Source organism: Clarias gariepinus, chromosome 26 (genome assembly GCF_024256425.1).
Source record: "Clarias gariepinus isolate MV-2021 ecotype Netherlands chromosome 26, CGAR_prim_01v2, whole genome shotgun sequence".
NCBI lineage: Eukaryota > Metazoa > Chordata > Actinopteri > Siluriformes > Clariidae > Clarias > Clarias gariepinus.
Genome location: NC_071125.1, coordinates 6,578,334 through 6,650,422, shown reverse-complemented (window position 1 = coordinate 6,650,422; position 72,089 = coordinate 6,578,334). Strand labels below are relative to the sequence as shown.

General features: G+C 38.6%; 2 protein-coding genes across 6 annotated transcripts in view; both read right to left on the bottom strand.

Annotated features, from left to right (window-relative positions):
- Nucleotides 1-6,532, bottom strand: part of rundc3b (RUN domain containing 3b) — a 24,501-nt gene extending 17,969 nt beyond the window's left edge. For 3 of the 5 annotated variants that reach the window (XM_053488365.1, XM_053488366.1, XM_053488367.1), the window contains exon 1: nt 5,732-6,155. In XM_053488365.1, coding sequence (XP_053344340.1) covers nt 5,732-5,826 — 95 coding nt within the window. In that variant the 5' untranslated portion in view covers nt 5,827-6,155. Of the gene's footprint in view, nt 1-5,731 lie in introns of all 5 variants that reach the window. The other 2 variants (XM_053488369.1, XM_053488368.1) reach the window with 2 other exon arrangements.
- A 48,252-nt stretch (nt 6,533-54,784) lies between these two features.
- On the bottom strand, nt 54,785-71,298 carry abcb4 (ATP-binding cassette, sub-family B (MDR/TAP), member 4). Its single transcript, XM_053487560.1, has 25 exons — nt 70,827-71,298; nt 70,682-70,730; nt 68,879-69,070; nt 68,396-68,567; nt 68,061-68,185; nt 66,921-67,092; nt 66,570-66,683; nt 65,525-65,635; nt 65,311-65,436; nt 65,004-65,207; nt 64,643-64,813; nt 64,237-64,398; nt 63,941-64,108; nt 63,378-63,524; nt 63,194-63,298; nt 62,305-62,382; nt 62,114-62,197; nt 61,311-61,514; nt 60,991-61,091; nt 60,751-60,891; nt 58,371-58,527; nt 58,065-58,262; nt 57,277-57,483; nt 56,922-57,068; nt 54,785-56,096 (listed from the first exon to the last, which is right to left on the bottom strand). The coding sequence occupies exons 1-25, from the start codon at nt 70,978-70,980 to the stop codon at nt 55,893-55,895; spliced, it is 3,693 nt and encodes a 1,230-aa protein (XP_053343535.1). The 5' UTR covers nt 70,981-71,298; the 3' UTR covers nt 54,785-55,892.
- Between the last annotated feature and the right edge of the window lie 791 nt (nt 71,299-72,089).

Genomic DNA, 72,089 nt, shown 5'->3' with positions numbered 1-72,089 from the left:
GACAGTTCCAAATAATAAAATAAATGAAAAAAATAAAAAATAAATTAAATAAATGAATAAAACTAAATATCTTTACAAAATAGCTAATTAAGGAACAAGAAACACAAATTTCCTAATCTTTTTTTACAACATAAAGCTTTTGAAACAAACACCTACTGTAGGTAACATATGTATGTTTGAGCAGTGTAAACTATTTTCAATTCCCTTCAGAATGGGTCAGCAGGTAGAAAATAACACTAGAACATGTACAAGAGGTCTCACTTTACCATAAACTGTATTCAGTAGAACAAATGAAAGAAACTTATATTTTTAGCCTCTAGCTTATTTGCTAATTATACATGTCAACATTGCAACATTAAATAAAACAGCTAAGCTAACTAGACTTTTTTTTTTTTTTTTAAGTTACCCAAGTAAACGTAACTTGATACTACCCACCTCTGCTAATCTGCATGTCTTTGGACTGTGGGAGAAAAACGGAGAACCGGAGAAGAACCACCAAGCACTGGGAGAGCATGCAAACTCCATGCACACAGACTTAACGTGGGAATCGAACCCAGGACCTGGAGATGCAAAGCGACAGCACTAACCAATAAAGCCATGGTGCCACCCACATACAACTGCTTTAGTATTTCCTACAAACTAGGCTCTTGTGTAACCTTCTGTGAATCATTTTCTACAACATTACTCAGAAAGCTTCTGGTTTAAGTACAAATCTGTTGACGAATAAACCCTTCATCAGAATCAGTAATTAGTATCAGCTAATCAGTAATTTGTATTAGGATCATTATAAAAAGCTAAATTAAATTATAGACAGAGACATATTAACACTTACTGAGTTAATAACTGGGGACCTTTACGCACTCAGCACACTGATCACATTTTCCAGAGAGGAAATTAATACGGAAATCATTTCCAACCTTTTGTTCCACTTGTCTTTAACAAATATAATTAGTGTGAAATGACGTTTCATGCTTAACGTTTCATGCTCAACGCTTCTCGTTCATTGCTTTCCAAAGGCTGTTGCATGCTGCAGCTGGGTTCAGCAGCTGGAAGGAAATATGCTATTTCACTGCTAATTTCTTATGTGACATTTCCCTTCTCTGAACTAAAAAAAACAACCACCCAGATGAAATAATAAATGGCAGAAAATAGGCCAGGTTCTTTTACTCCTGCAGAGACAAAGGTGTGTACATTTTGAGTGTGTGTACACATGTGTGTGTGAGATCGACAGCTGCAATAATAGACTCCGAGCTGCTATTCTCAGGACCGTACGTGTGACACAGAGATGGATGCTGTGACTTCATTGCGATCACACTTATCATCTTGTAACACCAAGGGGTTTCTCTTTAGTCATGCTTTCAGTGCAAGTGGTACGAAAAGGAAAAAGATCTGCCAAAAAGTTTACAAAATGGATCAATAGTATGAAAAACAGGTTTGGCTTTAGAGCCGGACTTTATGATAAACATTTCCTCTGCCAGCACCCCCAAATGGGTCCACTCCAATCAACATACCTATACTGCACTAAACGTTTTTTTTAATCTAACTGGCTTGTTTCAGTCAATACAATATTTAAAAAGGGCAAAGGGATTCGAAATCTGAATCTAATACCCTACAGCATTCCTTTCAATCTACACTTTTCTTGTTATTAATAATATTGTAATATCCATCATTTTTTAGCACAGAGCAAGGACAACTGCTAATGTGTTAACTAGGATCTTACACAACGAGGTGCTCCTGCTGAGTCTCCCAGTGGTGTCTGACATTAGTGGGCATTTCACCTGGCACCCTGCCATGATGCCTTACCCTACTTCAAAAACACTGACTAAGACACTAAATATAAACAGATTAATTACTCCAAATCACACTGATGAAGACCTTTTTTTTTTTACTATTCAGAGGTACTGTATAAAACTACTTCATGCAACATGACCGAATGGCAACAACAGTTAATATCTTTCGGATACGACAACGAATAATACGGTATGATAAGTGGTTATGTTTAGTTTCACAGTAACTCCTTATGTTGCTACTTTTGACTACAGCCATGGATTTTAAACAGATGAGACATAAGGAAGTAGACCTTGAAGAATACCAATAATTTATTTATTAATTATTGGTCAATGCTTCTATTATTATTTGGACATTAAAATGTCCGACAGTTATTCCAAAATGCTTTACAATAATTCTTCGAAAAAGCGAAATGGTCTGACTGCAGTGAGCGATGTGTTGTTCAGCAGCTGGGACGCAGAATGACATTTGCTGCTGTGCTCTCTTGTGACATTTTCCTTCTCTGAGCCAGCATAAAAATCCAGCTCAAGAAAACAGAACATGCACCACACACTCCTCTAGAAATATTAATCGATAAAGATGATAAAAAAGCCAGAATCAAGATTATACAGCACGGCTTAATTAATCTCTTCTTTACTGATCAAACAAGCAGAGACAAGCAGGCATTGCAAACAAATGGCATTTTTTGGTTTCTTCGTGTACACTTTTATGACTTTAGAATTTGCATGCACATTTGAATTCTGAATGCTTATAATTTTGGTCAATTTACATAAAATACATTTTTTCTGAGGTTCATATTTGGGGTTCATTTTTTTATGAACCCTATCATTTTGGAATACATCCCCCCCCATCCAATTCCTACCTGTTTTCATTTCTTTCCACTCAACAATCAAACAAGAGGTACAAGAGGTGTTCAAGTCAAACCGAGACTTGTGGTGAAATGCCTCATAAATGGAGATGCAAAACCACTGGACAATTACAGAAGACTTTAAGCATGAGACACTTAGCAGCCATAAAAAATCTGAACTGTACAAAAAATGATTCATGAACACCACTTGCACATTACAGGAACTCGGCTGAGAGTTATTAACACGTCCCCCATATAGTCCTGACGTCACTCCAAGTCATTTTAATATTCAAAGGAGTTCCTGGGAGGCCAGCGTTTCCAACGTGAAACAGGCAATCCTGTGACATCCCGAGAAAACTTTCTACCTTGAGGGTGTCCAAGCATTAGTGAAACACTAGCATAAGTGCATTAGTGTAGCAGGGGATTATATAGAAAAATTAAGTTAGTTTCCAATCTCATAACAGTCTTTGGTCATTCTGTACAATCAAACATCCTGGTTTGACCTGAACGCCACTCGTACAAACAAGGGAGGACAAAGGCTATCACATGCCTCCTCCGAGACATGGAGGAACGTGCTATCCACCCTCCACTGCCTGCATGATTTGTTGTTGATTGATGTGAAAGTGCAAGTATTCCACACTTCTCCCTGAGGACACGGTCAATTCAATCCCTAGGACTCCCAGATATGGATGGCTGAGTCACCAGAAAGGATACACCGAACTCACATCAAACAAACATGCGAAAAATAGATTTTTAAAAACAAGACAAAAACAACAAAAGTCACAGGAACCTATTTGAAAGATACTCTCTTACCTTTTCTATCAATCTCTATCTGTCTCTCTATCACTATTCAATTACTTTTAGCAGCTTCCATATGCCTTTGCAATTACCACTTCTAGCATTCAGTACACCCTGTTAATAAACTGTAAATATAAAGTATTGGTCACCTCCTTTTGCTTGGCTAGTTAACTGTTAATAACAAAAGGGAAGCTCAGTTGCATTAAAGATGCCCAAATTAGCAGCCTACAGTATGTCCTATTCAGACAGGATTACTTTTTCAGTTCTTATACAACATTGACATAGTTTATATAGTTTTTCACCACATGGTGGTTACAGCCAGCGCCAGAGCAGCCATCAAACCTCTAACATCACTCCCCCCATGGCATCATGGAATATCCCAAGCTCCAACATTAGTATATTTGATGTTAGAGCTTGGGATTGTTTTTACTCACTGAACCTCAATAAGAATACAAAAATAAAAAATCAGTCCCTGAGCATGATATTCCCTGCAGCCAAATTTCTAGGGGTACTTAGTCATCTGTACTGTAGCCTTCATCCAGCCTCTTAGCTGGTCTCCTTGTTCAGCATCCTGCTGTACTGAGGTGCACAACTCTCAAAACGAGAGATTTTTACACTCCAAAAGCCAAAACTATATTTATAAATAGGTTAATTATGTTAAATTGGTCCTTCTTTACCATAAATACTACAGACATAAACCCTTACAAATAAATCATTTAGGATGAACAAAAAATTTTCTCAAAACCAACAACAAAACAAACATAAATTGGAGGCAAATTAAGCATTGGGTTATTACTGTTCAAGAAGACACTAGGAGGACAAAAATACTATGCTACTGGGATTTTTTTTATACTAGAAGCTAGTGGGTTTGATTGAGCAGTCAGATATTAAAATCATGAGGCAATGAAAGGCCACTTGATTACGATGAGGTGAACAGTGCATTTACAAGATTCATTTACTCATCTTTAGTAGCTGCCTGGTCAGGGACACTGCTGTTAAACTGTGGTCACTTATAATGGGTTGAAAGTTTTTTATTTTTTTATTTTGAAAAATATTGTACATTTCTAGTTAAGACCAAAAACTTTATTTAAACTTCACAGTGTTTACAGGGGCAGAAAGTTTCACATTTAATTATATATACAAAAAAAATAGCTCATGATCTTGGCTACACCCATTTCGGTGTAAACCTAAATAATCCAGATTAGAATTTGAACCATGACGAATCATGGAAATACAGAACATGTTGATGTAGGACATCCCTAGTCTTAATGCATTTTGCATTGCTGTTATCAGTTTTACTGCAATTTCTACAAACTCATTAATTAATTACACTCCTTGAAGATAAACACCACACTCTCCACTTAATATAATTCTAATTATACACCTGAAACACACAATTTTCTGGTGCACATTTAAACAAACAAACAAGTCAATAATTATACTATAAAATTATATTGTGTTTTAAAAAAACCTGAGCAGAATGAAATGAAATCTTAGCCTGTCACAGGGCTAATTTGCATAAAAATGACGTGATGCGAGATTACCGCTGCGGTTGCCAGATTTATCTTTTATCTACCTTATTAAACTGCTTTTGTTTGGAAACGTGAGGTATAAAAAGGCACTTGCAAAATTCTTGTTGTTCTTGTTTTGTTCTGTAGCCATGACACACATCGTCCTGATGCAAATACGTTCATAAATTGTACCGTTTAATTAATTTAACCATTTCCTTTCCCTTCCTTCATGCATACATTAAATCTTCTTCGGTTATGTTTATATTGAATGCAAATACTGCATTTTCATTAAGTCTTGACAATGACTTGTTTTAGCTGTAACGTTTTGTTTACTCATTCATTTATCCATTAATTCATTCATTCTTTAAGTTATACATTGCATCATTGAATTTAGCTGGGAAACGGAAGGAAATATCCACGATTTGGCAACCTCATTTCGGTGTGTTTCTGCGTGCAGCACGCGTTTTACACACTTCTACTGATTTACAAAGCAAACTGCTGATTCAGTGACTACGGTTTATATTATATAAAAAGGAATGTCATGAATAAACGCAAAGATATGAAAATGAACCTTTTACATTATTCCAGTCTGCTGCAAAGTAAAAGAACTTTAATGCAGCATGATGAAGTAAGAATTTCCGTGTGAAATAACTGAATTGTAGACAGTTTAATAAATAAAAATGTGCCAGCAATTGGAACAAGTGAGAAATAAACCGTGCATTGTTGAAATTCTGGTGTAAAAACTGCAGCGTAATTATTAATAAAGGCGCGCGCGCTCGTCGCTTACCTGCACACGGTGATTAAATTCCTCCTCTCCACAGCTCCGTTCCTCGCGGCGGCTTTCTTCCGAGCCCCGTTAAAGCCCAGGCTCGGGGATGCCATGCCCGCTTCCCGTGCAGCCCTGACAGCTGTCTGTCTGTCCGGTGCTGGTTCTCCTCACGAGGCCCCGCGACTTGCTCAGGGAGGCGTGTTGCAGAAACAGACAAGTAGGGAAGGCTTTTTCCTCGGCTTCGTCCCAATCTCACAGCCCTGTAGCCCACTGCACGGCGCGTGGAGATTCTACGCTGCGTATGGTAACCATAGTAACCTGTTTTCTCTCGACGTACTGTACGATGTGCATTTAGGGTAGTGCGCGCGCAGATTGGGACGCAACCTTCTCGCCTTCACCAGTCACGTGCGCACTGTTACTGCAGTGGACGTGAAGGAAGAGGGAGTTCCCATTCACTCACATGTCTGTCATTCTTTCTCTAATAATGATACATCTTCAATGCTAATGGAATAAAAAACACATGTTTAAGTTTGCATTACTTGCTTTTGGTCTGTTCTGATCTTTTATTGTTTCAATAGACAACCGAATTGAAACATTTTAATACAAAAGGAACAATTTTAACTTTATAATTAATAAAACACCTTAGAGGTGTGCTGAAACAGAAAGGCATGGTGTAGTAACACATTACCATATTATTTGCCCTTACATTCATTTACTTACCTATGCACTCACTTATTTGCTTATAGATATTGCTAATTTAGTTGCGTACTGTATACACTCATTTATTAACCAATATGCTCATTTATTAACCAATATGCTCATTTATTTACCTATACACTCATTTAGTTGCCTATACACTCATTTAGTTGCCTATACACTTATGTTGTTGCATATACACTACTTTATGTACCTACATTCATTTATTTACCTATACATTTATTCATTTGCCTATACTATACACTCATTTAGTTGCCTATATGCTCATTTATTTACCTATACATTCATTTATTTACCTATCCAATTATTTTGTTGTTTATATACATATACACTCATTTAGTCTATACAATTGTAAAGTTGCCTATACACTTATTTATTTACTTATAAACTAATTTATTTCCTACACCCTCATCTAGTTGCCTATACACTCTTTACTTTATTAACCTACTGTATACACCGGTTTATTTGCCTAGACATTCACTTATTTGCCTATTTATTTACATATACACTCATTTATTAACCTATTCACTCATTTAGTTACCTATACACTCACTTATGTCTATACACTCATTTAGTTTTCTATACTGTACAGTCATTTAGTTGCTTATAAACTTATTTATTTACCTATAAACTTATTTATTTGTCCATACACTTATTTATCTGTCTATACACTCATTTAGTTGCCTAAATACACATTTTTTGCCTATACACTCATTTTGTTTCCTATACACTTATTTATGTACCTATACACTTATTTAGTTGCTTACTGTATATACAGTATTTATCTAGTTTCTTATACACTTATTTACTTGCCTATACACTCATTTAGTTGCATGTACAATTTGTGTGTATACACTCATTTATATAATCATTTATATGTTTACTCATGTCTATACATTTAATGTCCACTTTATAAGGATTAGTAGCTCGATGGGCTAAAATGCCTTAATAAAAGAGTCTAAATGAAAATGTCCACACTGATTCGAGCTACTAAGGAGGTAAAACAAAACTCTTTACAACCGCAAAGATGCAGAAAAGTTACTCTCATCTATAGTTTTAAAAAATCCTAGGAAGCACAAATCACAGCAAGTCAGTGTTGGCCATGATAGAAATGCACCAGAACACCGAGTGCACCACAGCCCACCGCATACAGGCCCAATAAGCAAAGAGCCCAAGGCAAGATGAGGCTAAAATGAGGCACCATTTACACACATACATTACATTACTAAGTAAAGCCACATTACCATAGGGAGAACACACAGATCTTCACTCAGACAGTAAACTGAGCTTAAAATCAGCCTAAGAACTCTAAAGATGTTAGGCAAGAATAGTGTGGTATATTCTTTACCATCATACTGCCATTTGGTAGTTTCTGTTATATGTTTTAAACATTGGATTCAGCAAATAAGTTTCCTGTTTGATTAATGACTAAGGTCTTAAAGCACAGATTGCCTACTCAAACACACCTGCAGAAGCAGATTAGTTTTGTTGGTTTTGTGAACCAAACTGCGTTAAAACAGGCATGTTTAATCAGGAAAATAACTAAACCCTCTGGTCTTTCAGGACAGTAAAGTCAAACTAAAACACAAAGGGCAGTAAATGATTACATTTTATGTTTCACTTACATTTCATCAAATCACAATAGTGGGTCAACTACATCATTTTGGTTTATGGAAGTCATAAACCGCTGTTATATATGGATTATTATTCATAAAGACTGCTAATATGAGATTCTTGTTTTTAAGAAAATTTCTAAATTATTAGATACAATTAATATTTGGTAAAGTCTCGCCAAGAAACAAAAAGGTTGCCTTGTACCTCTAGGGTTAAAGGGTCAAATCTTATTTCCAGACAGTGTGCAGGAGTTTGCATGTCTTATAATCTGTGTTTATCCCACAATCCAATGGCATGTGATGTAGATTTCCGACCTTTTCTGATTAAAGGTTCCAAAAGCTTGTAGTGTGTGATTGGGTGTGTGAGCATGTTCGCCTGTGGGTTCCATCCTGCCTTGTGCCCTGAGCTTCCTGAGATGGGTATCAGTATGGAATTTATTAATTTTATTTTTTGGTGACAATAATTTTACCAAGTAAGTTCATTAAAAGATATAACAAGGATTTAGAGTACAAATTGTGATTTTGATTGGTTGAAAAAGACCAATTTGTTTGAGTCAAAATTAGATTGGTGGTGTGATCGGCTTACTAATTTAAATGTTAGATGGTTTCAATAATTCTGTTGTAATTGCTCTTGAATAAATCACATTTTAAATTCATTATTATGTTACTTTACTATTTCACCAACTGATCATGGCTATCATTAGGAGAGGAAAAGATTTCTGCAAAAATATTTTTAATCAAAATCAAACTTTCAAAAAAAGTTGAAGGTATTTGGAATAATACATCGGCAAAATGCACAAAACAAACTTCAAATAATTGTCTTTGCAATGTGTTATCTTCTTAGTGCCTGGCATTGTTTTTAAGGATCATCTTTACAATAGCGCCCTCTGGTGGCAATACTGTTTTTTTCCCAACACTTTTGACATTTTCATGAGGTTTCAAATAAGCCAGTCCTTTGCTTCTTACAAAAAAAATAAAACTATGAATGGAAGATAAAATAGTAAATAGGTAAAAATCATGATTTGCCCTTAAACAAGACCCTTAACCTTTACCTGCTCAGAGGTAAAATTAAATTAAAAAGTGTTAGTTGCTTTTTATAAGTGCAAATGCTGTGTGTGTAATTTTATATGCTTTGGTGTACATGAAAAATTGAAAAATATCGAAACAATTTGCAATCTAAACTGCTAACAGATAGAATACTATATAAGCATATACTATCTGTTAGCACAAATAAACCAGCGCAATATAATCATTGATCAAAGCGGTAGAGGCAAAATGACCTCATAAAGTGACATCATATCTTGTTTTGAATGTGCAGCCTGCTGTGTAATCACATTTGTTTTGACTCACCGTGTGTCGGTGAGTAACTCTTGTAGAATCTAATACTGCAGAAAAGAAAAGGACCATAAAAAAGAATAGCAATACAAGGAGATCATATATGGTGATAAAAATATCAGTTAGATAGCTGATAGAAGTTGCATACTGTACTATATGGACCATTGATCATCTATTATACATAAACCTTTATTATATATATTAAACATACAATAGCACCTGCCTAATATCATGTATGCACCCGGTCTGCCCCTAAATTCATATAACTCGATGTATGATATATACAACATATATTTATTCTTCCACTGTTTTATGTTCAAGTTCTGATGATCACGTGTCTATTTTAAGCTTTTTCAGCAGTACACAGGGGTCAGCATGGGCACGCTGACTGGTCTGCAGCTATGCAGCCCCATCCACATCCACAACAAACTGTAATGCGCTTTGTTTTTTGACACCTTTCTATCATAGCCAGCATTAATCTTTTTAGCAATTTGTGCTACACTAGCTCCAAGCTGTGAGATCAGACCATATGGTACCCATGTGCTTTTTAAAGTTCACTGGTTATCCTCTCAGACCACTAATCACTTTTCAGGGAACACCCCACATGTTTTGGAGCTGCTGTGATCCAGTCTTCTAGTCATCACAATTTGGCCCTTGTCATTCAGACCCTTATGCCTGCCCATTTTACCTGCTTGAAGTAAAAATGGATGACCATATGCTCTGACCCCTGACTCCTTACATACGGTGCATCTTGAAAGTATTTACAGCGCTTTAATTTTTTGACAATTTGTCATGTCACAGCCTTTTTCTTAAATGGATTAAATTCATTTTTCCCCTCAGAATTCTACACACAACAACCCATAATGACAAGAGGAAAAAAGTTTACTTGAGATTTTTGCTAATTTATTAAAAAAATAAATAAATTGAGAAAGCACATATAAGTATTCACCGCCTTTGCCATGAAGCTCAAAATTGAGCTCAGGTGCATCCTGTTTCCCCTGATCGACCTTGAGATGTTTCTGCAGCTTAATTGGAGTCCACCTGTGGTAAATTCAGTTGATTGGACATGATTTGGAAAGGCACACACCTGTCTATATAAGGTCCCAAAGTTGACAGTTCATGTCAGAGCACAAACCAAGCATGAAGTCAAAGGAATTGTCTGAAGACCTCCGACACAGGATTGTCTTTAGGCACAAGCAGTGAAGCTGCTTTGAGACAATGACTATTGTTAAAAGCGCTATATAAATAAATTGAAATTGAAATTGACATTTATCAAGACATCCAGTGCTCTGCTACAGTCAAGACATGTTGACTTTTTAAAGAATGAAAGTTCAGCCAACCTCAAGCCAGTCAAGATCAATCGGTCCAGCGACTGGTTCCCGACCTCAAAATGATCGCATGCTCACAGACAACTGGCCCCGGGACCAAGTGTGCTTGGAAACGAAAAAAAAAAAAATGAAATTGTCATTTTTTTTATTTAACGTACAGTTAAAAACAACATTTTCACCCCTTCTTGAACAAAATATTTCCATTCAGCCTAGATAATTTAATATTAGCAAATAAGTCAGCAATTTTTTTTTTTTTTTTAGTACTTAAGATAAAATAGTTGCATTCTTATTACTAAATCAAGACATCCAATGCTTTACTACAGTCAAGAAATGTGAACTTTCTAAGTTCAGCCAACCTCAAGCCTATATGATAAAAAAAGAACAAATCAAAAAACAAATCAAATAAAAATGTTTAGGGATATCATGTCTATAGAGAAGACACCAAGACCTAATCAAAAAGTAAAAAGTAGCAGATTAAAGAAATAAAAGACCTGAAAAAATCCCTAAAACTTCACATTATTATATAATTTGCTACTAACAATTCAATATAGGCTTTTCATCATTTTGTCATCTTGTGATAACCTATCGGGTAAAAACAGAACTGTAAGACAGGACTGATAACGTTAAACTAGAGACCTATTGGGGAAGACTTAAGGACCATTTAAAGCCCTGAACATTTTAACACCCCAACATCTTCCGCACTAATTTACTAAATTTACAAAAGTTGTCATTAATGGCATCTTCACAGTAATGAAGTAATAGTAGTTTACAAATAGTAAATTATAAATAGTAATTTGTAATACAGTGGAACCTTGGATTACGAGCAGAATTAGTTCCGGAAGCATGCTCGTATTTATTTATTTTTTGATCAAAGTTTTTTTTATTTATTTTTAAACTTTACAGAAAAAACACAACAAAACACAACTAAAGAGAACACAAAACCAACCCCCCATCCCCCCAATACCAGACAAACACAAGGATGCCATAACAATCAGATGTCCATAAAAAAAATAATAATAAATAATCTTCACACACACTTCCTTTACAGTACAATATTATCTGCGTTCATACCCACAGCAAAAGTTAAAAAAGACTGTCAAATACTATAAAATGCGCCAGTAGACCCTCTAACTGTATACCTGATTTTCTCCAGTTTAAGGCAGTACATCACTTCCCTTATCCAGCGGCTAAATGTTGGTTGATCAGGGTCTTTCCATTTAGTCAAAATTAATCTCCTAGCCAAAAGGGAGCAGAAGGCCAATATTTTAATTTTTCTTTGGTTAAAACTGGTGTTTTCTGGGGGCACACCAAACAATGCAATAAATTGAGATGGCTCTACTATCTCTCCAAATGTTCCAGAAAAAGTATATAGGTCCAGAACATGTAGAGTCTTGGACAAGTCCAGAACACATGCAGCAGAGTTGCAGGAGCCTGCCTGCATCTGTCACATGTGGTGTCTATATCAGTTTTAATCTTAGAAAGTCTGACTTTTGACCCTGTATTATTTTGTCCCAGATTTCCTCTAAAATTGGTTCATCTAAATCTGTCTCCCAATTATTTCTGAGTAAAGGGTGACACTAAGGGTGTTGAATCATACATATTGAGTAATTCATAAATCCTGCTTATAGTTTGTTTTTGTACTGATTTACATTCAAATATTGAATCTAATAAAGAAAGTGGAGGGCATGATGGGAAGTTATTAGAATTCAATGCCACGTTCTGGAGCTGCAAGTATCTATAAAAATGTGATTTGGGAATGTTGTATTTCTGTACTGTTGGAAGGATGCAAAATTTCCATCAATATAGAGTTCAAACAATGAGACCAAACCCTTTCTAGCCCAAACTTTAAAAGCACCATCATAAATGGAGCAAACATGTAATTTTTAGCAATTGGTGAGGATCGTATTTTTATAAGCAGGCAAATTTTATTATATTATATAAATATAATTATACGTTCCACAGCACCAAAAAATATATACATAAAAATAATTAATACAAAATGTAAAGTAAAAATAAAACATCTTATTTTAAAAAAAAGAAAAAATAAATCCCGACAGATAAGTGTTTTCCTTTATGCACACTGGCGCTGTGTGTGTGTGTGTGTGTGTGTGTGTTTGTGTATGTGTGTGAAGCTTAAGTAAGAGAAGAGTAGAAATCATACCCTACCCTCTTCTTGTCTTACACAGTAACCTTTCTTCCACTTTTGAGTTTTTCTCACACACACACACACACACACACACACACACACACATTACCGGAAATGACTTTTAATCAGAAAAATTAACAAGGAATCGTTAATAACACTTGTGTGAGTGCATACTAACGGCTGTAAAGCAAAAATAAAACAAATTAACCTGCACTTCACCTTTGAAAAGAATTGTGACAAAACAGTGTTTCCATTAGAGAGAGAGAAAGAGAGAGTGTGTGTGTGTGTGTGTGTGTGTGTGTGTGAAGGGGGACGGTGACCAATGACGTGTGCAGACAAAGTGCAGGCTGATACAGAAAGGTAGAGAAAAAATGGATTTTTAACCTTTTTAACAAGACTTCTTTTGCTTTACACGCGCACACACACGTGTGTTATAATGAACAGTACACGTGCGCTGTACACACACTCATACAGACACAAAATAAAATATGTTTTACACACACACACACACACACGTGGTCACGGTGTTATAGTAAACAGTACACACACATGGATGTTAATTATACCAGTGAGAGATGCGCACTAAGACCGAGCAGGGAAGACAACTACCCACAATTCCGCAGCGCAAGGGAGAGAAAAACAATTTGCTCAGTTGTGATCACGAGACGCTCAGCAGCAAAACCAGAAGCCTATGCGTGATACATGAAACTCTGTACTCGTAAACCAAGACTTGTTCGTTTTCCAAGTCAAAATTTATTAATAATCTTTGCCCGTTTTGCAGAACACTCGCAAACCGCGTTACTTACAATCCGAGGTTTCTTAGTCTTAAGTTTTAAAGATGACCTGAGAGCTAATGTAAATGAGTGTGAGAATTATTACTAGTTGCCATTTAAAAATAACTGCATATTGTTAAAGGTGTACTTAAATAAGAATGTATGCTAGGTTGATTCATATGATTATTATATTTTATTTATATTAAATAACAAAAACATTTAAAGATTTATTATTACAGTAGGTTGAAATTATGTATAGGTATAGATTATGAGATGAGTATTCACCTTACAAGGTCCTACATAAGTTTTTAATATATGAAAGAACAAGTGCCTTAATACCTAATATGTTTATTCTGTTTGTAGAACGTTAATCATGGAATATTAGGAATAATAATTTTCTCACACCACCCCACTTTTCCACTCCCTGCACTGGCTTCATATAGCTGCCCTAATAAAATTTCAAACGCTGAGGCTCGTCTACAAAGCTAAAAACGGCCCAGCACTCACTTACCTCTCAGCTCTAATCACACCCCACACCACACCACACCACACCACATTCCCTCCTATCCTCCAACACTGCTCAGCTGGTCCCACCATCTCTCAGGGATCATGGAAGACATGCATCTAGGCTGTTTTCTGTTCTGGCATATAGGTGGTGAAATAAATTTCCTCCAGATGTCTGTACAGCTGAGTCACTGGGAATGCTTAAGCGCCAACTAAAGAACTATTTGTTTCTTGGGTAAAAAGCAAAACAAAAAAAAAACACCCTTTCCAACAGTGTTTGACTGATGGTATTTGACTGATTGGCTACAATGTAAATAGTACAAATAAATCAGAAAAGTATATTGATAGTCTATGTATCATAATATTGGTGTGGTTTTGATATTTTTCCCACCTCTCATGTATGGAGTATTTAAGTGTGATGTACGGTATGTTTGTCTTACAGCGGGGGGAAAAATAACCTGCCGTGGAGCCAATGGTGGGACCATTGGAAATAGTGAGTGAACGTCTAAATCTTCTAATATGATACTAATCCTATGTCATGATCACTGCATTTAATTCACAGACGTGGGCCATGTAAAAGTGTTACTTTTTTTTGTTTATTTCCTGAATGACCTAGTATTGAGTATTCCCTATAGCTGTATCAATAATAGGCTTTTGTAATTACAGCCTGCTTTATAAAAAACAGAAGTCAAGATTAAATACTATGACTCAATCAGTGTGTAAATTATGCACCACAAGACTTATTAGGTCAAAAGTTTGCTTTATATTTGACCAAGTATGTTCTCTAACTTATGTTTTGCTGTCTATCAGCTTCGCTTTGCTGATAGTGTGGACATTCTTCTGATGGTGGTAGGAACCATCATGGCCATGGGCAATGGGGCAGTTCTTCCTGCAATGATGATTATATTTGGAGACATGACAAACAGCTTTGTGGACAGCAGTATTTTAGATAGTCTGCTTTCAAACATGACTTTTCAGGGGAGTAAGTTCAAACAATTTCTATATAAGCATTAATTTTGATATATGATTAGCAAATGTGTCATTGCCATTTGTTTAGATATACAGTATGAGGCTCTGGAACAAAAAGGGTGCACAAATTAAGAAAAATTTTTAAAAACATAGTTTACTGTATCTATAAGCAATTATCACTTGTATAAGTTTTTGACCGTAGACATCACTTGGCAATTTTTTAACTAAACACTTGGAGAACAGATGACAAGGTAACAGATTCCTCTTTGTGCATCATTACATAAGAAGTTAAGGCAGTGGTTCTCAAACATTTTCTGTCATTCCCCACTTAAGGGGGTGGGCGAATTTTCAAGCCCCACTTGTCAACAAAATAATAACGAAAACGGGAAAGTTTACTATTTATTGAGATATCAATTTCTAAACCAATAGATCTAATAACACCAAGTTCAAAACAGATAAATTACACGTGCAATTGTTATAACAGGCTTACTTCGTCACTTATCTAGAGCTTCTTTCAAAAAAGTCGAGTGGCTTATTAACATGACTGGGGTGTGTTGTCTCTAAGTGTCTTCCTACTTTGTTGGGTCTCATGCTGTCTGCTGCCAGCAGTTTAAGACACAAAATACACACAGGTCTCTCCTCTGCCCCCACCATCCCCACCATGAATCCAAGCGCAACATAGGCTTCATCATAGGCTTTTTGGTTGATTAGGATGATGATGCTGAATCACCTGCTTTTTTGTGGTCCATGTAACAAATGTATCCATTGACGTTGCTCTGCTCACTACATATAGTACGCTACTGACCCGGTGTTATGCTCTAAAATGCCCCCCTGCCACGGATTGCCTCCCCTACATAATCTCTTTCAAATAATATATTAGAACATAAATTCATAGGTTTATGGTTTACAAATTACAAATTATAACAAACGAATTTAATTATAAAATAAGCAATATAAAAAATGTTGTATAGGAAAAAAATATATAAATTATATATATTTTTTCCCTATACAACATGTATATTTTTATATTGCTTATTTAATAATAAAAATCGTTTCCTATAATTTTTCACCACAAACAATATTTATTTAGTGTAATTTGTGATAAATAATTTGTTATTTGTACGTTGACAAACCCCTGCAAAATAAATGTGCCATAAAATAATCATTTTGGGGGATTTGTATTAATCATCTCGACGGCTGTCACGTGCCTAGGGTTAATTATAATAGTAATAATATATTTGATAATAATAAACCTTTGAATGTATGTCCTAATATAATATTTGATAGAGATTATGTATGATTGTGTTGGGGGAGGGCGGGGCGGTGATGGGTTTGGGCAATCCGTGGCAGGGGGGCACTTTAGCGCATAAACCTGTTTGTGTCCGCGGTAAAGTTAGTTTGATATTCACATCTTCGAATTCAATAGCTGCGTAAATAGGGATCATCGCAAAATGCCGCACAGCAACAAAAAGCGTAGAACGATATTGATCTTCCCTGCTGTTCAGCGCCTGAAGGATCAAAAAGCAACTTTGTTACCACACTGGAAACTAGAAATGCCAGACTAGGACTGCATGATAAAATCCAGAAACATCAGCATACACATAGGAATAAATGAAATGACATACAGTGGAACCTCGGATTACGAGCTTAATTCGTTCCGGAAGTGGGCTCGTATTCCAAAACACTCGTAAACCAAATTAAATTTTCCCATAGGAAATAATGGAAACTTAAATTATTCGTTCTACAGCCCAAAAAAATAAATACATAAATATAATTAATACAAAATATAAAGTAAAAATAAAACAAATTAACCTGTACTTTACCTTAAAAAATGTAAAATTAAACCCCGACAGATAAGGGTTTTCGTTTGTGCATGCAGAGTGTATGTGTGTAAAATGTGCGCGCGCAGGGCTGAAGGGGGGCTCGCTCGCGTTTACAGCCCCCTTCTCTCAGGTTGCCAAACAAACACACAAACTCTCTGCCTTACACAGACACAAACACACACACTCAAAAACACTGCAGGCACTAAGACCCAGCAGGGGAGACGATAGGTCTCGGCTTTACAGCTCCCCTTCTCTCAGGTTGCCAAATAAACACACAAACTTTTCTCTGTCGCGACTGTTTTCAAAGGTGAGGAGCTGTTTAATTTTTGTTGTTGTTGTTGTTGTTTTACTTTACAGTAGTAATCCCGTTAGTATGCACTCACGCGAGTGTGACTAGCGATGTTCCTTGCTTATTTTTAAACGGTTTTAAAAACGGTCTCTCCGTTAATGTTTGTGTGTGCGCGCGCGCACGCACATCTCACACACACACACACACAAACACAGCGCGTGTGTGTATTCACCCAGCAGGAGAGACGATTACCTACAATTCTGCTGCAAGAGAGAGAAAAACCGTTGGCTCACTTGTGATGACGTAACGCTCGTTGTTAAAACAAGAAGCGCATGCGTGAAACATGATACTCGGTGCTCGTTAACTAAGACAATGCTCGTTTTTCAAGTAAAAAATTATTAAAAATTGTTGCTCGTCTTGCAAAACACTCGTAAACCACGTTACTCGTAATCCAAGGTTCCACTGTATATAATACCGAATGTTTCCTTATATATTGTTCCTCTGCAATTAACATGCCGATGTTAAACCGTTATTGTTGCACTATGGTTCCACTTTTTCTCTGATGTTATTTTAATTTACTTGTATTAATGATCCATTTCTTTGCATGTGATTGTTTAGTTTCTAGTGTCCGATGTTTATTGTCAATAAGAAAAAGCATGAATTAGAATAGGTACTTTCCTATTATTTTCCACTAATTCCCTCCCGTTCATTGCGCCCCACCTGTCATATCTGTATTCCCCACTAGTGGGGCGCGCCCCACACTTTGAGAACCACTGCGTTAAGGAATGTATGCATCAGCCATCATGGATGCTTGATTGGATTGGGGTCTGAAAAGTTTAGGGTTTAGATTGGCAGCCTCAGGCTCTGCTGGGCCCTGTGCACAGTGAGCTGTGGTACACTGGGTGTTCTGGTGCCTTTTTATTTTCGATGATGTGTTTGGTGGTTTGTGCTTGGTTGACTTTTGTGTTTGATTAAACCAGAAAGGCTAGCCTTCGGTTTGCACAGGCATAAAAGAGCCTAGAGTGCCCATGATCCTGTCACCAGTTTACTGGTGTATAATTGATAATTAATGTTATTCAATTCACCTGGTGATGTTAATGTTATGGCTAATTGTTGTATATACAGGCATGTGGATAACCAATCAAATTGCAGTTTTCAAGATCCTGAAGCTGGGTTAAGGTCCAGAGGGTTTATGAATTGTAGTCTTACTTACTTACATTCTATTCATTCTCTCCTGCTCAGGCATGTCATTTATTACAGCATCATGGGAGCCTACATGCAGGTGGCCTTCTGGACCCTGGCTGCAGGGCGACAAGTAAAGAGGATCAGAAAGATGTTCTTTCACTCCATCCTTAAACAGGACATTGGTTGGTTTAATGTCAACGAGACAGGACAGCTCAATACACGACTTGCAGAGTAAGAGAGAAAAAATATAAAATTTTAGATAATAATATTTTTTTTCAAATATACCATATTTAAGTGGGAGTGAGAATGTTACGTTAGATATAGCCTAACTTACTTTTTTCTTTGAACAATTATATATATATATATATATATATATAATATTGTGAACAATATTTGAGAGATATGGTTATTTTGTGTATGTAGAAAATGTTTCAGATCTTTGAGTTCATCTCATAAAAAATAAGAGCAAAAACAAAAGTGTTGCGTTTATATTTTTGTTCAGTATATATATATATATATATATATATATATATATATATATATATATATATATATATATATATTTATATATATTTATATATATATATATTCACATGATTCTAAAAGCGCAAAGTCATGAGATTTATCTTCACAGGAGATTAATCTGTTTAACAACAATACAATGTCACATTTCCACAAAATCCTCAAAAGGCGTCAAAAGCAAGTGTCATTAGAGAGGTTACTTGTTAAAGTCAAGGGAAGTGATTCCATTAGTGTGTGTGTGTGCTGGAGGGAAAGTCTTCCTATACAGTAGCTCGCCTTCTCCTCCTACTTCTGGTTAGTGCAAGTTTTCATTATTTCTTATGGGGGAAATTCAATATACAAGTGCTTTGATATACAAGCATGCTTCCACAACAAATTATGCTTTCAATCCAAGGTTATATATACCAAACCTTTATATATTACACTCTGTTTTATTACACCCTTTTTAGTGACATTGCAGACATTGCAGACAAGCTGGGCACATTAATTCAGTCTATATCCACCTTTTTGGTGGGCTTCATCATTGGCTTTATCAAAGGCTGGAAGCTCACCCTTGTCATCATCTCCATAAGTCCCCTGCTAGGAATCTCAGCTGCTGTCATTACCAAGGTGAGAGAATGTAACCAGAAACAAGAGAAGAGACAACAAGAGTATCATTTACTATTGTGTTTATGTGTGTATATAAGTACAGGGAGGTGGAAGTCAGGGAAAACACTTGAAATATAAACTGTAGTGACGAACTTACATTTGAGAGACATAGATTTTTCTAACTACCAAAAACATTTCTCAGTCATTTCAGAACTAAGGTACTAACGTACAGGTTTGCCTGCTTCCTGTTTAGGTAATGAATCATTTACCTTGAGGGAGCAGACGGTATATGCTAAAGCCAGAGCTGTAGCTGAAGAGGTGCTTTCTGCCATCAGAACTGTTTTTGCCTTTGGCGGACAGAAGAAGGAATTAAGGGGGTGTGTTTGTATGATGTTAATATCGGCAACAAAGTTACCAAATTAATGTTAAATAAATTTGTCTGTTGCCTAAACAAGATTTTTTTGACTGTTCATAGGGATTTGATGTATGGTTTTCTGTACTTGTTGTACCTTATACATACAGTTATTTCTACATATACAGCATGTCTTTAGACATCCTTATCATTATTTTTATATTTATATATTTTAGTTTTTGTGACATACTGGTAAAACCCCTTTTGGTATTTCCTACCATGCGTAGAGTTCTGAAAAACAAAGTCTTCCTCATTTGAAATACAGTGGAACCTCGGATTACGAGCTTAATTCGTTCCGGAAGCGGGCTCGTATTCCAAAACACTCGTAAACCAAATTTAATTTTCCCATAGTAAATAATGAAAACTTCAGTTCTACAGCCCAAAAAAATAAATACATACATATAATTAATACAAAATATAAAGTAAAAATAAAACAAATTAACCTGTACTTTACCTTAAAAAAATTTAAAACTAAATCCCGACAGATAAGTGTTTTCATTTGTGCACGCAGGATGGGTGTGTGTAAAGTGTGCGTACACACACACACACACATTAACAGATAGACCGTTTTTAAAACCGTTTAAAAATTAGCAAGGAACATTCCTAGTCACACTCACGTGAGCGCATACTAACAGGATCACTGCTGTAAGTAAAACAACAACAACAACAAAAAACAAATTAAACAGCTCCTCACCTTTAAAAACAATCGCGACAGAGAAGAGTTTGTGTGTTTGTTTGGCAACCTGAGAGAAGGGGGGCTCGCTCGCGTTTACAGCCCCCTTAAACCTAGATTTTCAATGAGGTTTAAGTCCTACATGCTTTGCTGTAGGAAAGGCGTTATTTGGATGGTGACCTGTATTGGATTTCCACCAGACATATCGTTTGGTGTTGTGGAAATACTTACATTTTAGTCTCATCTTACCATAATACCCTTTTTTATACGGCCTCAAAATCTTTAAGGTGTGTTTTTGCAAAACTCAATCGCTCAGGCATTTTTTTTTTTTTTGCTACCTTCTCATACAAGCCACATTTGCTAAGAATTTGTGATATTGTTGTTACATGCACACAATGACCACTCTTTGTCATAAATTACTGCAACTCCTTCAAAGTTGCTGTTAGCCTCTTTGACCAGTTTCCTCCTGGGTCTTTTATCCAGTTTGGGGCAATGTCCTACTCCAGGTAGGGTCTATGTCGTACCATATGCTTTCCACTGCTTAATAATAGACTTCATGGTGCTTCTAGGCAGTGATAAAGCCGTGATAAAGAATTGTTTTGAATCTTCTCCTAACTTGTGTCTGTGCTCAATTTTATCCCAGAGATCTTTTGACAGTGCCTTGTCACCCATAATTTTTCATGATTTTCCTTATGAGCTAATCTAAATGACCATGAGCTGATCAAAGTTAAGAGTCAAATGGCTTTGTTTGCTATTGGGAAGGTGATTAGCTTCACCTAAAGACAGGTGGGGTGAGTTTACAAGTCAAGGGTTGATCCTTTTCCAAATCAGTATTTTTGTTTTTTATTTTTTTTTTTCTATTCTTTCTGACATTTTGGTGTTATATCTTTCACTAGGTTGTTAAACGTTGCGCTTCAGCTGGATAAAACAAAAACTGTGTCTGTCTTAATTTTAGGCTCCAAAGCTACATGTTAATATTTTAACGGGAGTGATTATTTTCTATACCTACTGTAGATGAACACTTTAATAGGTGTGTTGTTCAGTTGTTAAGATACATAGAATGTTGCTTGATTGCATTTCTAAATGCTACAGTATAGAGGCTTCCTAATCATCTCTGTGGTACCAGATACTTGACCAGTTCTGACTTTCTAAACAGGTATAAGAAAAACTTGGAAGGCGAGGAACGTAGGCGTAAGAAAAGCCATGACAGTACACATCGCTATGGGTTTCACATACTTTATGGTCTTCATGTCCTACGCTCTGTCCTTCTGGTATGGTAGCACATTGATTTTCGCTGGAGAGTACGACATTGGAACTCTTCTTACAGTGAGTACAAGGTTTAATACAGTAGCAAGAAAAAGTATGTGAACCTTCCATGGTTTTCATGTTTTTTTACGTTCATCATAAAATGTGATCTGAGCTTCATCTAAGTCAAAAGTTTGGACAATGTGCCTAAAATAATAACAAAAAACAATTCACTTCCTTTTTTTTGCCACTGTATATTCAGTCACCTAAATCCTACATCCATTAATGAAAAAAGGATATTCAGTCAGTGTTGGTCATTATGACAAAATTATACTTATCAAAAGTGAATTGTTCAGTTAAATAAAGCTTTCAAATAATTGTGTACAGAACTGCAATATATTAAATTGTAATTCAGCTATAACCAAGTAAAGAAGTAAAAAAAACACATTTTCTGTTCCCCATTTAAGTCTTTTTTGCTGTTGTGTTTGGAGCAATGAGCATTGGCCAGACCTCTCCTAACAGTCAGGCATTCTCTAGTGCACGAGGGGCTGCTCACAAGGTTTTTAACATCATTGATCATGTGAGTAACACTTCCTACTGACCTTATGCATTCTCATGGAGATACTGTATAAAGCATTACATACAGTGGGGGAAATAAGTATTTGATCCTGTACAGATTTTCTAAGTTTGCCCACTTACCAAGAAATGAAGTGTCTATAATTTTTATCATAGGTTTATGGTAAAGGATTAAGACAGAATCTCAACCAAAAATCCAGAAAAAAGCACATGATACAAATGTTATGAATTAAGTTGCATTTCAATGAGGGGAAAAAGTATTTGATCCCCTACCAACCAACAATAATTCTGCATCTTAGACTGGTTATGTGCTCTTATGGTACACATATTAATTGAAGAAGGTGCTCCTAACAACAACGTGGTATGTGTATAAAAGCCACCTGTCCACAAAATCTCTATCTTCCATTTAAACCTCACCACCATTGGCAAGACCAAATATCTGTCAAAGCAAGTCAGGAACAAGCTTTTAGAGCTGCACAAGGCTGGAATGGGCTACAAGACCATCAGCTAGAAGCTTGGTGAGAAGGCAACAGTTGCTGAATCGATTATTTACAAATGGAAGAAATACAAAGTAACCATTAATGGCCCTATATGCAAGATTTCACCTTATGGAGTAAGAATAATCATGAGAAAATGAATGACCAGCTCAGGACTACACAGGAGGAGCTTGTGAATGATATCAAGGAGTTGGGAGCACAGGCACCAAACAAACCATTGGTACAATACGCCTGCATGGATTAAAATCCTTTAGCGCAGCAAGGCTTCCTCTTCTCAAGAAGACACATGTACAGACCCGTCTGAGGTTTGCCAATGAACAAAAAAAGATTGGGATAAACTGCTGTGGTCAGATGAGACCAAAATTGAGCTCTTTGTCATCAACTCGACTTGCTGTTTTCGGAGGAAGAAAAATGCTGAATATGACACTACGAACACCACAGTGCCTACAATGAAGCACGGAGGTGAAAACATTATGCTTTGGAGCTGTTTCTCTGCTAAAAGGGCAGATTGACTTTGCTGCACTGAAGGGACCAAGGGATGAGGCCATGTGTTTTGGATGAGAACCTCCTGAAGATGGGTTGTGGATGGGTTTTCCAGCATGAAAGTGACCCCAAACATACTGCGCCAAGGCAACTAAGGAGTGGCTCAAGAATAAGCACATTAAAATCATGGAGTGGTCTAGCCAGTCTTCAGACCTTAATCCAATAGACAATTCAAAGAGAGAGCTATAACTTCGAGTTGCCAAGCAACAGGCAAGAAACCTGTCATGCACACTCAATACACGACCGCCACTAGGACCCGGAAGTAAGTCGGTCGCAAACCAGGAAGTATAAGAGAAGTAAACAAACCACGGCTTAGCGCTCAGTCATTGAGTTTGGCCCATGTCGGTTCAGGCTGTTCGTCTACCAATTCGTAAGTACTCACCTCTTTGGGTTTTGCTTTCTGATGTGAGTGTGTGTTATAGGACACGGGTTAAATTTGTGTTTTTCCCTTGCCCCCCTTTTGCGAGAGTCCTTAGACCAAATCACGTGGTTATCCTGCCTACTTGCTTGCTTCCGCGTTTGGGTTTACCAATCACGCAACAAAGTGCTAACCACTAAAGCTAAGTCTTCTGGTCACTTCAGGTTAGTTCGCTGACAGATTGACTGAGCCCACCGCGATAAACCCAGCGGACTATGCGGGTCTCTGCGAGGTGGTGGATCAGCATGCCGAGCAGAGAGATCGCCGAGCAGAGAGATCGCTACTCTGCGCCAGAGCATCCAAGACGGACCTCAGGCGGGAGAACGCGGATCTCCGCGCGGCTGTTGATGGCGCGGCTAGCCGGCCTCCCCTCGCAGCGGCCGCGGCGCCGCACCAACCCCCCTCCCCCCCTTCGGATGTTTTTCTCTCCTTACCAGAGAAGTGGAATGGCACGGACGGGAAGTGTAGTGTGTTTCTAACAGCGCTCGAGCTGGTCTTTGAGTTCAATTCCACCAAGTACTCCACCGATCGGCTACGCATTGCTCTTCTCGTCTCGTTGCTATCGAGGCAGGCAGCTGAGTGGGCCACGGCAGTCCTCCGGGCAGATACGGACACCGCCCACTTATATAAGGAGTTTATCTGTCAACTCAAGCTCACTTTTGAACACCCAGCGGGCGAGGTGGAGACCGACACCAAGCTCTATCACCTGCGGCAGGGAGGATCGTCTGTGAGCGGAATTTAGAACCCTCGCGGTGCAGACATCCTGGGGAGACACCGCACTCCAGACATCCTATTTCGAAGGGCTGGCGTCCCGTATTAAGGACGAACTTGCCGGACGAGAGCTTCCTGGCACCCTGGAGGGTCTGATTCAGCTAGCCCTCCGCATTGATCAGCGCCTTCTCATGTCTGAAGCCAGCCCCCAGGACCCTGCCGCCTGCTCCCATCCACTACTACACAGCACCTCAACCACCGACCACGCTTACCACTGCTAACACCGGTTTTGTCAGATCTCCACCTCCTGCCGTGGTTAACACCGGAGCCGGGGAACCCATGCAATTAGGACACGCCTCCTTGACCGCTGCAGAACGGGAGCGGCGATTTAAAGAAGGACTCTGCGCCTACTGCGGGTCGGCTACGCACCATCGGGCGATTTGTCCTCTCCGGCCTGGGAAATGCGCAGGCCCGGTGAGAGATGGGAATCACTCACCGGGTCACCTCATCCTCTCCTCCATCACAACCAACTCCTCCCGTCTCACGGTCCAAGTGCACCTCCAATTTGGCCACAAACGGGTCAGAAGTACTGCATTCATCGACTCCGGGGCAGCAGGTAACTTCATTGACTCTTCTTATGCCAAAAGATTGGGGGTAAAATTTAAGGCGTTATCCCAGCCCGTTCGCATTACATCTGTCGACAGTTGGCCCCTATCCACCAGTCCTATTACCACCCAAACTCAACCCATCACTCTTATCATCGACCAACATCACGAACAGATCAGTTTTCATGTCACCACCATCTACTCTCCTCCCATCATCCTTGGACAAGCTTCAACATGATCCCCTCATCTCCTGGACACAAAACCGGATTTTACAGTGGGGCGCGACCTGCACTAAACTATGCCTAACTATGTGATCCCATTTGGGCTATGCAATGCCCTCGCCGCTTTTTAACACTTCATCAATGATGTTCTCCAGGACATGCTAGGACGGTGGGTATTTGCATATCTAGATGATATCCTCATTTTCTCCCGTACCGCTGAGGAACACACCCAGCACGTCAGGGTGGTCCTAAAGAGACTACTTGTCCATCAGCTGTACTGTAAGTTGGAAAAGTGCGCTTTTCATGAGCGCTCCACCACGTTCCTGGGTTTTGTCATCTCGCCCCAGGGTGTGGCCATGGACCCGCAGAAGCTAGAGGTTGTGCGTCACTGGCCCCTACCCAAGACTCTTAAACAACTTCAACGGTTTCTCGGGTTTGCGAACTTCTATCGTCGCTTTATCCGGGACTACAGTACAGTTGTCGCGCCCTAACCGCCCTAACCCATCCTTCATCTCTCCCTTTCCACCTCAACCCTGCTGCCATCTCCGCCTTCAGAAGACTCTGCCACCAGTTCACCACCGCTCCCATTCTTCTTCATCCTGACGTCAGTAAACCATTCGTTGTGGAGGTGGACGCTTCAGATGTGGGCGCTGGAGCTGTTCTCTTTCAACGAGGTCCAGATCAGAAACTACATCCATGTAGTTTCTTCTCCAAAAAATTTGACCCCACTTAGCAGCGATACGGGGTAGGGGACCGCGAGCTGCTGGCCATAAAGTGGGCTTTGGAGGAATGGCGTCACTGGCTCCAGGGCGCCAGAGAGCCATTTATCATCTGGACGGACCATCAAAACCTCATCTCCATCAGGAACCTGAAGCAGTTGAATCCCCGACAGGCGCGGTGAGCGTTGTTTTTTGAAAATTATAACTTTCATCTCTCATACCGCCCGGGGTCCAAGAACACTAAGGCTGATGCGCTCTCTCAGCAACTCGAGCTGGACCTCCCCCGGGGGGACCCCGCGCATGTTCTACCTTCATCCAAGATCATCGCACCACTTCAACTGGACTTGGAAACGAGGGTCCGCCAGGCGCAGGCCACAGAGACCAAACCGGCAGGTGTACCGCCTGGACGACTCTACGTACCCGAAACCGTGAGAGCCGAGGTTCTCCAATGGGGGCCCCCCCCTCAGGACACCCAGGCACAAGACGCTCCCTTCAGGTTCTCCAACGAGACTTCTGGTGGCCATCTGTGGCTCGGGACGTCAAAGAGTTCGTTCAGGCGTGTCCAGTGTGTGCCAGGGCCAAGAACACTAACCACCCTACGCCGGGAGACCTTCAACCCCTACCGGTTCTCCGTCGACCCTGGACGCACATTGCCATCGACTTTGTCGTGGGCCTGCCGGTATCCGAAGGAAAAGACACCATCATGACCATCGTTGATCGGTAAAGCCGTGCATCTGGTGGCTATCTGAGATGTTTTATTGCCGACCGTCAGCGCTCCTGGGCTTTCTACCTCATCTGGGCTGAACTTTCACACAATCTCCACGTATCTTCAGCCACGAAGCTAAGCCCATTTGAGGTGTGCTACGGCTACCAACCTTCGATGTTCAACAATCAAGAACCGGAGGTTGATGTGCCGTCAGCCCAACAGTTGGTCCGCTGGTGGGTGGACAAGGTATGGCTTTCCACGAAACATCACCATCTTCACACTGAGTCGAAGAAACTATCACCCCGATTCATCGGACCATACCGCATCACTCTCCGGATAAATCCAGTCACCTACCGGCTCCAGCTGCCTGCGGCGCTCCGGATCCACCCTGTATTTCACATCTCTCAACTAAAACTTTTCACTACCTCTCCCATGGTTCCACCCACCCCCCCTGCTCCTCCTCCCCGCATCATCAACGGTGGTCCCGCCTACACTGTGCGTCGGATCCTTGACTACCGACCTCGGGGCAGAGGCACCCAGTACCTAGTCGATTGGGAGGGCTTTGGCCCGAGGAACGGTCTTGGATTCCGGCCCGGTTCATTCTCGACCCCGAACTAATCCAAGACTACCGTCGCAGGGTATCCTCCACCCCAGGACCGTCAGGAGCCGGTCCTGGACGGGGGGGTACTGTCATGCACACTCAATACACGACCGGCACTAGGACCCGGAAGTAAGGCGGTCGCAAACCAGGAAGTATAAGAGGAGTAAACAAACCACGGCTTAGCGCTCAGTCATTGAGTTTGGCCCATGTCAGTTCAGGCTGTTCGTCTAATTCATGAGTACTCACCTCTTTGGGTTTTGCTTTCTGATTTGACTGTGTGTTATAGGACACGGGTTAAATTTGTGTTTTTCCCTTGCTCCCCTTATGTGAGAGTCCTTAGACCAAATCGCGTGGTTATCCTGCCTACTCGCTTGCTTCCACGTTTGGGTTTACCAATCATGCAACAAAGGGCTAACGGCTAAAGCTAAGTCTTCTGATCACCTCAGGTTAGTTCGCTGACAAAACCTTGAACATTTAGAGAAAGTCTGTAAAGAATAGTGGATCAAAATGCATCCAAAGTTGTTTGCAAATCTGGTAAACAACTACAAGAAATATCTTCCCAAACGTTTCCCAAACAGCCGAGTTGACTATTTATTGAAATATCAATTTCTAAACCAATAGATCTAATAACACCAAGTTCAAAACATAAAATACACGTTTGTTATTGTTATAACAGGCTTACTTTGTCACTTATCTAGAGCTTTCTTTCAAAGAAGTCGTGTGGCTTATTAACGTGACTGGGGTGTGTTGTCTCTAAATGTCTTCCTACTTTGTTGGGTCTCATGCTGTCTGCTGCCAGCGGTTTAAGACACAAAACACACACTGGTCTCTCCTCTGCCCTCACCATCCCCACCATGAATCCAAACGCAACATAGGCTTCATCGTGTTTTCCTTTCGGCTGGCTTTTTGGTTGATTAGGCTGATAGTGCTGAATCACCTGCTTTTTTGTGGTCCATGTAACAAATGTATCCATTGACATTATTATGCTCACTACATACAGTACCCTACTGACCAGGTGGTGTTATGCTCTATGCTGATGTTATTTAAATTTACTTGTATTAATGATCCATTTCTTTGCGTGTGATTGTTTAGTTTCGAGTGTCTGATCTTTATTGTCAATAAAGAAAAGCATGAATTAGAATAAGTACTTCCCTATTATTTCCACTAATTCCCTCCCGTTCATTGCGCCCCACCTGTCATGTCTGTGCGCCCCACACTAGTGACAATACCATAAATTCATAGGTAACTTTTACTCATAGATATGATTTACACTGAAAAGCTAGCTGTAGGCAATATTTATTCAATTTTAATCATCAGTGAAAACAACTTCTTTGCAAAAAAAGCAAACAGCTCAGCTTTGCTTGATGGTTTGTGACCATCTATCTTCCTCTTGATAACAATCCAAAGCTTTTCCGGAATAAATTGCAGTGGTCTCTTATTTTTTTCCAGAGCTGAATATTATAATATTATATAATATTTACATTAACTGTTCAGAGGAAATTATTGCATATTTTGGACGCATTCAGCATTGCTTTACAGTGTAGAAAAAATACAAATCAGGAACGAACATGGCGTTAGAAAGTGATTCCAAACCTTTGAGCGATCGTGTATTTTATATATATATACTGTATACAAAAGTGCTTTGTAGTTTCCATTATCGGATAGATCCTTACACTGGGCTACTAGGTTACTAACTAAGTATCATTAATCAAACACCATTGGGAAGTTTTTTGTTTGTGTTTTTTCTTCTTCTTCATTTTTTTAGATTTTAGACATTTTAGATTGCATTTTTAATATTGGATGTTAAAGATTATAATAATTAATCTGTGATGGGGCTAAAGTACAGAAACTGGAAGGCAAACTGAGGAATGCTTTTACAGCAAGTACAGGGGAAGTTGGAAGACCACTTACTATATAAAATATTATAGCATAGAGAACTGGAGAACATCTTGCCTGAAATTCTCACTTTTGGTCTCTTGTTTCTTCACAGTACGGAAAGAAGAGGTCAGGGTGTGGGAATAGTGCACACTCTAACATGCTCACAGATTTACATACATTCTATTTCATGGCCAATTGATCAGGTATAATAAACATTTAGGAGTGCAAACGGGGGCTTCGAGGAACAAAGGAAAATTGTGAAACATCGTCAAACTTGCTGAATGAGCTTCCTGCCATTGTTTCAGTTGCAACATAAACCCAAGACCAGAGTTGGTCTCCTATTGAGTTCTGAATAGTCCAAACAATCTTCTATTAGGCATGTTTATGATCTGGAGATAAAAACACAATTTATTAATTATTTGTTTCAACATTTGTTTTTCTTTTCATTTTGGGAAATCAAGTACTCCCTGTATTTTGTCCACAGAAACCCAGCATTGACAGTTTCTCAGATGAAGGCTACAAACCCGACATGGTCAAAGGAAACATTGAGTTCAAAGACATTCACTTTAGCTACCCCTCGCGGCAAGATGTGAAAGTACGTACAAGCTTTAGCTTAGAAATACTGGTAGTCTGTGATATTAAAAGCGTTTTTACAGCGTTCATTTCTTGTTGTGTTTATAGGTTCTAAATGGGATGAATCTAAAGATCAGCAGTGGACAGACTATCGCTCTTGTAGGTAGCAGCGGTTGTGGTAAAAGTACAACAGTCCAACTGATTCAGCGTTTCTACGACCCCCAAGAAGGAGCAGTAAGTGTGAACAGAGTAAAGATAGTGTAAATGTACTGTAAAAAAGACAGTGGTCAAAATACAAGTAGACACATTTTTAACCATACCCACTCCCGTTCTTGAGGTGAGTATAGATGGCCATGACATTCGCACTCTGAATGTGCGCTATCTGAGAGAGATGATTGGCGTTGTGAGTTAGGAGCCCGTGCTTTTTGCCACCACAATTGCAGAGAATATTCGATATGGACGTGAGGACGTGACGCAGGAGGAGATAGAGCAGGCTCACGTGAGGCCAACGCATATTGTTGGAGCCATTAATTGTAAAGTTACTTTGGCCACTGGGTGGCACTGTGACACGGTATAATGGGAGCACCGGTGTAAGAGCCAGGTGTGTGTGTGTTTGGTAATTGGGAAGCACACAGTTTTTGAGCGCACAACAGAGTAACGTGTGGAGGCAACAAGTTTGTAATACTGTGTCAGTGGATATGGATTGGAAACATTGATGAATATTTTTAACAAGTGGATTTATGATGATTGTTAATGGAGCAACAATAAAGTAAGACATATTATTGCATCGACATCGTTTTCATGGTCTCTGTTTGTACGCGTCCAAGAACTTCCTTTAATATTACCAACACAGCGGCTTATTGGAAAGCCGTTACATAAAGTCAAAAACTCTGCTTCACTGGAGAAAGGAAAACACTTGTGCGTCTTGTGGACGAAAACCACGTCGATGTTTGGTTACATGCTTTTGTTTCGGCACATGAGGACATCGTTTCTTCAAGACGCTTGTGGATTTATTTCTCGGATCCAGAACACCGGTATTTGGAGTCATTTGGATTAAACTTTTCCTGGCTTGCTGTACTCTGTCGTTGGATCTACGCTGTGTTTCTCTGCAGGCCTAATCAACGGGAATATAGGTACGTTTTTACAATATTTACAATGGCCATATGAAATCACGTGTGCACACAAGGATTAAGCGTAAACCCAATGCATTGGTTGCAAAGATTGACGGACGTTGTTTTATGTATTAAGCTGTTTGTTCACAACTGTTTGCAAAATGGAAAATGAAGAGTGTATGAATTCTGAAGGGGTTACTGTGTCAAAACAAAGTTTGTCTAGTGTTGACAATGAATCTGAAAGAGAAAAAAGAGCAGTTAAATTAACAGCCAAAGCTCTGGTAGAAAAACTTGATACCTTGCAAAGGTCAAGAAAGGCAAAATTAAATAAGGCTCAGAAACTAATAGAGTCAATTAATAGGTTAATATATGATGATGGTAAAGAATATGAACCTGAGGTACGTTTAGCCTTTGAAGACTTTAAGAGGTTGTGTTCAGAAGCTAAAGACACTCATGAGTCACTGTTGGTTATTTTACCAGTTGAGGAGGTTGAAAAACATGAAATATGGTTTAAAGCAAAGATGATTCCAAACAATGAGTTCATTAAACGTGTAAATAAATGGTTATCAGACAAGCCAGAAAATCAGAAAGCCTCTGAAGCTGGCAATGCCGAGAGTGATGTAGGTCCTGGAGACAGCGTCTCAAATGTATCTCATCCTGCCTCCAAACATAGTAAACGCAGTTCACGCAGCAGCAGTAGTAGTATCTCGTCCATATCATCCGCATGTATTCAAGCAGAGGCAGAAAAGGCTGCTCTTATGGCACAGGCTGCTGCATTAAAGGCTAAACATGAAATTGAACTTCAGGAGGAGGAATTGAGACGGAAGAAGGAGCAGTTGGAATTAGATGCTCAAATAGCAGCTTCAACAGCAAAGATCACTGTGTTGCAAAGGTTTGAAAATCAAAGCAAATGTTCCCGCAATAGAAGTTCAAGATCAAAGAAGAGTGAAAAAAGTGTGGTCAATGAAATGGATGAACCTACTTCTGAGTCAAAATGTCTAAATCCACATGCAAGTGAATATGTGTCTGTGAATTCAGCTGGAGCAGCGGGTGTCTCCGTAACACATGATGTAACTCAGAATCAAAGGAATAAATGGAAGGATCAACAATTACCCCAATCATCTTATCAACCTAATCTCCATGGTTCTGTTCAAATGCAACATGATGCAAACTCGGAAATTCATCATCCAATACATGCTTTTCCACCTCAAGTTGATCCCCTTCTTGAAGTCTTAAAGAGGCAAGAGGAGTTAACAACTTATTTCATTCAACAGCAAGTAAATCCTCGTGTTTTACCAAAAAGAGAGATTCCAGTATTTGATGGTGACCCACTGCAATATATCCCATTCATCAGAGCGTTCGAACATGGCGTTGAACAGAAAACTACAAATAATAGGGATCACTTGTATTTCCTCGAGCAGTTTACAAAGGGTCAGCCTAAAGACCTTGTCCGCAGTTGCCAACACATGGCCCCAGACAGAGGCTATGCATTGGCCAAAAGGTTACTGAAGGAACATTTTGGTAATGAGTTTAAGGTATCTGCTGCCTATATGGAGAAAGCCTTGGGTTGGTCTACTTTAAAGGCTGAGGATGCGCATGGGTTACAGGCTTATGCTTTGTTTTTGCGTACATGTTGTAACACAATGGATGAATTCTCATATATGCAAGAGCTTAATATGCCTAGCAACATGAAAATGATTGTAATGAAACTACCATACAAGCTGAGAGAACAATGGCGAACTAGGGCTTGTGAGATCATGGAGGCTAATCATAGCAGGGCAAAATTCTCTGATGTTGTCGAGTTTATTGAAAAACAGGTTAAGATGACATCTGATCCTGTGTTTGGAGATATTCAAGATAAACATGGCACAGGTAAATCCAAAACTCAAACTCGTCAAACCTTCACAAGAAATAGTTTTGCCACTGACATTGCTGCTTCTGTTCCAGTTAAGAAGTCTGGCAATGCTTCATCACAGCAAAGATTTTGTCTTGTATCCAAGTCTAATGGAAACTGTTTGTTTTGTACTAATCAGCATCCTCTGGAAAGGTGTTTTGCGTTGAAGAAAAGAACTCAACAAGACAAGATTGACTTTCTGAAAGCTAAAGGAATTTGTTTTGGTTGTTTAAGGACTGGACATATGAGTAAGCAATGTCAGAATCGTCTGAATTGCGACATTTGTGGAGGAATACATCCCACAATCCTTCACATATATCACAAGGAGGTAACTGTAAAAGAGCCAGAGGAAAGGCGCAAGGTAGTGTCTGCTCAAACTTGTGGTCATACAGGGGCTGGTAATGAGAGGAGTTTGATGTCAATTATACCAGTTCAAATCAAAGCCATTAAAGGTAACAAGGTGATGCAGACCTATGCTTTCCTGGACCCGGGAAGTTCCGCAACGTTCTGTTCAGAACATTTGAGGAAAGAGCTTAAACTGAGTGGAAAAAAGGTCAACATTCTTCTTCGTACAATGAGTCAAGAAAAGTCTGTGTCCTGCAGTGTTATTGACGGACTGGAAATCAGTGGTATAAACACCAACCAATTTTTTCCACTTCCTGCGGTCTACACACAGCAAAAGCTGCCTGTTGACTCAGAGAACATTATTACTCAAGAGGAGTTATCCAAGTGGTCATACTTGGAGAAGATAAAGATACCATACATTCAAGCAGGTGTAGATATACTGATTGGAACTAACGCATCTAATGTGATGGAACCCTACGAAATCATAAATAGTCGTGGTAATGGGCCTTTTGCCATTAAAACTCTTTTGGGATGGGTTGTCAATGGAACTGTGGTAGGAAACAGTGACCATAGTAATGAAAATGGTCATTCTGTTGCTGTTAATAGAATTTCTGTTGTTAAACTGGAAGAGCTGCTTCAAAATCAGTTTAATCATGATTTCAGTGAAAGGACTGCTGATGAGAAAGAAATGTCAAGGGAAGATCTTCGATTTATGAGCATAATGGATAGTACAGTAACACTCCAGGTTGGACATTACAGTCTAAAATTACCTTTCAAGAATGCCAATGTCATACTGCCTGACAACTTATGTGTTGCTAAGCAACGACTATATGGTTTAAAAAGGAAACTGGAAAGAAACCGAGAGTTTCATGAAAAATATACACACTTTCTTGCTGACGTTGTACACAAAGGTTATGCTGAGAAGGTACCAGATCATCAACTTTATCGTGCGGATGGCAAAGTTTGGTACATTCCTCACCACGGGGTGTTTCATCCCAGGAAGGGATCCTTAAGAGTTGTGTTCGACTGTGGAGCAACATATAAAGGAACATCACTTAACAGTCAGTTGTTGCAAGGTCCCAATCTTACTAATTCTTTAGTAGGTGTACTGTTGAAGTTCAGGCAAGAACCAGTAGCTTTCATGGCAGACATTGAAGCAATGTTCCACCAAGTTAAGGTGGCTGCAGAAGATGTAGACTTTCTTCGGTTCTTGTGGTGGCCGGGTGGAGTGTTGACTAAAGAGCCTATAACATTCAGGATGACAGTTCATCTCTTTGGAGCTGTGTCTTCCCCAAGCTGTGCATGCTATGCCTTGAGGCAAACAGCAAAAGATAACAAAGCTGACTTTCCATCAGAAGTGATTCACACAATCGATAATAACTTCTATGTGGATGATTGTTTGAGGAGCGTGTCCTCTGAGGAAGTGGCCATCTTTATGGTTAAATATCTTAGTACACTTTGTCAGAAAGGAGGCTTTCGCTTGACAAAGTGGATTAGTAATAGTCGTAAAGTGTTGCAGTCAGTCTCTGAAGAAAATCGAGCCAAGGATATACAGCAGCTGGATCTGGATCGAGACAAGTTGCCTGTTGAGAGAGCTTTAGGTCTTCAGTGGAGTGTGGAAGCTGATACATTTCAATTCAAGATTTCCTTGAAAAACCAACCTTGCACAAGGCGAGGCATTCTATCAGTGGTAAGCTCTATCTATGATCCTTTGGGCTTTATTGCTCCACTTGTTCTTCCTGCCAAAGTACTTGTGCAGGAGTTGTGTAGACGGTCTTTGGGATGGGATGAGCCTGTTCCGTTGGTCCTCCGGGGGCAGTGGAGCCAGTGGATTTTCGAGTCGAATAAAATTGCAGAGTTCCAGGTGAACAGATGTTTTAAACCCATGGAGTTTGGACTGCCCATTCATGCTTGCCTACACCACTTTGCTGATGCCTGTGAAACTGGTTATGGCACAGTTTCGTACCTGAAGATGCTGAATAGCAGAAAACAGGTACATGTGGCTTTCTTACTGGGTAAGTCCAGAGTAACACCGTTGAAACCTGTGACCATACCTCGCTTAGAACTTACAGCGGCTGTCTTAGCTGTTAAGGTTGACATTATGTTGAAGAAGGAGTTGCAACTTTCATTGGAAGATTCTGTTTTTTGGACTGATGGCACGACTGTCCTTAATTACATTAAGAACGAGGACAAACGGTTTTATACATTGGTCGCTAATAGAGTTTCTTACATAAGAGACGCAACACAGCCTCAACAGTGGAGATACGTACCCACTAAAGAAAATCCTGCAGATGATGCATCTCGTGGGCTAAAGGTGAAATATTTTCTTAGCAATAAGCGATGGATTGATGGTCCTAGCTTCCTCTGGAAGCCGAGTGACATACAATTTCCCGCCAGTGATCTGACTTTGAATAACAATGACCCAGAAGTAAAAGGGGAAGTAAAGGTAAATGCCGTCATCTTGCAGAATGGACAGAATGCAACAAATCAACTTTTACATTACTTTTCTGAATGGAAACATCTGAAAGTTGCAGTTGCCTGGATTTTGAAGCTGCAGAAAGTTCTGCTGGAATTGAGTCGTAAACGGAAGGAGTTGTCTTTGGAGAAGATGGATAGTGTTGCTTTTAATGCAAAATTGGGAGAATTTAAAGACTCTCTAGGCCGACAAGGTTTGACAGTGGAAGATCTGTATAAAGCAGAGATTAGCATCATACGTTTCTGCCAACAGGAACACTTCCAAGAGGAAATTGCTAAGCTTAAGGATGGAAGTAGTGATGTTAAGAGAAGCAGTTCTGTCTCTAATTTGGATCCTATGTGGCATAATGGACTGCTGTTGGTGGGAGGAAGACTTGGTAAGTCAGCTATGCCAAGTGAAAGAAAACATCCCATCTTGCTATCAAAGGAGCAACATGTGTCCCATCTCATACTTCGAGACATTCATGAACAGTTGGGTCACGGTGGCAGAAATCAGATGGTTTCCAAACTACGGTGCAAGTACTGGATAACAAATGCCAACTCTGTTGCAAGAAAGATCATCTCCAAATGCGTCATTTGTAGACGTCATAAAGGGAAGTTGGGCGAACAGAAGATGGCAGACCTTCCAGTAGAAAGGATTACCCCTGATCTACCACCTTTTACTAATGTAGGCGTGGATTTTTTTGGCCCCATTGAAGTTAAAAGAGGACGGAGTAAAGTGAAACGCTATGGAGTTATTTTTACTTGCATGGCAAGTAGAGCTGTTCACTTGGAAATGGCGCATTCCCTCGATACGGATTCATGTATCAATGCCTTGCGCAGGTTTGTCTGTCGTCGTGGACAGGTCTCTCACATGAGATCTGATAATGGGACAAACTTTATTGGCGCCGAGCGGGAGCTAAGAGAGGCATTAACAACATTAAATAATGAAAAGATTCAAAGGGCCTTACTGCAGAAGGGAGTAGATTGGAATTTTAATCCACCCTCAAGCTCTCACTATGGAGGAATATGGGAGCGTATAATTCGAATGGTGAGACAGATTCTTTGTATTGTTCTTCGACAACAAATATTGGATGACGAAGCTCTTCAAACTGTCTTGTGTGAAGCAGAAGCAATTTTGAACGATCGACCTATCTCTAAACTATCCAATGATCCTAATGATTTGGAAGCTCTTACACCAAATCACCTTCTGCTTTTGAAAGGAAATCCTGCATTGCCGCCTGGTTTGTTTGAAAGGTCTGACTTGTATGCCAGAAGAAGATGGAGACAAGTGCAATATATTGCAAATCTTTTTTGGAAAAGATGGGTACGCGAATATCTACCCTTGTTACAAGAACGGCAAAAATGGAACAAACGACGTAGAAATCTTACCCCTGGAGATATTGTAATTATTGCCGATTCGACAGCACCACGTGGCTCATGGCTTCTTGGAAAGGTCGTGGAGACTTATACAGACAATAGAGGTTTAGTTCGTTCAGTAAAGGTTCAAACCAAATGTAACCTCTTGGTACGTCCAGTTAGTAAGCTTTGCCTCTTATTAGAAACAACAGACTAAATAGGACATACGATAGTCAAACATTTGTTTCTTTTATCTTTAATAAAAGTCATGAATTATTTACGGCTCCATTATATATGAATGTATAATTGTTATGTCATTATGCCATAGTCAATTAAGGGGCTGGTGTGTTGGAGCCATTAATTGTAAAGTTACTTTGGCCACTGGGTGGCACTGTGACACGGTATAATGGGAGCACCGGTGTAAGAGCCAGGTGTGTGTGTGTTTGGTAATTGGGAAGCACACAGTTTTTGAGCGCACAACAGAGTAACGTGTGGAGGCAACAAGTTTGTAATACTGTGTCAGTGGATATGGATTGGAAACATTGATGAATATTTTTAACAAGTGGATTTATGATGATTGTTAATGGAGCAACAATAAAGTAAGACATATTATTGCATCGACATCGTTTTCATGGTCTCTGTTTGTACGCGTCCAAGAACTTCCTTTAATATTACCAACACAGCGGCTTATTGGAAAGCCGTTACACATATGATTTCATCATGAAACTTCCTGATGTAAGACCTTCTGAGAATATTCACTTGTTAAAAAAGAGCAGAAGAAAAGATTCTGTTTAATAATAAACTAATTATGAAAGCTAAAAAAAACAAGTGGCTTCGTTTTTTATTGTCTGCCAGTGAACAAATGACACTGGTTAAGCCATAATTATTCAATTCAATTCAATTCAATTTTATTTGTATAGCGCTTTTAGCAATTTTCATTGCCGCAAAGCAGCTTTACATAGTCAAAAGAATTATTTAAGTTTGTATAAAATGTGAATTTGTATGAATCAAAAATGGTCAGTTTGTCCCTGGTGAGCAAGCCGAGGGCGACAGTGGCAAGGAAAAACTCCCTGAGATGGTAATGGGAAGAAACCTGAAACCAGGAGGAACCAGACTCAACAGGGAACCCATCCTCATTTGGGTGCAACAGAAAGCAGTAAATGATCTGCATTTATACAGTGTGTAGGGTGGGAGGCAGTTCAGCTATAATAGCTGATGTTAATTGATGTTAATATGGAGTCCAGGTAGTTATTGAAGACCCAGGTAGACTTGTAAGAAGTTCCAGTCATGAACTATCGAACTGTCAAGTCCCCAGAGAAACAGTTGCCAACACCAGTCAAGGCCAGAACCGTCTTCTAGGTAGAGAGAACCATCCCCAGACGCATCCCAGAGAGACACACGGGGCATCCATGTGACGAGATCTTCAGCCAGAAGCGGGGCACCAGGATGGGTCAGACAGGTCCGGAGGGCAGAGGGAGTCTGGATCACTGGCAGCTCAGAAACGACATGTGTAGCTCGACAGAGAGAGAGACGGAGTGAAAGGGGGAGACAGGAGGAGAGAAGAAAGAGAAAGAGGCGGGGGGGGAGAGAAGAAGAGGAGAGATGGCAGTTAGGTATGGTCACAGTCACACAATGTATAATGTGAATGTATATTAACTGTAGAGTGCAAGCAGAGACTCCGGCAGAACTAACTATGACAGCATAACTAAAAGGGAGAGCCAGAAGGAAACACAGACATGAGGGCTTTCTGACATGTAAAGCAAACCATCACGTCACCGTCAGCAAACCTGAGTGATCAATGAGAGTGAGGAAGACAGCATCCAAACATACCAGTTCACCATAATACTCTACGTCCATGAGTCCCCCGGATCTGCTCCTTTACCTATGGCAAATCTATTTATAAAAATGCTTGGCTAAATAAATAGGTTTTTAGCCTGGACTTAAACACTGAGACTGTGTCTGAGTCCCGAACACTATTTGGAAGACTTTTCCATAATTTTGGGGCTTTGTAAGAAAAAGCTCTGCCCCCAGCTGTATTTTTCATAATACGCGGTACTGACAAGCAGCCTGCATCCTTTGATCGAAGTAGGCGTGGCGGATCGTAAGACACTAGCAGTTCGCTCAGGTACTGCGGCGCGAGCCCATTTAATGCTTTATATGTCAAGAGTAGTATTTTAAAATCAATGCGAAATTTCACAGGGAGCCAATGGAGTGAAGATAAGATAGGGGTGATGTGCTCATATCTTCTGGTTCTAGTGAGGACCCTCGCTGCTGTATTCTGGACTAGCTGAAGCTTATTTTTGCATCTAGCTGAACAACCAGACAGTAAGGCATTACAATAGTCCAACCTAGAGGTGATAAAAGCATGAACTAGTTTTTCTGCGTCGTTTAGCGACAATAAATTTCTTATCCTTGCAATATTTCTGAGGTGAAAGAATGCTATCCTGGTAATATTATCTACAATCTACAGTGCTTCAAATGAAAGGCTGGAATCAATGATCACACCAAGGTCTTTCACTGTTGCATTTGATGGAACAGAAAGGTCATCTAAAGTTACGGTGTGATCTAAAATTTTACTCCTAGCTGGATGCGGTCCTATGACTAGAACTTCTGTCTTATCCGGATTTAGCAGAAGGAAGTTAATTAGCATCCAATTTCTTATGTCCTGCACACATTGCTCAATTTTAGTAAGCTGTTTTTTCTCATCAGGTTTTGCTGAGACATATAACTGTGTATCGTCAGCATAACAATGAAAACTAATACCATGCTTACGGATTATGTTGCCCAGAGGAAGCATGTAAAGGGAAAAAAGCAGTGGACCTAAAACTGAACCCTGCGGAACGCCAAACTCCACTAGAGAACATGCAGAATGATCACCATTTAAGTCTACATACTATCTTAATTATGATAAATCACGGCTTGAACTATCTTGCTCTGTATGTAATAAGTCTATCTCATATATTAGTTTCACCTTTTAAGTCGCATTACTGCTATTACGATATTCAAATTTTTCGAGTTTTACCTGTATTTGTCATGACAGCAGTCTTTGAAGTAATGTGTAGGTTTGCACTGACTATTTATTCTTTGTGAATAAACTAGTATATACACTCTCGCTCAAAAGTTTGGGATCACTTGCAAATTTCTTTATTTTTGTTTATTTATTTTTAATTTCTACATTCTACAACAATTTTGGGAATTTCAAAACTATGAAAAAACACATATGGAATTAGGTAATTATGTAACACCAACAACAACAGCAGCAGTCAGTTGTTATTTTAAGACATGAAGGTCAGCCTTTCTCTAATAGTTCTTGCAAGAACAGTATTGTCAAGTGCATTTGCAAAACCCTCGAACACCATGATAAAACTGGCTCTCAGGAAAACCATCCCAAGAGGGCGAGACCAAAAGCAGATACATCTTAACATTAACTGTTCAAAGGAGATTTTTGCATATTTTGGATGCCTTCTTTATTGCTTTCCAATGTAGAAAGAAATCCCAAACTTTTAAGCGGTAGTGTACTGTACATATATCTTAATCAGTGTTTATTTTTAGTGTAATCTCAACTGTAATATTCGGAGCCATGCCAATGGGAGAGGCCAACTCCTTTACTCCAAACTATGTCAAGGCTAAGGTCTCGGCTGCTCATATTCTGATGCTCATCAATCGAGTGCAAGATATCGACAACGGCTCAGAGGAGGGAGAAAAGTTGGTGCAACTCAAAATCAATATCAGGCTAGGGCTTCTGTATTTGCTAATTTGTTGTTTTATGGATTTGTGAACTTCAAACAAAAGGAAAAAAACTGTGGCCTCTTTCCAAGACAATTTGTAGTCGTTTTCAGTATGAAAAAAAGTAGTAACACAGACTATTTTCAATGTACAGTGGAACCTCGGATTACGAGCTTAATTCGTTCCGGAAGTGGGCTTGTATTCCAAAACACTCGTAAACCAAATTTAATTTTCCCATAGGAAATAATGAAAACTTAAATTATTCATTCTACAGCCCAAAAAAATAAATACATAAATATAATTAATACAAAATATAAAGTAAAAATAAAACAAATTAACCTGTACTTTACCTTAAAAAAATGTAAAATTATAACAGATAAGGGCTTTCGTTTGTGCATGCAGAGTGTATGTGTGTAAAATGTGCGCGCGCGCACACACACACACACACACACACATTAACAGATAGACCGTTTTTAAAACCTTTTAAAAATTAGCAAGGAACATTCCTATTCACACTTACGTGAGCGCATACTAACAGGATCACTGCTGTAAGTGAAACAACAATAACAAAAAACAAATTAAACAGCTCCTCACCTTTGAAAACAATCGCGACAGAGAGAAGTTTGTGTGTTTATTTGGCAACCTGAGAGGAGGGGGGATGAATTGGGGCTCGCTAACGTTTACGGCCCCCTTCTCTCAGGTTGCCAAACAAACACACAAACTCTCTGCCTTACACAGACACAAACACGCACACTTAAAAACACTGCAAGCACTAAGATCCAGCAGGGGAGACGATAGGTCTCGGCTTTACAGCTCCCCGTCTCTCAGGTTGCCAAATAAACACACAAACTCTTCTCTGTCGCGACTGTTTTCAAAGGTGAGGAGCTGTTTAATTTTTGTTGTTGTTGTTTTACTTTACAGTAGTAATCCCGTTAGTATGCACTCACGCGAGTGTGACTAGCGATGTTCCTTGCAAATTTTTAAACGGTTTTAAAAACGGTCTCTCCTTTAATGTGTGTGTGCGCGTGCGCACACCTCACACACACACACACACACAGCGCGTGTGTGTATTCACCCAGCAGGAGAGACGATTACCTACAATTCTGCTGCAAGAGAGAGAAAAACCGTTGGCTCACTTGTGATGACGTAACGCTCGTTGTTAAAACAAGAAGCGCATGCGTGAAACATGATACTCGGTGCTCGTTAACTAAGACAATGCTCGTTTTTCAAGTAAAAAATTATTAAAAATTGTTGCTCGTCTTGCAAAACACTCGTAAACCACGTTACTCGTAATCCGAGGTTCCACTGTAATAGAATTCAGCTTATTCATATACATGAAAGCCTACCTCTAGACTAATGACGCCATATTTGTACAGGATCACTTTAAAGGCAATGTGCGCTTTCGGGATGTGAAATTTAGGTACCCATCACGACCCAACGTGCCTGTACTGCAGGGCCTGCGTTTTCGGGATAAAAAGGGTCAAACGCTCGCTCTGGTGGGCAGCAGCGGATGTGGCAAGAGCACCACTATTCAGCTGTTGGAGAGATTTTACGATGCACTAGAAGGCACATGGGTGAGACGCACAAACACAGATGCACGCACACACACATAGCAACACTATCAGTGTATGTAACTGGTCTCTAAACCACTACTCTATGTACACACATTAGACATTTCAGGTAAAAAAACACACACAAGGACCACTAATAGGTGTACTATTATGCAGCCTGTCTTTTGCTAATCTGTTATTTTAAAATATGCACCATCACTTTTCAGATATCAGTTCAGCAAAGTGATCATCTTGTTAGTGAGTCTAACTACATGGATTATCTATTATCTACTATGGATCATAGTTCATGAACATGTAAGAATGCCACCTGCAGATCAGCAAGAGCAGCGTGCCGTTTTATTCTTCACTAAACAGAACACTTTTGCTTTTTTTGCCCTTTGCTGTTTTTCATCTGTGGTGTGTTTGACGTTTGAGTGATGTTGATAATAATAATATCTCTATTTTTATTGGCAGATGGTAGATGACTGCAATGTCAAACAGCCGAACATCCACTGGCTGCGCTCTCAGATAGGTATTGTATTCCGAGCCCATGCTATTTGATTGCAGGCTGGCCGAGAACATCGCATATGGAGATAACAGCAGGCAGGTCACTCAGAAGAAGATCGAACAAGCTGCCAAGGCGGCCAATATACACACTTTTATAGAGGGGCTCCCTTAGGTATACATGACACACATGATTTTTTTTCAGTCTTCATATACACTTACCTAAAGAATTATTAGGAACACCTGTTCAATTTCTCATTAATGCAATTATCTAATCAACCAATCACATGGCAGTTGCTTCAATGCATTTAGGGGTGTGGTCCTGGTCAAGACAATCTCCTGAACTCCAAACTGAATGTCAGTAGGGGAAAGAAAGGTGATTTAAGCAATTTTGAGCGTGGCATGGTTGTTGGTGCCAGACGGGCCAGTCTGAGTATTTCATAATCTGCTCAGTTACTGGGATATTTCTCACACAACCATTTCTAGGGTTTACAAAGAATGGTGTGAAAAGGAAAAAACATCCAGTATGCGGCAGTCCTGTGGGCGAAAATGCATTGTTGATGCTAGAGGTCAGAGGAGAATGGGCCGACTGATTCAAGCTGATAGAAGAGCAACTTTGACTGAAATAACCACTCGTTATGTACAACCGAGGTATGCAGCAAAGCATTTGTGAAGCAACAACACGCACAACCTTGAGGCGGATGGGCTACAACAGCAGAAGACCCCACCGGGTACCACTCATGTCCACTACAAATAGGAAAAAGAGGCTACAATTTGCACGAGCTCACCAAAATTAAACAGTTGAAGACTGGAAAAATGTTGCCTGGTCTGATGAGTCTTGATTTCTGTTAAGACATTCAACTGGTAGAGTCAGAATTTGGCGTAAACAGAATGAGAACATGAATTCATCATGCCTTGTTACCACTGTGCAGGCTGCTGGTGGTGGTGTAATGGTGTGGGGGATGTTTTCTTGGCACACTTTAGGCCCCTTAGTGCCAATTGGGCATTGTTTAAATGCCACGGGCTACCTGAGCATTGTTTCTGACCATGTCCATCCCTTTATGACCACCATGTACCCATCCTCTGATGGCTGCTTCCAGCAGGATAATGCACCATGTCACAAAACTCGAATCATTTCAAATTGGTTTCTTGAACATGACAGTGAGTTCACTGTACTAAAATGGCCCACACAGTCACCAGATCTCAACCCAATAGAGCATCTTCGTGCCCTGGATGTGCATCCCACAAATCTCCATCAACTGCAAGATGCTATCCTATCAATATCGGCCAACATTTCTAAAGAATGCTTTCAGCACCTTGTTGAATCAATGTCACGTAGAATTAAGGCAGTTCTGAAGGCGAAAGGGGGTCAAACACCGTATTAGTATGGTGTTCCTAATAATCCTTTAGGTGAGTGTAATTATAGCCATATATAATTATTAATGATATATTTATAATTTAAATAATTATTTTAAAATATTTTATTCTCAGTAAAAGAGTTCATTGAGAACAGTAAAACTGATTGAAGGTTTTAACACATTTAAATTATGCGTGATATAAGTATGATAATTGAGTATCATGTTTTGTGTTGATCTGATATTTTATCTTTCAGAAATATCAGACCCAGGCAGGTGATAAAGGCACACAGCTGTCAGGTGGACAGAAGCAGCGTATCGCCATTGCTAGAGCCATCCTTCACAACCCCAAACTGCTGCTACTGGACGAAGCCACATCGGCTCTTGACACAGAAAGTGAAAAGGTACTGAGCCGTAATGCTTAACTTTAAAGTCGATCTAATCAATCCGACTTTAGTTGTATAATACAAAACAATAAATAATGTCACAGAGCAGCTTTACTGAAACCCAGGTGTGGATTTCGATCTATAATGGACAAGCTAGTGGAGACAGTGTGAGAAAAACTCTTTGAGGTGTCATTAGGGGGAAACCATTACAGCAAGCAGACTCCAAAGGGAACCAGTCTGTGTGACATGGGAATAGTGAGATTATAGATCAGTACAGCATACAGGCGTAGAAGAGTAAAGACAAGCTGTATTAGAAGTCTAATCTGTATCAAGAATGTTTAGTATGAGGATGCTTTGACTAGGAGTCCAGGACAATCATAATAATACAGTTTTTATGAAACTGGGGAATTTTAAAAAGGGTAAACATTGTGTTTAGAATTCAGTGTTTGTATGTGTAAGAAAGGCAGTGCAATAACCCCTTTAAGAGGAAAGATTTGTAAGGTACTGTATTAAAATTTGTAAAATTAAATGGAATAAAAAATAACATTTTAATAAAATATATATATATATATATATATATATATATATATATATATATCATAGTGGCTCACCGGCTGTGCACTATCCAGAACGCGGATTCACCGTCGTTTTTCAGACTGGCGTGGTGGTGGAGGAGGGCACACACAAACAGCTCCTCAGCCAGCAGGGGGTTTACTATACTCTTATTAATTCAAAAATAGGCAAATACTCGAGAAGAAGTCAGAAAGTTTTATACAAAACAGAAATTTCACTTTTCTACGAAAAAAAAAGGAATGGTGTTGATCATAGACTGGATATAGATGAGGTTGTAAGTTGCAGATGTCTGTGTGACATCATGGTTTTAGGGTTTAAAAGGTGTAGTAGATGTGGTAAAATGAAAACCAAAATGGTTGTAGTAAGAAAAGTGGCAGTAGCAGAAGATGATCTGAGGATGTTCATACTTCTCCTGTTCTCTGGAAAATATTTGTTGTTATACTGTTACTTTAAGTATTTCATTGCCTCAGTTAAGAATTAGTTCACAAAATCTTCAAAGTGGTGCAACAAAAATGCTTTTTTAATGACGTTTAATTTTTTTATCTTAAAATTGCATACGTAAAAAGCCCCATGTGCTGGCAGCCCCTCATCCTGTGCGCTAACTCTCAAGTTGAGTTTTGAGACTTTGGAGGCATTTGAGGAGGTGCAACATCGCATTGTTTATAATTCTACAGGAGGCGCACTCTGAACTATTTACGTGTCTTGTGTGGTAAGTTTGTTTAAAAAAATATTTATGGCAAATGATGGATACGTGCTGCTCAGTAAAAAATAAGCTTTTTATTCAATTTAATTTGAAGTTTAATGTTGAAGTTAAAAATAACTCTTGTATTTGAATTTTGTATTGTTTAAAAGCTGCACTTGGTTGTAAAGTGAGAAAATTAATGTTACAAGCTACATTTAATTAATCATTCAATTTTTTAAAGGTTAAAAAATGTAATATAGAATCTAAAACTTATAGAAGTGTAATTTTAATTAAAACAGCACCTAGGTATTAAGATAATATTGTATCAGGAGGTGACTGGTGATTCCCATGCTCGCTCGCTCACTCACTCACTCATGGTCTATACCGCTTTATTTTGTATACAGTGTCACAGAGGGTCGGGTCCAATCCCAGGAGCATGAGGCGGGGTATACCCTGGATAGTGCCAATTCATCTCAGGGCATACCCACACTACAGGCAATTAGCATAATCTGCATGTCTTTGGACTGTGGGAAGAAACAGGAGTCCCCCGAGGAAACCAACCAAGCACCGGGAGAACGTGCAAACTCCATGCTCACAGACCCCGAGGCGGGCATCAAACCATCGTCCCTGGAGGTGAAAGGCAACAGTGCTAACCACTACGTAACTGTGCCGCCTCTGGTGAATTTCATCCCTACTAATTAGAATCAGCTGGTTTAATTATGGATAAAATGAATACATGTGCCAGGTCTTTCACTTTCTGACGTCGGGTGTCTGCACAAAACTGGCTAAAATTTATGTATTCTTAAGTGAATTGCAAACTTCTATTGCAAATTCTTGTACATGATCTTCAGGAAGCAATCAAGCAGGCATGGATAAAGCGAGTGACACCAAAGTACTGCAGACGTCTTTTTGACTCTACACCCGGCCAGATCCAGCAGGTGTAAAGGACCTCATGCTAAATACTGATTGTTGTATAGGAATTTAATTGCATAAAATACATTATTTTTACTATTGACCGTCCTTATTCCAGAATTTGGAGAATGTAATAAACATAAAATTTCACTTTTGTCTCAATATTTTTGGTCACCACTGTATGTAGCAAACTTTTTTTTTAAACAATATTTTTATTAAGATTTACAAATAATTCCATGCATAACCAAAGACGATAACAGTAATAAGAATTAAACTAAAGCAGGGGTCTCCAAATCCAGTCCTGGAGGGCCAGTGACCAGCACAGTTTGTAATTTACCAACACCTAAACACACCCGCTGAACCTACTGTAGTATTTAACAGATTAGTTAAATCAGCTATGTTTGAGAAGAAGAATCACCAAACTGTGTTAAACCCTGGCCCTCCAGGACTGGATTTGAAGACCCCTGGATTAAATTATAAAATATATTGTCCAAAATGGAATTACTTTCCCATATTTATATATGAACATACAAACAACCAATTACAGTATATACACACACAAAAGAGTCATTAACAAATTATTAATTTTGTTTAATTATTTTTTAATAAAAATAAAATAAAGAAATAAATATTCAAGTGCACTCAGCAAACAGAAAAAAAATGGGACATGTGACAAAACATTTTGCGAGATCTTGCAAAACTTCACTCTTTAGCGTTACCAATTTAGTTCAACAAGTGACAGTAAAGCCAAATTTAAAAGAGAGTGTCAGTAATGCGCCTGAAAGTTGACTGCCAACTGCTAAAAAAGAAAGAAAGAAGAAGAAGAAGCAGCATATAGTATAACGGGGGTGTTATTAAACAGGCTCAAGTAAGACAAGAGGGGGGGGGGGGGACGTGTTGGTTGCAACTGTGTAGGACAACTACACACACACATACTGCTCTGTCGGCAAACTTCTTTAACAAGGAATCTCTTTAATGACACTTACTTTTGCCTCCTTTTGAGGATTCCGCAGAAATGTGATATTGCAATTTTGATAAATAGATTCATCTCCCGCTACAGCCTTTTTACCCTTTTACTTCACGGGAGCTGTTGCTGCAGGACAGTTACTAAAGAACAGTCAATACACTTGGACACAAAAAAAAAAATGCTTACGCATGCGCACACACGTGGTCACAATGTTACAGTAAACAGTACACGCGCATATCAGTTGCGGCCGGCCCATAGGGGGCGCTGGGGCACCGCCCTCCCTGATAAGAGGGGCTAAAAATTTAAAATATATTTTTACAAATTAAGTTTTTAAATTCGGTTTACCCACCAGTATGTGCCTACATGCGATATAAATAACATATACAACATTTCCCACAGTGACATTCATTCACCAGTGAATTTCCACAGACAGACTTGTATCGTTTCTGTCATGGGGCGCTGAGAAAAAGCGCCCCTGAGTGCAGCCAAATAGCCAGTCATGTAGCTGTTGCTAGGGTAAATTAATAAATATGCGGCCAATCAGGTTCTCAGAATTTTATGGTCTTGGGGCGCTGAAAATTCTGCCCCAAGCAGCAGAAAATACCGCGAGATTTAAGTTTTTTTTCTTTTGAGGCGCAGCCAATCAGAGTAATGATGGCGAACTTAACGAGCGAAGAGCAGTTTCCACCAAATTCGGTGAGATCCTTATTAATATACCCGTTTTAGACTGTTGTGTTAAATTGCATTTTTAAAACTGTTTTTCTTTGTGTGAACCACTTTGAGATGCAACTTTGCTTGAAAGGTGATCCAGCTGATCATACCCTTTGATGTTGATTATTGTATTTGATACTCTCTTAAGCATGCATGGCGTATTATACAATGGAAATTTGTTCATTTACTTTATCTGTGAAACTGGTGATTTTGAGAAGGAGATTAAATCATTACTGTTAATTGTATCATCGTCTGACTGTTGATTTTAATTCTTATATTGGACTAAGCAAAGAAATATTTTGTCACATCAGCCCCACCAGGAAAAATTTTCACCAGCCGCCACTGGCGCATATGGATGTTGACTATATGAGTGACGCACACACACTGAGCATGGGAGATGATTACCCCCGCAGCATGAGAGCAAGAAGAACCATTGGCTCAGTCGTGGTCACATGACATTCAGCGGACAAAGCACATGCGTACTAATGATGTGTATTTTACATTTTTTTATATCTTGCAAAACACTCGCAGACCAAGTTACTCGCAATCCAAGGGTACACCGAAACAGTGTTGGGGGACGTTACTTTTCAAAGTAACCAATTACATTACAAAATTACTGTCTTTAAAAAGTAATCAGTTACATTACAGCGTTATTTTTCAATAAAGTAACTAGAGTACTTTTCCATTACAAGAAAATTAAAACTCCTTTGTGATTCCTCATCTATGTTGTTTTAGTCAAGACCTTTATAATTATTCTACCATCACTCAGCAAAGTTTGGCCCATAATCTGTTAATTACTACAGTAATACCCCTATCCCACCTACGCGGTTTTGCGCAGTAGCTGTATGCATGGTTCATCATGATTCATCGCGAGTTTTGGTGCTGTGATTAGGTTTCCATCTTTAAGTTATCGGGCTCACAGATTACATAAATTGTTTGAATAATGGATTATTTTTTTTATATATAACTAAATAACTGAGTACTTAAATGGCAGACCTAACGCTTTAGATTACTTGTTCGATTAAAAAAAGTAATCCAAGTACTTAACGCGTTACACCGAACACTATCCAGAAACAAGAATGTAATACTTACATTACATACTTACAAAGACAATCCATAGGTTCCTAGAGCCAAAGGAATAAAATATTTACCACAGATATTGTTACAAATCCTAATGCTAGAGGTTACTGTAATTAGACCTAGCAATTACTAGCAATAAGTGCTTGAAAAAGGACACTAAACAAAATGATGGAAGTCTGTAGTGGGCAATATAAAGTGTTCTCTATATAAAGTATATAGAGAACAGGCTTCCTGAGGAGGACGAGCTGCTCTCTGAATAAGTGGGCTCAAACTCATCAAGTCTGTCTGCTCCACATCATCAATGGACTTGTCACTGATCTGCCCTCTCCACTGCCCACTGTACAAGGTTGAGAACGGAGCTGGCACCTGCGAAGTTTTAAATGAGCATACCAAAGATGATGAGCTCTTCTCCAAATCAGTCAGCTCCTTACACTCAGCCTCTTCTGACTTTTTTTCATCTCACTTTAGTAAACTTAGTTCTTTGTTTTAACTTAAGTGAAATCAAGTGCTAACAAGCCATGATCATTATTTTAGCCATTAGCGGAGTGCCTAATTTCTGCTCACTATTTTTAGTGATGTTACTAACACACAGAGGCTCTGAAGCTTGTATCGAGCAGAAGGGGCGTGTCCAAATGAAGGCTCGTGGCAGGTTCCTGAGAGTCTCGCGTTTGCCGGAATCACGTGACCGACTCGTTTAGTGTACTTTTTTTTTTTTATAACTTGAAAAAACAAGTTATAGCCTTCGGGCCAACCCTGAGTGGTAGTAGGAGCCTTAATGTGGGAGTCCTCTAGTAACGGATGGGAATTAGATACGATTAAATTGGGGAAAAATCCATAATGAATGCTCATGATAAATTGGGCTTTATATACGTAGCAGCGTTTTTTTTTTTATTGAAAAAATAAACATGACGCATATTTTATTAACAGTAAATAGTTTCAATAATTTGCAAATAGTAATTTTATTAATATATAAATAGTAACCCTTATCTTAGTGCTGTATGTACAGCAGTGGCAGCTGGTGGGAAAATGCTGTAGGTGGGGATGCGCTACACTGACTAAACACAAGTATGCTTAAATAAGAAAAAGAAATAAACCCCCCTAATTAGAACTGCACAATTAATTGAAAAGAAAAAAAATCACGATCTCGATTCACATAAATACATGCAATCTCAATTCTAAATGACAGCCATTCACTTGCGTGTATTTTCCGGCATTTAGATCACGCAGCATTCCCAAGTTCACTTATTTACTAGACAACAATCCCAAATTGCTGTTTCAGTCAATGTCATTGGTTGCACTCAAACAGTGTAAAACCAATCAGGCCAGAGATTAGCAAATAATTTATTTATTCAATCACTTCTCATCTCTCCATGTGTATGTGTCAAATTCACCCCTACTGTATCCTAGCTATACGGTTTGACTCACGGTGAGACGTTCGGCACCGCGAGTGACCATCCACTGTTCCATGAGGTTCAACAGGGCATGTGAGCTTCTGCTAGGACCACCAAAATATTAAACATTAATTTTCTTTGCGCCGACTTCTGACGTAATCATTACGCCAAAACTTGAATCATACTTATGACCACCGCGCGAAACTGCGTAGATGAGATAGGGGTCTTAAATTTTTTTTGGTATTTGCGTTTTTCATGGCATAAGTTGATTATGCATCTGTGCTATTTTTATCAGCATATAGTAAATGTTTCTTACACACATGCTAAAAACTAAAATACACACTACTGTCTGATCAGAGACAGGCACATGCTGTTTTAATTGGGCTATAACTTAAAGTATTAGATAATTAAACAAGTTGTGTTGATTTGAGCTGTTACACAGAGACTCTCAGAACAGAGCGAAAGCTACAGAGGAATATACTGGAAGTGTGTAAACGATTCTACACTGTACAGTAACTATTTATTAACAAACTGCCCAACGCTGTTACATTTACTCTATGCTGATAAAATAATAATAATAATAAGGGAAAGGTGACTGTTATTTCAATGCAAGAGTTCAAAGTCCTGTGCAGACACTTTTTTAAAAATGTTTTTTTGTTGAAAGAAAACAAAAACAAAGAGAGAGAGAGAATCATATGAAAGAATCATGATTTCAGTTTCCATGGTAAAAAAATAGTGATTCACATTTTGTCAAGAATCATGCAGCCCCATCCCTAATGTTTAAAGCCCAAAGAACTGCAGACAAAATCTACCATCTTAAAATTTTGTGTTAATTTCACATTCTTACTTGCGAGTCATCTCTGGAACCGTTAGTCATAGATCTTTACTGTATGGCTTCTATTATTTTTATTTGTATGTTTAAAAGCGAAGGGTTAAGACTTGTGGTGTGTTAAGTTTGGTGTGTACTCCAGAAAAAAAAATGAACTATGTAAATAATCACGGTTAAAAGATCATGTTATCCAATGGGGATTTCTGTGTTGTGTCCATCAGTGACCATCATGTCTCTTTTACAAAACGGCATCAGCAAAACATTGTGGGTAATCTCCATGCTGCGACATTGCACTCTAGTGAAATCATATTTTATTGTTGTCTGTGTATGGTTTTGCCTATGACCGTTCACTGGTGTTTGAGCGGCTGCCTTTCTAGCCTCTGTTTGATTCAGAGGAGGCCATAAAAATGCGTTTACAGTGCCCAGTGAATGGTTTACATGTGTACAGTGCTGTGCAAAACACTTAGACCATTTTCTTATTGGTTTTACTGTTGAAGACGTGTCTGATTTGTTTTTGAATAGTTCCCAGATATATTTTTATTCTTCATAAATCAGTTTCAGTCAAAGTAATTTGTGGTCATTTTTTGACATTCAGATGGGTCTGCACTCTATAATAACACATAAAGAACATATAAAAAACATTCCCTTCTATTTATCCTTATTTTTGGACAGGGCTTAAAGAGCAAATTAGATTCTCGCTCCCAGAACTCAATTCTTATTACTGGCAGAGCAGTGATTCCGTTAGCATGTGCGCATCCCATGAAGTGCACACGCTGCGTTCCATCCCATGAAGTGTACTTCACAGGGTGCTCCCTACTCCTTGCTCCGTTTGCAGGAAATGTCGATGAAGGAAACCTACCTCAACAAAACTCCACCCATTCGGAACACCCTGCGTAGTCACTATCGCAGATGTCACATCCTCTGTTTGTTACCATGGTAACATAAGAACCTCGGATACCTGTCACTTCTGCTGTGGAAATTTCACACTACAGTCATTAAATATTGAATATTTATTGAAACAAAAACCGATACCATTATAAATTATACTATTGAAACGTTTATAACTTGTAAATAATTTATTTATAAATAATAATATTCAATTAAAGATGTACAGAGATTTATTTATTTTTACTGATTACTAGCCTATATAATAACTAAGGATTTCTTAATTAAATAAAAAATTCAATTATTGTGTCGTTTCAATATGATGTCGTCCTCGATAATAAATGATCATAATAAATATATAAATCCTTTTTGGAGCTTAATTTTTTTCAGCTCCAGCGAGACGCAATGACTTATGGGAAATTTTTCATTCCATTTTTCGGTGAAGCCTTGGTGTTCACTTGTTCCCTACCACTGTTTGCAGTTCCCTTTAAATTAAACATATACGTTCCCTGCGGTTTGAAATCACACTTAACATGTCAGGAATGCTGGCTTGGTGGATGGATCCAGAAGCAGGTGCAGGAGCAGCACGCGAGTAGCTCTGGTCGAACACTGTCGGTGCGTGACTGAGTCAGCAGGTGCGCGCGCTCGGGGCCGTGAAATCCGTATGCGCGGAGTAAATGCAGGGGCGTGGCGGTGTGCCGTAGTCGGGAGAGCGTGAGCTTGGGTCTGAGCCGTGAAATCCGTCAGCGTAGCGTCAATGCCAAAACGTGAGGACAAGCCGTGGTCGAGAGAGAGCGAGCGTGGGTCTGAGCCGTGAAATCCGTCAGCGTAGCGTCGATGCCGAGACGTGAGACTAAGCCGTAGTCGAGAAACGAAAGTGAAAGTCCGAAGCCGTTAAATCCAAGAGCAGTACAAAATCAGAATCGTGAGACAAAAGGCGAAATCGAAAAGACAGGCGAGGTTGGCAACGTGAAACTACATAAACAAAAACGCAAGAAAACTGCGGCGAAACAACACACAATAATCCAGCGGCGAGGCAGCGCGCTGCGCTTCCTTATAAGCTGGGTGAAATCAGCGCCAGATGGGAAACCGGTGTGTCGGTCCGGAAGGGGCGATGACAGCGTGGGAAAGCATGACCACGTGATGAGAGCCTGACAGCGTGGGAAAGGAAATGTCAAATAAATGACACGGTCTTTGATCAGCGCGGAGCGCTGAGAGCGTGACATAACATGGATGAGCACCCTGTGAAGTATACAGGCTAATTGGAATGCAACTCATGTTTGTGCGAGAAAGTTTACTTACACAGTAGGCCCCTGTCCTCTTCTCTCTTGTCTTACTTTAATCACAATCTTTTTCAAAGGTAAAGTGCAGGTTGATTTGTTTTATTTTTACCTTATATTTTGTATTAATTATTTTTATATGAATATTTTGGGATTTTGGAATTAATTATCTGAGTTTCCAGTATTTCTAATGGGGAGATTTACTTTGATATATGAGTGCTTTGATATACAAGTATGCTTCAGAAACGAATTATACTCGCAATCTGAGGTTTAACTGTATATGGATTGCTATGAGAATGAGGAAACTTGTCAACTGTTAGTGAATAGTTTGAAATGTTTGCCTGTAAAAAAGCCAACTGATACTGTATCAAGACCCAAAGCCAACAAATGAATCCAAAAATGATTAATGCTTTTTAAAGAGGCCATCTATAGTTTTCTTTCTTTTGTTTTTATAAGCACAAAATGCAGTAAGACAGTTTAGTTTAACCTTGCTCTATGATAGTTAAGAGATTAATTTAATAGCTTCTTGTTCAATTGTGGGTCTTTTCTTCAGATTAGCCAATTAATTAATTTATCTCTACTTAGTTTTTTTTATGTCCAGCAGGACATTTTGTTTACATTCTGCAATGACTGATAACACAGATTCAACATGGCATTGTTTCAACAACCATATGCAACATCACAACATTTATTTATGTCCAGAGTTGTATAAATTTATGACTTTTTGGAGAAGCTCCTGCTTGCACTATTAAACACAGGTTAAACATTCACGATTCAAAGAACTTTAATAATCCCAGAGGGAAAGTGCTTACGTTAACATAATGTTAAAGTGATTTCTGATCACGGTCAATCTTTTTTTTCCAGGTACTGTATATTAAGAAAAAATTGTTTTTAACAAAATTCAAGTCATTTTAGGTCTAAATAAACTTTATTCCCCTCTCCCCACCCCCAAAAAAAGGAAGGTATAGAAACAGTATAAAAACATTTGTGCTCTAGCAGAACACAATACAGTGCCATCTCAGAACTTATAATCATTCAGCACTTTAAGTTTGCTACAGTGGTGACCAAAAGTATTAAGACAAGTAAAATTCAATATTCTGACAATGAGTTTTTCAAATTTTTTAAATAAGGACAGTCAATAATAAGGGTAATTTGTTATTTTATGCAATGAAATTGCTATACAACAATCAATATTTAGTATGAAGTCCTTTACACCTGATGGCTCCAGAGTTAAAAAGAACAGGACAGTGAGGGTTTAGCCAGATTTGTATAGGGGTGGATGCCCTGGCATTAAAAAGTAATTTGCCACATTGTACATCCACTAACTAAATCAAATAAATTCCAATTAGCAGAAATCTTTAGCCAGATTGGCTCAAACAAGTGACATCACCTGTTTTGTGCTCAGGAAGAATGACTTCATGTCATATGTTGCCTTAATATCTTTGGCCTCAACTGTAAGTGCTAGGCCTTATTTTTTTTTTCTTTTGAGAGATTTCTTTATAGTGCTTTATTCATTTAATAAATATATTAGTTATAATTAAATACATTTAAAATTGGCAAACACAAAGTAGGCAATGAAAGTAGGCAAATCAGACTCCATATCTGTCCCGGTTAGTATGATTGGAAGTGCGTGGCTAAAATGGTATTTTAATCAATGTTGTTAGTTCATTTAATTATTTCATTGCTCCAGTTCAACTTTATAATCAGTGTACACATTTATAATAAGCCATAATACAACTAACAGTGTAAAATGATTACATTTCCAGTGGACAGAAGTATGAAAGTCTTCAGTAGTGCATTTTCTGCTGCTGCCACTTTTCTTACTACAACCATGGTTTTTCTTTTAATAAATCTACTACATCTTTTAAACCTTAAAACCATGATGTCACACAGGCATCTGTAACTTACAACCTCATCTATATACAGTCTATGATCAGCACCATTCCTTTTTTTTGGTAGAAAAGTGAAATTTCTGTTTTGTTTAAACCTTCCTGGCTTCTTCTCGCGTACTTGCCTATTTGCTGTAACCCATTTGTGAATTGATGAGAGTATAGTAAACCCCCTGCTGGCTGAGGAGCTGTTTGTGTGTGCCCTCCTCCACCACCACGCCGTTCTGAAACACGGCGATGACGTCCGCGTTCTGGATGGTGGACAACCGGTGAGCCACTATGATGCACGTACGACCCTCACGTGCCTTATCCAAGGCCTCCTGTACGATCTGCACCAACAGAGAAAATCAGTTATTCTCATGCTTTTAAATATCTGCATAAGCACCAAGTTACTGCTGCTATGATTTTAAGTTTTCATATTTTCCATTCTCAAGAACCACGCTGTTAATAATTACACAATATTCACACACACGGGGCTTGATTTATCTTTCGAGACTATGCATTGACAAGCATTTGCAACGTCTAGGTAAATTAGTCATGCTGCTTTTTTTTCTATTAAGATATATTTTATTAAAATTTTATTTTTTATTATTTAATTTTACTAAATTTTAAAACTGTACTCTACAAATCTTTTCTCTTAAAGGAGTTATTGCACTGCCTTTCTTACACATGCAAACACTGAATTCTGATCACAATGTTTACTATTTTTAAGTTTACTAAAAATGGTCATTTTTTTTTTTTTTTTTCTAAATGTGTATTATTATGATTGTCCTGGACTCCTGATCAAAGCATCCTTATACTGAACAAAGTACTTCTACACACTTAATACACCTTGTCTTTGCTCTTCTACACCTGTTCTAGATCTCTAATCTAGATCTAGACTCTTCTAGACCTGTTCCTGATCTATAATCTCACTATTCCCATGTCACACAGACTGGTTCCCTTTGGAGTCTGCTTGCTGTAATGGTTTCCCCCTAATGACACCTCAGAGAGTTTTTCTCACACTGTCACCACTAGTTAGTTCATTATGGATCGAAATCCACACCTGGGTTTCAGTAAAGCTGCTCTGTGGCATTATTTATTGTTTTGTATCATACACCTAAAATTTGATTGATTAGATCGACTATAAAAAGTTAAGCATTACGGCTCAGTACCATTTCACTTTCTGTGTCAAGAGCCGATGTGGCTTCGTCCAGTAGCAGCAGTTTGGGGTTGCGCAGGATGGCTCTAGCAATGGCGATACGCTGCTTCTGTCCACCTGACAGCTGTGTGCCTTTATCACCTGCCTGGGTCTGATATTTCTGAAAGATAAAATATCAGATCAACACAAAACATGATACTCAATTATCATACTTATATCACGCATAATTTAAATGTGCCAAAACCTTCAATCAGTTTTCTTTGTATAAATGAATTCTTTTACTAAATGTAAAAATTACAGCATGAAATATTTTTAAATAATTAGTGCTGGCTATAATGAAAAAAAAAAATCATGTGTGTCATGTATACCTGAGGGAGCCCCTCTATAAAAGAGTGTATATTGGCCGCCTTGGCAGCTTGTTCGATCTCCTCCTGAGTGGCCTGCCTGCTGTTATCTCCATATGCGATGTTTTCGGCCAAGCTGCAATCAAATAGCACGGGCTCTTGGGATACAATACCTATCTGAGAGCGCAGCCAGTGGATGTTCAGCTGTTTGACGTTGCAATCATCTAGCATCTGCCAATAAAAACAAAGATAATATTATCAACATTACTAAAACATCAAACACACCACAGAGGGAAAAACAGCAAAAGAACTTTTGTGTTCTGTTTAGTGAAGAAAAACCGACACACTGCTCTTGCTAACCTGCAGGTGGCAGTCTTAAATGTACCCCTCCTGGATATGGATTTATTGGTTTATTGTGCAATTTGTCTAAATAAACAAAGGACTCTAAATGGTATTTTATGAGCTGAAGAGTACAGACAGCCCCTTATTGAAATCAGGAATTATGATCCATAGAGTCAGCACTCCATGTAGTTAGAATGACTGACAAGATGATCACTGTGCTAAAAATCATAGACCAATTAAATAATACCTGAGAAGTGATGGTTTAGTGCCTGTTATTTTAAAATAACAGATGAAGCAAAGAGGTCTGTGCACAGCAAAAGACAGGCTACAGAATAGTACACCTATTAGTAGTCCTTGTTTGTGTTTTTTACCTGACTAAATGTCCAATGTGTGTACATAGTGGTTAAGTTAAATACACTGATAGTGTTGGTATGCGTGTGTGCGTGCATCTGTGTGTGTGTGTGTCTCACCACTGTGCCTTCAAATGCATCATAAAATCTCTCCAACAGCTGAATAGTGGTGCTCTTGCCACATCCGCTGCTGCCCACCAGAGCGAGCGTTTGACCTTTCTTCACCCGGAGACGCAGGCCCTGCAGTACAGGCACGTCGGGTCGTGATGGGTACCTAAATTTCACATCCCGAAAGCGCACGTTGCCATCAAAGTGATCCTGTACAAATACGGCAGCATTAGTCTAAAGGTAGGCTTTCATATACTGTATGCTCATAAACCGAATTCTATTACACTGAAAATTAAACAAAAGAAAAGAGCACTGCACCGGCTTTTCTCCCTCCTCTGAGCAGTTGTCGATATCCGGCACTCGATTGATGAGCATCAGGGTGTGAGAAGCTGACATCTTAGCCTTGGCGTAGTTTGGAGTAAAGGAGTTGGCTTCTCCCATTGCCATGGCTCCATATATTATAGCTGAGATTACACTAAAAATAAACACAGATTAAGGTGAATGTATTTACTGGAATCACAAGGAATATTTAATTAGATACACACTACTTCAAACATTGTTGTTATAGCAAAAATCTCTGGGGTAAATAAAAAGTCTGGCATTAACAAGATGATGTAAAATTGTGTTTGATTTGAAAGTTTTCTGTAAAATAAGTTGAAGGAAAGAATTTTTTTGCTTGACAGATGTTGCTTATGTCGGTACTGTAGGCTGTGTTTTTGTACTATAGGCTGTACACTTTAAGCTACTGCTTTCAAACTGTCAAGTAGGGCTGGGCGATATGGCTGAAAACTGTATCACGATATCAGTGTTTCATATCGGTCTATATCGATAATTATTGATATTTTTATGACCCATTTAAAATAAGGACCAGGAGAAAAATATATTACATTTAAACATTTTTATTTTAAACTTAACCTTCCTCTGATCATAGTCCCCTCAGTTAGTAAGACAGAAATGTCAATAACCATGAAAAACTCAAATAATTAAAATGTAAACATAAGTCTAAAGTCACAATGAACACTTAACAATTATCTCTTAACATTTACAGTGCAAAATGAACGAAAATGTAAAAAGTGCTTAATAAAGTGTAATAAAATAAGTGCATTTTCTGCTTTTGAAGAGGAATCCAGCAGACCAGCATGAGACAACGACATGGCGCAACCAAACGTGATAATGTTACATGATTGACGTTAGTGTATCACTCCCTACGTTGCTGGGTTACCAGAGAGCGCGTGCCTTTGTTAATGCAACTGTCACGGGCAACCGGAAGCTGACCAGAATACTAGCAGTTAGCCCTTGTAGCGTGACGGTAAATCCAAACGCGGAAATAGCACGAACAGGCAGGATAACCACGCGAGTCATTGTAAGAACTCTCTCACGCCGAAAGCAAGAGTTTACACAATTATACCCGCTGTTGCAGGAGAGAAGTTGATTTTACGGCAGCTGTTTACGGGAGTGTAGTCCAGTGCAGGCAATGCTTTGTGGGTAATGCAGTCAAATGTGCGTGAAAGCGGAAATATGAGATGAGCTGAAATATAGAGCCTGAACCTGTTTTCTTTTAGTAGTTTTTGGTTTGATTTAAGTACGGATTCCAAACGGAAGTTTGTAATATCGCCTGACAATGCAGTAAATAAAAGAAAGGACATGCATCGACTCGTTTGTCTTTCCCATCAGCGCCATCTTGTCTCCTTTTATACTTCCTGAATCTCATGACAGCAACCAAACTAGCTTCGCGACCTCTGTTTTCTTCCGACAAAGAATAAAAATTATCATTATTATAATATTAACGTTTTATCAAACACATTTTTTATTGATATCGATCACATGTCTATCGCGATACATATCGCTATCGTTTTATCGCCCAGCCCTACTGTCAAGTGTTTTATACTGCATGTCCGAACATAATTCGCTTTCCCACATTGCCACTCCTCAAACATTGTAAGATTAGAGAACATACAGTCTCTGTATATACTGTAAACTCATCAAATATAACACGTTTTGTAACACATAATTACATTTTAAGGTTTCTATTTTGTTTTATATTTTGGGTGACTGTTTTTCAGTCTACTAAAAATAAATAAATCAATAAAAAACACAATAAAAAAAGTATTGCAGACAATGACTTTTGCCTTAGTAGACATGCTTCTCAGTTTTTTTTTAATGATTAACTGCTACCCTGGGAACCAGCAACCTTTGTCCTCCACAATCTTTACTGTGTACTACCATCCATACAATAAACTTCTAGTATGTTTATTTGTACACATATGTGAATATGTGTGCCTGTATGTGCCTGGTAGTGTAAAACTAACTGTTACAGCAGCAATTAAAGGGTAGATGGGGCAAGAAGCACATTCCAGTATGGATGTGTAAATAGGTGCCCATAATTTTGGCCATTTTATCACATCTAATAGTTCTGACAATTGTAGTTCAACACCAGAGTAAAATCCTTATGCAATCACTACATTTATTCATTAAAAAAATCTATGTGGATTTTTTTTTTTTTTTTTTGGAGTTTTATGATATATAATCCTGGTTTAGTCCATTACAGATCCAAGTTGGATTACTACAAATTTGAGAAGTGTTCAAGAGATGTGAATACTTACTGTATGCAAGCCACTGTATCAGCTGATAAAACTTATCAGGTGAAATTAATATTATTTTACTGATAAAATTGTCTCAATAAATCTAAATCACTCACAGAAAAACCCCCTCAAACGTCATAAGTTTCTGCTCAATGAGCCATGAACCAAACTTGAAGCAGCCTGCATAGGCAAAGTAGATCATGGCTTGGGAGAAAGAGAATGTGAAACCAAAGATATGTGCTTTCTTTTTGGCATTCCTGAAAAAAAAAAAATAATAATCACACATTCACCAAAATCGTATTTTTTTTGTTTTTAGCTATAAAACTTTTTGATTAAGCATAAAAAGATGAACTGACTTGTACGGTACAATCAGATTCTGCTGAAAAAGGCTCTCAAATTTACTCTCTCTGGTCAGTGATACAACTGTGCGGATATTCTCTATGGCTTCTGTAGCAATCTGAGAAAAAGGAAAGATGGCGTGTCTTCGTAAAAAAAATGTGCAAAATGAAACAGTTCTGTATTGGTTTTATTCCAATTATCACAAAACCTAACATTGTTAAATATACTGTGGAAAACTATAATCAAAACTGCAAACTTACCAAAGGTGGGATTCTTTTAATAGCAAGAACATTAATAATATATTTTATTTGTTTACTTTTCTAGAACATTACAGTACCTTTCCAGCCTGCTCTAACTCCTTCTTGTCCTTTACTGCATGGCCTCCTAACAACTTCATCTGGATAGCCCCTGCTACAGCCATAACGGGCACGATGGAGAGGATGAGGAGGGTGAGCTGCCAGCCGTACACAAACGAGATGATGATCGCAGTACCAAGGTTGGCCACATTCTGAGCCAATGTAGCCAGTCTTAACCCTGTTGCCTGCCAAAGAACATTCACAATAGATCCATATCGGTTTTAGCACTTTTCTTATTTCCTTTAAAGCAAGGAGAAGAAGATATGCTCAATCGTGTATTGGTGTTGGTAAGCTCATGTTTTAATCAATCAGGTTAATAAACCTGCAGAAATGGCCCTAGTAAGTGAGTATTATCTCTGGAGTTGTTTTTCTTCATTTTCGTTTTTTTTTCCATATAAAATGTGCACTTCCTTCTTTCATTATTGAGAAGGATTAGCTGATATGGTAGCATATTAATGTAGGGATGAAAACTGAATATTAATGCTACAGTTACTCTGTTTTTTTACAGCTCTGCTTTCTAAACAGAAGAAATAGCAAGGAAAATGTATGGATTTAAATCTAAATAAAACTAAATATAGAAAGCACTAAACAGGTACAGTACACAGTCTTCAGTACCTCAACTTCAGAATTCTTGATCTGTAAGATTTGGATATAACAGTTTAAGCACGGTTGACATGTAGAGAACCTGCACTGAATGACTGATTGTTAATGACTCATACAACCTGCCTCAGAACTTTAATCTAGAAGACTGGATATAAATTATAAAGAAGGGATAAAAACTCACGCCCTGCACTTGAGCAGTGTCTGTGGCCAGTCTGGTGGTCAGTGCTCCGACACTATTTTTAGGATCATCATACCAACCTAAGTCCTAAAACAGACAACACAAAGATGAGTTCAATCCTTCTACCTACTCTGGATATGACCATGATTTGGGAGATATACTGTATATACTGAAACTATTGTTTTGACTCTCACCTGTCTCATCATGGATTTGAAAGCTCGGTACCTCAGTCTCATGGTCAGTATCTCACCAGCTTTACCAAAGCAGAAACCCTAAGAGAAAGAATTTGAATATATTTACAAGTGGACTGCAAAAAAAAAAATACAGACTACAGTAAAAATATAAAAAAAATTAGATTGTACAAATCATTTTTAACTTTTAAAGTGCAGCGGTCAGCCTTACCAACTGATTTTTATACTTAAATTTAAATATTTTATAAATGTATATGAAGATAAGAAAACTATTAATGCTTCCAGAACCACTTTTTCACAATTAGAGTTATGAAATACGTGCATGCTATCAAGCAGGAAAAAAAAAATCCATTAATCCATTAACCTGGTTATTCAATACATTCAGGTCATCAGCTGATTTCATTTTCATTTTATTGCTGAGCCTTGACTTGACCAACTGAAGCGAGCCCAAAATCACAGCTGTTCAGTCCCAGTCCTGTGAGTTTTCATCACACTGCGTGTGTGGAAACGCTCTTACTTTCACAATTAAACAGAGCTGTGGTCTTTCCGGTTACACCTTTTGAATTGGCAACCTTTATGCCCAGGCATTGTATTTAATATTTGCTACCTTTGACACACGTATTTATTGTCATAGTAGATAATTCTGGGTAAATCAATAATTCATCAATAGAAGAAAGGTCGATGTACTTTTTATTTCACATTGTTCTCTTGACTTACTCAGAGAAGTACATCTGTAAATGAATGACCTGAAGCTACGTCAGGAATTTTAGTGAATGTGATCAAGTAATAAAATTAAAGATAAACTCTTTACAATTAACTTTTGGTCAAAACAGGGATATGGTATGTTTTTTTTTTTTTTTTTTTAGGGTGGGATGCGCTTATACTCTCATACCTGTAAGAAAAGTGCGATGAAGGAAATCACCCCAATGACGGCAAACAGCAATGAGAAGAGATTCGCCTTTTCCCTTTTAACGTCTGGATTTGTCTCAGCAAACACCTTAAATCAAAACGGGAGAGATGATATGGAATCCACTTTGCTTTTTAGTCATCTTTTGTATTAATAACGATTCTCTTACAGCAACAATTTTGGAAAAGATGATAGCAAAAGCAGGCTGCAGGCCTCCATTAATGATCGCACAGAAAATCCCCACCACCATGTAGGGCCATTCTTTCTTGTTCAGACTCAGTACTTTGAAGAATGACACTTCTGGGACCTTTTCCTCCTACAGAGAGAGGGAAAAAAATGTGAAATGCTTTTATAATAATAGTATCAATATTTTCAACATCTAAAAAACACTTGTCCAGAAAACAATTATTCACAGAATGTGTTATTTGACAGCATATTCATTGAAAGTTGACTCAAAGGAAAAATTGTGGTAGGGAAAAGGTGCTCAAGCAACAGTTACAGTATGAGGCATGAGGCAGTGCATCACAAGAGACACCACGCACAGATGTTTTTGTTACAACTATTTCATTTCTAGTATCGAGGCACTCGTGATCCAACCTGAGACTACCTCAAAAGCATCTTACCTGGGCTAAGGTGGAAAAGAACTGGACCACTGCTAATTTTTTTGTGTCATTTAAGTTATGCTTTTACAGTAGGTCAGTCTTAAAATGTGCATTGCTGTGTGTGTCTTACCTGCACAGAATCTCTGTGTACATCCTCCTGGCCTTTCTCTGAGGAAGTGAAACTCTTGGATTTCTGCCTGTAGAGTGTGCGCTCTGTAATAGATGTGGCAGAGGGGCTCTTCTCATCCAGCCCTGCCTCCTCTGCACTTGACTCTGTGGCTTCTGTGCTTTGAAATGTCTGAAAGACGAAATTATTTTAGGTTTGGACATGATAATCCATGTAAAATATATACTTTAAAGTTAACTGTATATGAAACGAGTCACTCTTATAATCATTCTGTCTTAAACTGTCAGGGATCAGCTTACCTGCATAGAGACCAGTGTTTGGTACACTCCCTTTTTCTCCATCAGTTCATCGTGTGTGCCGAGCTCTACAATATTCCCGTTCTGGAATCCAGCGATTATGTCAGCATTGCGGATAGTGGACAAACGATGGGCCACTATGATGGTCGTTCTGCCAAGTCTCACCTACATCATACCCATGTACAAAGCTTTTCAATCCAAGTATACTTCACCTTGGTTATCACATATTAGTCATGTAGTAAATGCTAGTAAAATAAAGTATAACTTCTGATAAAATGGATAAATTAAGGGCAATTAAAACTTATTAAAATATTCAGAATGTATTCCGAATGAGTGCCTGCCTGTACATTTTGTACGGAATAACTTTTAGATCCCGATCCGCCTCACTGGTATTATTTAATATGTATACCTTATCCAGAGCTGCTTGTACAATCGCCTCACTTTCTGTGTCTAATGCTGAGGTTGCCTCATCCAACAGGAGGATCTTGGGATTGCGCACAAGAGCTCGGGCTATGGCAATTCTCTGTTTCTGTCCTCCACTCATCTGAGTGCCTCTGTCTCCAACCAGAGTCTCAAATTTCTGAAAAAGGTGCTTCATTAGTGTGCACATACAGTACATGAATAAAGCTTAATGTCATTTGTTCACTGGCAGACAATAAAAAACGAAGCCACTTGTTTTTTTTTTTTTAGCTTTCATAATTAGTTTATTATTAAACAGAATCTTTTCTTCTGCTCTTTTTTAACAAGTGAATATTCTCAGAAGGTCTTACATCAGGAAGTTTCATGATGAAATCATATGCGTTGGCCTCACGTGTAGCCTGCTCTATCTCCTCCTGCGTCACGTCCTCACGTCCATATCGAATATTCTCTGCAATTGTGGTGGCAAAAAGCACGGGCTCCTGACTCACAACGCCAATCATCTCTCTCAGATAGCGCACATTCAGAGTGCGAATGTCATGGCCATCTATACTCACCTGGAGAACGGGAGTGGGTATGGTTAAAAATGTGTCTACTTGTATTTTGACCACTGTCTTTTTTACAGTACATTTACACTATCTTTACTCTGTTCACACTTACTGCTCCTTCTTGGGGGTCATAGAAACGCTGAATCAGTTGGACTGTTGTACTTTTACCACAACCACTGCTACCTACAAGAGCGATAGTCTGTCCACTGCTGATCTTTAGATTCATCCCATTTAGAACCTATAAACACAACGAGAAATGAACGCTGTAAAAATTCTCTTTTAATATCACAGACTGCCAGTGTGTCTAAGCTAAAGCTTGTACATACTTTCACATCCTGCCGCGAGGGGTAGCTAAAGTGAATGTCTTTGAACTCAATGTTTCCTTTGACCATGTCGGGTTTGTAGCCTTCATCTGAGAAACTGTCAATGCTGGGTTTCTGTGGACAAAATACATGGAGTACTTGATTTCCCAAAATGAAAAGAAAAACAGACAAAAAATATTATTAATATAATTAATGAATAAATTTTATATAATATATTTTTATCCCCAGACCAAAAACATGTCTAATAGAAGATTGTTTGGACTGAGAGTTGTTCAGAACCCAGCAGGAGACCAGCTCTGGTCTTGAGTTCATGCTGCCACAGAAACAATGGCAGGAAGCTCGAGCCGCAAGTTTTTTTAATTTTATTTGGATAAACTCAGGTGTTTCTCACAATTTTTCTTTGTTCCTCAAAGCCCCTGTTTGCACTCCTGAATGTTTATTATAACTGAACAATTGGCCATGAAATAGAATGTGTGTAAATCTGTAAGGATGTTAGAGTGTGCACTAATCCCACACCCTGACCTCTTCTTTCCGTACTGGGAAGAAACAAGAGACAGGAAGTGAGAATTCCAGGCAAGATGTTCTCCAGTTCTCTATGCTATAATATTTTATATAGTAAGTGGTCTTCCAACTTCCCCTGTACTTGCTGTAAAAGCCTTCCTGTTTCTGTACTTTGGCCCTATCACAGATTAATCGTTAACTTCCAATATTAAAAATGCATTAGTTTATGCTCTTTGGCCCAAACTAAAAAATTTTAAATAAAAATAAAAATTAGATATTAATGACATGCTACTGCTTTAGGGCTGAAATAAAAACCTAAATGAAAGAAGACAAATTAACTATAAATAAAATATCCCAACTTTGTGCACAACCCTTAGAAGTTGCTCTGACTGTTCAAAATCGATTAAAATCTAATTGATTTTAATATATTACAGCTAGCTTTTTAGTGTAAAGGATATCTAGAAGTGGTTCTGAATTTGTGGTACTGTCACTTATGCAATGTCTTACTGTGTATCTTCATGAGAAAGCAGTAGGAGGTATTACTCACATGATCAATGATGTTAAAAACCTTGTGAGCAGCCCCTCGTGCACTAGAGAATGCCTGAATGTTAGGAGAGGTCTGGCCAAGGCCAAATGCTCCAATGACAACAGCAAAAAAAACCTAAATGGGGAACAGAAAATGTGGCTTTTTCTGCTTCTTGACATGGTTATAGCTGAATTAACAATTTCGCATACTGTAATACTCTACACTTTATGTATGCCGTCTGTACGCCAATTTACTTCTGTTAAAAAAAAAAGTATCATTTTGTCATAAGGACGAACACTGTCTAAATATCCTTTCTTGATTCATGGATGTAACATTTAGGTGACCCACTAAATATATATAACTTATACTCACTGTAAGAAGAGTTCCAATGTCGTACTCTCCAGCAAAAATCAATGTGCTACCATACCAGAAGGACAGAGCGTAGGACATGTAGATCATAAAGTATGTGAAACCCACAGCGATGTTTACTGTAATGGCTTTTCTTATGCCAACGTTCTTGGCGTCTTCCAGGTTTTTCTCATACCTGTTAGGAAGTCAGAATTGGTCAAATAACTGGTAACACAAAGATGATTAGGAAGCTTCTATAGCATTTATAGATGGAATCAAGCAACATACAGTACTTTCCCCATGTATCTTTACAACATACCTATTAAAGAGTTCAACATCTATGTACATTAAATTGGATCTACTGTATATGACAGACTCGTTATATGCTTTCACACATGAACCTATGAATTTCAAAAAATTTACTTTTTTGCAAATCTTCCTATATGGAACATTCTGATTACACTGGTACCTCGGAATACCCATTCTGGAGGAGAGTGTGAAACATTTTCCCATAGAAAATAATTTAAATGCAGACAATCTGTTGCAGTCACCCAAAAATATTACTAGTATTAACAATTTTTAACACTATAATCACATTTTTGCATATAAAAACTATTAAAACATTAAGGCATTAAACCTCACTTATTGTAACTGCACCAACTGCTTTAAAAACAAAACTAAAAGTGGCTCCCTTTTCTTATTGCTGTCATCCTTGCTAACATTATTGGGACCCATGGTGCTATGTCTTCACTAAATCTTGCACAAAATAGAAAAAAAAAAAGAATGGCTCCCGGACATACAGTACGTGCAACTTAAAGATTGACAATCCCTATCTTCAAAGCAAAGCCACGGCGCCCTTTTATTCAAAAGCGTTAGCCATGGATTTTTTTCCTCGGTTATGCAAGTACAGTCAGGATGAAATTAATTTTTCGTTTTAATGTTGTTGTTGAAATAAATTTTCAACAACAACAGCTATGCTGTTAACACTTTGTTGCATTTATATTGCTTTAATATTTTGTGAGACACACCTGTTTGTAGATATACTTGTATGTAAGCACAACTAGTATGGAAAGCCATACATTAGGCATCTATGAAATTAATTTTTAGGCAACAGACAGATGAACCTAACACTAAAGTTTGTGCACAAACATTAAACAAACAAACCTTTTTAATTCCTTCCTTTGCCCTCCAAAGGCAAAGACAGTTCTGACGGCAGAAAGCACCTCTTCAGCTACAGCTCCGGCTTTCGCATATGCGGTCTGCTCCCTCGAGGTGAATGATGTCATTACCTAAACAGGAAACAGACAAACCTAAACCTTAGTATGTTAGCTCTTAACTGACTGATAAATATTTTTGGTGGTTAGAAAAATGTATGAAGACCCTCACTACAGTTTACATTTGATGTGTTCTTCCTGATTTTTACCTCCCCATACTTACACATACAACAGTAAATGATACTCTTGTTGTCTCCTCTCTTGTTTCTGGTTACATTCTCTCACCTTGGTAATGATAGCAGCTGAGATTCCTAGCAGGGGACTTATGGAGATGATGACAAGGGTGAGCTTCCAGCCATGGATAAAGCCAATGATGAAGCCCGCTAAAAAGGTGGATAAGGACTGAATTAATGTGCCCAGCTTGTCTGCAATGCCCTCGTTTATCTTAAAGATGTCACTGAAGAGAGAAGAGAGTGTAATATATATACTTGTAAAACAAATCTGTTTAAATTAAAATTGTATATATTTTTAAGTATTTAGACCTTTACATGATTCTAACTAATTACCTGGCAACGTAATCCACTTTGTGCTTTCAGAATCATGTGAAAGTATAAATTCTTAAAAATATACTGTATATCCTTAATTAAGATCTTTGCACTGATTCTGAATTGTTCTAACATTCCCATTTTCACTCCCACTTAAATATAGAACAGATTTATAGAAAAGATTTAAATATTGATGCAAAATGTTATGTTTTTTCTCTCTTACTCTGCAAGTCGTGTATTGAGCTGTCCTGTCTCGTTAACATCAAACCAACCGATGTCCTGTTTAAGGATGGAGTGAAAGAACATCTTTCTGATCCTCTTCACTTGTCGCCCTGCAGCCAGGGTCCAGAAGGCCACTTGCATGTAGGCTGCAAAAAGGACTATACCTCCCATGATGCTGTAGTAAATGGCATGCCTGAGCAAGAGAAATTAAATAAAATAAAAAATCTAAATATGGATAATAAAAGACCCAGATTCAGGATCTTGAAAACTGCAATATGATTGGCTATCCACATTTCTATATACTGTATACACACACAACACTTAGCCATAACATTAACGAGACCACCAGGTGAATTCAATAACATTGATTGTCAATTAAATACCAGTAAAGTGGTTACAGGATCATGCATACCCTAGGCTCTTTTATGCCTGTGGGATCAAAGGCTAGCCTGTCTGGTTCAGTCAAATACAAAATTCAATGCAGCACAAACCATCAAACACAGCCAACAACATCCACAATAGAAGGGCACCAAATTCGATTATAAAACACTCTCATCTTCTATACCACCTTATCCTGTATTCAGGGTCCTGGGGGGCCTATCCCAGGAGACTTAGGGCACAAGGCGGGGTACACCTGGACAGGGTGCCAATCCATCGCAGGGCACACACACATACACACACTTACACTCATTTACACACTACGGGCAATTTGGGAACATCAATTAACGTTACCTACATGTCTTTGGAATGTGGGAGGAAACCGGAGTACCCGGAGGAAACCCGAGTACCCAGAGGAAACCCACCAAGCATGGGAAGAACATGCAAACTCCATGCACACAGAGACAGGAATCAAACCCGGACCCTGAAGGTGCAAGGCGACAATGCTACACCACCGTGCCGCCTTCGATAGCAAAACAACAAATTTAAAAATCAAAATAACAAAACCAAAAACTAAATAACAAAAGCAGAAAGTAAATTAATTTACTTTGATATACAAGCCCACTTCCGGAACGAATTATGCTAGCAATCAAAGGTTTGACTGTACTACATCAGAAAACCCCACAACTAATCCTACAAACCAGAAAAGGTAGGTATATTTTGTGAATGAAAGTCTTACCGCTAATTGAATATAGCATTTGCCACACATAATCAGCAGTAAGAATTTAATTTGCAAACTACACCCACCATTTTCGGTTTGTTGATTCTTACCCATGATTGGACAAGACACCAGCAACAACAAGTATTCAAATGCCATGAGGCTGCTGTACTTCTTGTATATCTTGAGTTACAGATGTCTCGTCCAATCAGTGATCAGAATTTCATTCATAAACTATACCTACATTTTCTGGTTTGTGTGAATCGTTGTTGTGTTTTCCGATCAATTATTTTGTTTCTGGATTTGTAGTTGTATTTTCTTTTTCTTGTTGGTTTTGTTTTTTCGTTTTCGGTTTTGTTTTTTCGTTTTGCTACTGTCCAATCCAATCAAGGTTCCATGATGGGTGACACATACCTTCCTAAATAACTAGTGAACTCAGGGAATGTCATTAGTAATTATTTGCTAAGCTAATTACTTGCAAATGCCATTCCCTGACTTAACTAGCTTTATCAATTATCTTAACCTATGTTTTCTTCGGAGCTATGAAGATCAAGTATTTTTAGAAAACAACATGATAACTCCAGAATTGATAAAAAGTTTATTGTAAATCTGAAGTAAATTACATCAACGTACACAGTAGTTAACACTAAACATTTCATGCATAAACAGCTTGCGTAACGATGCACAAAGAGAAATCTGTTACTGTACCTCGTCATCTGTTCTCCAAGTGTTTTGTTAGAAAATTGCCAGGTGAAGTCTAGGATCAAAATTTAAGATAAAAGTGATAATTGCTTATGACAAGAACACATAAATCATTAAAGTAAATGCTTGTATATAAATTGCCTTTACTTACTTTCCGGTAAAGTCATGTTTGGAGGCAGACTATCTAAAATACTGCTGTCCACAAAGCTGTTCGTCATTTCACCAAATACAATCACCATAGCAGGAAGCACTGCCCCATTGCCCATGGCCATGATGGTTCCCACCACCATCAGAAGAATGTCCATACTATCAGCAAAGCGAAACTAATAAACAGCATAAGTTAGAAAACATACTTGGTCAAATACAAAGCAAATTTTTGACCTAAAAAGTGCTGTTTTGGCTTCATTAGTTGACTCTGACTGAGTCTTAGTGTTTAATCTTGACTTGTGTTTTTTATAAAGCAGGCTGTGATCTGTGACTATTCTTGATAAATTTATAGTAGATATCCAATTCTCAGTTCAATCAGTCAATAAAAATAAATAAAAAAACAGTAACACCTTTCCCATGGCTCACGTCTGTAAATTAAATGTCATGATTATAATATTAATGATTATCATCATGTTAGAAGATTTCCACTCACTATTTCCAACGGTCCCACCATTGGTTCCACAGCAGGTTTTTCTTTTTTCCTTTTTCCCCCACTGTAGGAAAAACTGAACATCACACTCAAATACTCCAAAAGTTCCATTAGAATGGGAAAAATGACATTACCCTGCCAATGTTATGGCTTTCTATATACACACCATCAATACACTTTTCTGAGATATTTGTACTGTTTACGTTACATTTTAAAAGATTTATTCCTCTATTTTTATTATTAGTTTTTTTTATTTTTATATATTTTTTTATTTTACAAATGCAACCCCTACAATACACATCACCACACATCAAGTATCACAGTGATGTTTAAGTATTGTGGCTTTTTTACTAATACCACAAGTAATTCTTAATTTTTTTTCCCTACAAACAACAGATGCTTTGTCCCCAAGGCAAAGGACAGATTCTTTATTATACTAAAACCTGCACCAGAACCTACATAGGAACTTGTAAGGTGAACATTGTACATAATCTCAACCGTATAATAAACCAATAAAGTTAGTTGTTATTTAACATAAATAAGCAATCATCATAACATCATGCTCCAGCTTTCTGTAAGGATAAGGGGTTATGTAACATTCATAGAAGGACTCTCCAGTGCCAAGGCTTTGTAAAGGAGGAAACACAGAGAGAGGTGTTTTGCACTTTCCGGTTTGTACACAACCTGCTGCTTACTACCTTAGAGAGAGAGAAAGAGAGAGAGAGAGAGAGATGCTTGTGAGGAAGTGACTGTTTGTAACTGCTATGATTACATAAA

Excerpts from the sequence above, each read along its gene's own strand:
- abcb4 (XM_053487560.1), bottom strand. The coding sequence starts at position 70,980 with ATGGACATTCTTCTGATGGTGGTGGGAACCATCATGGCCATGGGCAAT. Across the intron at positions 58,263-58,370 it reads CAGAGGAGGGAGAAAAGCCG|GATCACTTTGATGGCAACGT; the intron begins GTGCAGTGCTCT and ends GTATTTGTACAG. Across the intron at positions 57,484-58,064 it reads ATGCATTTGAAGGCACAGTG|ATGCTAGATGATTGCAACGT; the intron begins GTGAGACACACA and ends TTTTATTGGCAG.